Below are 72089 nucleotides of genomic sequence, written 5' to 3'. Positions count from 1 at the left end.
GCTACAACAATTGTGGATTGGCATAGAGGTGGTGGATATGAGCCGACACACAGGACGATGGAATGCTTTGATCAGAGGCATTCTAATGTGGACCATGCATGACTATCCCGGGCTAACAGAATGCTCAGGTGATCTATTGACACTCCTCACTCAGACACTGTAAATCTTGTTTTTTCCCATAGTTGATCTATTATCATGTGTATACATGCAGGGCTTCAAACAAGCGGATACAGAGCATGTGTCACATGTGGACCTAGACTGAATGCACGTAGGGCACCCTCACTGAACAAGCAAATCTACGAAGGTCATCAAGCGTATCTTCCAGAGAATCATGTGTTATGCGACGGCTTTTTGGGAAGAGAGCCACCAAGGATGTCTGCACAAGCATGGTTAGAGCAGAAGGAGATGTGCGATGACGGATTGCCTCCAGGGATGAAGAGACTATCTCTATGGTACGAGTTACCATACTGGCCCCGACTCGTGATCAATCACTTGCTCGATCCAATGCACATATTCAAGAATGTGGGTAATCTACTATGGGACCATTTGACCGGCAAGAAAGATACTTTGGGAGCCAGAGTTGACCTTAGAAATGTGGATCGTATGGAGCAATATTGGCCGCAAACAGCGTCTGATGGATCGATAAAACTTCCTAAAGCACCATGGATTTTCACAGGAGCCCAAGAACGCAAAGTAAAAGAGGCCATTCGATCTTTGCGGACCCCCACTGGCATAATGCACTCGCTCCGAACGTGTTTTACTAAAGAAGGAAAGCTTACCGGTTTGAAGTCACACGATTGGCATAAAATGTGTCAGGTACGTTCATAGTGGACTTTAATATCATTGCATAAAATGTGGACTTTAATATCATTGCTGCACATACTTTACAATTTATTTTACCGGTTGCCATTGAGGAATGTTTGTCTCTCGACATCCGTAACACAATCTACAAACTTGCAAAGCTGGTGCAATGGATCTCACAAAAGGAGATCAATGTAGACTCCATAACATTTGCCAAACTAAATGCTGCGGAGCTTGTGTGCATGTTTGAGAAGCATTTTCCTACTACCATGCTAACCATTCAGGTGCATCTTCTTGTTCACATAGTTGATGAGGTGGAAATAGCTGGCACAATTCATTCCATATGGATGTTCTTCTTAGAACGTTTCATGAAAACGCTTAAGGGATATGTGCGTCAAAAGGCACGTCCGGAGGGTAGCATGGCAGAAGGTTGGTTGGTATCAGAGTCCCTAGTGTACATTGGAGAGTGGCTAGACGGATTTGATAAAGCCCGGGACACGCTATGGCGAACCATAGATGATGAGCGCATATCTGGGATTGTCATGTGCAATCTCGGTGTTGAGAAGAAGATGACGGAAGATCTAGAGGCTAAAATCAACCGATTTTGCATGCTTCACAATCCAGTGATGCAAAAGTGGATTTCACAATATGAGGATGCAAAGCAAGAGCGACAAAGGGCACGAATCGAGTGGAGACGGGGAAGACGACCACCGATGCACTGTCCGACGGTTCTGGAGAGCCTACCAACATTCATGAGCTTAAGATGGTTGCACAACCAATTGAAAAGCGCACAACAATGCGGTGACGAAGTGACTGAGGAAGAGTGGGAGTACTCTAGGGGTTGCGCGACCAAGGTAAGTTTGCAATGTACGACTAGCTAATGACTTTATTTCTAAACGTTTGAACGGCCACTCATAATCTTTGTTCGTTGTAGTATAAGTAATACATAGCAGCATGGTGTAAAGGTCGACATTTTAGGGTGGAACGGATCGACAAAAAGCGTTTTACTCAAGATTGTGGAATCATGGCAAAATTTGAACAGTCTAGTCGACGACGTTCCTCTGATGCAGATCCTGTGGTGGCGGAACTCACTTACTTCGGTACGCTACAAGAGATTTTGAGGATCGATTACAGAGGATTTTTTGTCGACTTGTTCGACGTGCAATGGTTCAAGATAATCATGGAGGGTCGCAACGCTACTGTGCGTAGAGGAGAGTCTGGTTTTCTTGAGGTGGATTCTACTAAGAAATGGACTGACCTAAGAGACACTTTCGTACTACCCGAGCATTGTGAACAAGTAAGTATGTAAATAGTTAACATCCCCCTTTTACAAGTTATGTGCTTGAAAGCTCTCATGTAAGTTATGTGGCTCTAGCAGGTAATATTTCATCCTACAAAGTCTACATCAAACTGGTGGTACGTCATAGAGGTAGCCCCTCGTAGTGCAAGGACGTATGAAGGCTACCATGTGCCAATCACAACGGCATCAATGGAGGAGATCAGAGAAGATACTCAATGAGAAGCTGCTGCGGTGGTGCCAGACGAGCATCAAGATGCTACTACTCTATATGGGGTGCATGCAGAGGAGCTACAAAATGAAACAGAGGATATGTGTTTAAACGGAGAGCTCTATATAGATATAGGAAGTTACGCTGAGTTATGCGAGGATGAGAGAGAGATCTCTTAAAGCCACAAATATTGTATTTGAACAATTTTGCTCCGTGTTGTAAAAGCTCTCGCTCTCTAAGTACCTTCCATGATGTATAACGCTCTTTTCTACTTGCGCTCCCATCTTTTGATTGAAAATTCTGAGTTTTCGACTTGCCTCTTCTATCACTCAATTCATTGCATCATTGTATTTATATGCGTCATTACGTCATTGTATTTAATGGTCTTTGCGTCATTGTCTACTCTATTCATTCAATATTAAGTTTAAATATTCGTGTGTTTAATGCAGGTATGGATGATGAGGAGTTTCTTTCTTCTTTGTCACCGCAGCAAAGACAGTGGTACGTGGAGCGTCATCGCTCTGGCGCATCATCGCGCGTTCCTACTCCATCCGCATCTCCCTCTCTTTCGGAGCATTCGGCGCGCTCCGAAGCTTCGGCGTCGACGAGACGATCTTCACACTCGTTTAGACACCGGCGCTCTAGTGGTGGCGGTGGCGGTTGTTGTGGGGATTCCGCCGCCGATGCCTCCACACCGCTTCGTGTTCAACGAGGCTCTTTACCCTCCCCTTCTTTGCCCCCCCCCACACCAGCCACAGCATCGCCATCTACGCCAGGTTTTGCGGCTAACTGTTCCTAGCAGCTACACACCTCTACCTACTCCGCCAGGGGCGACCCCACTCCACACTCCTCGCTTCGGGGCCCAGACGCCGGTGGAGACACTTGACGTCCGTACCCTCATCGACACGCCGCTAGAGACCCCTGCCGGGACACCCAGGTTCACGCGTCACCGGCCAGAGGGCTTGCCTTACTCCGACGACCTCAGCGGCGGCATCATCATGGATGATGACGGCAAGAAGGTGATCTCGCGCATGCGTGGTCTTTGCTCTCATCTGTTTAGACACTACATACTAAACAAATGGAGTGAAGTATATATACCAAGTGATTTAAAAAACAGAGTCATCAGCAGACTTCATGATGAGTTTTCCGTTCCAACACGGGATCAGCGCTTCAATGAAGACCTGATGAAGATTCGAATACGCAAATACTGCAAACACAAGCATTCCGAAGTGCAAAAAGCAATCAAGCATGGGTGGAACAGGCCAGATTGGCTGGCCAAAGAAGATTGGAAGAATGCGAAGAAAGCAGCGCGCGAGAATCCCGACAAGTGGAAGCAACAAAAGGATACAGCCAGAGCGCGAGTAGAGGCAGAGAGCTCGCACCACTTGGGGAGCGGTGGATGGGCATCATTTGAGGCCGATTTTGTAAGTGTTTTCGTATTGCTCTTTATGTTCGATAGTTTAGGGTTTATGAGTTTTTTAATTCTAACATAATGAAATCTTTGTATGTTTTGACAGTGGTCGATGACAGGACGTGATCCCACACCATACAAGCGCGAGTACACAGGCAGGAAGGGCTTAAACGCCCTAATGGACATTCTCAGTTCTCGCGGCGACATGGTTAGTATTAGGGTTTACTCTTTTTTATTTTTTGTATTGTTTTATAAATATCGTTATATGTTTATACTTACTGAAGGCTGTCTTATTGTCTTTTTTTGCATAATCCGACAGATACGCCGCTTGGACGCGATGAGACGTCTGACTAAACGACGTCAGTTTAGCCGTAGCTAGATAGCATTAGTTTAGGGTTTCTCATAGCTTATGTATCATGAGACAGATTTTATACGTCTTTTTGAACCATGTATATTATTACATTTGTCACCGCAGTTCATTTTGCCAATCAATTCTTTATGCCTATGATGTTGTACAATTGTCATTATTACATTTGCCAATCAATTCATTTTGCCTATGATGTGTACAATTGTCAATTTTACGCTTGTCAATTTTGCAAACAATGCGTCTTGTGGGTGACTATTTTGTGTCTATTATCTACCTTTGCACTTTTTTTAAAAAGTGAATCAAGTACAATATGGTTGATGGGTGGCAGGGCATTCAATGCCCTGTCACCAAAAAAAAAATCTCTCGGGCGTCGCTATTTATGGCTCTGAAGCGTCGCTATGAGCGTCGCTATAGACTTTTGTGTAAACGTCGCTATCACCGTCGCTATGACAGTCGCTATGAGCGTCTCTATATAGCGACGCATATAGCGTCGCATATAGCGACGCTCTCGTAGCGACGCTATTAGCGACGGTTTTAGCGACGCCGGGGGTTATAAAAACCCAGTGTATTTCCGTCGCTAACAGCGTCACAAGAGCACACAACCTCTTGTAGTGCTCGATCAAGGGCATGTGGCTAAGTACTAATGCTCGGCAAATTGAAGACTATCAAATTGAAGTGTTTATGTTTCCAACTGATGAGAGCCACAGTTTTTGCTGGGAATGCCTTCTGTCATGCACCACAGGAAGAAAGTGAGCTAAGGGTTGTGTGAGTGTGAGCACAACTTCTGCAAAGTATTGTATTGCAGGGTGCTCTTAAGTACTATGTCCCCCTCCTCTCCACCATTGTTGGACGGGAATGGTTGCCTACTGACCATTTCCGAACTCAGAGCTCCCTCGGTCGCCCATCATTAACGGGAATGATCAGTAGACGACCATTCCCTACACCTGCAAACACTCCAAAGACATTTCGTATCCTGGTTAGCCTTTTCATTTCCTATAGTCACCCACATTTGGTTCAGATCTTGCTTACAAGATATACACAGGAAAAGTACTCAACGACTACATTAGAAACTGTAGGCCGAATTGCTAATTAAGACCCAAAAACATCAACCAAAAACCAAGAGGTTAAGCTAATGATAGCAACAATAGAAACCTACCCCTGGTAATTTAAATGCAGCTTTAGAGGTCCTGTACCAACTTGATATTCTAGTACTTCAAGGGCTCCATGCCATGCAGGAGGAGCTACCACATCCCTAAGAGAGCTACAAGGCATCATTTGCAGATATAGGTGGAGAGGCGATCTGAGGCAATAAGGTATCCACGTCAACATTTGAAAGCCTTTCACTATGTGAGGGTGCTTGGCCAACCTGGTATAATGCCTACAGAAGAAGTTTTGGACAAATTCTCACAATAATTCATTGTGACTTATCTCAACATCATGAGCTTCTGTGAGGGAGGCACCACATACCTAGCTAGGTATGTGGTACCTCTTGAGCAAAGCTCATGATGTTATGCATTGTATGAAAAACACTAAAAAAGACTCTGTTTTCCTACATGAGAAAATTTCTAAATCTTCTTGTGCCAAACTGAATGGCATGAGAAAATTCGAATTGCATTTGGTATTTATAACAAACGCACACTATGTACATGTGTATAATAAGTAAACAGTTCACACCTTATCTTGACTAATCAGAATAAAATTCCAATGGAATACAGACCTGGTGTAGGAGGGTCTCCAGCTCCTTGAAAAACAAGTCCTCTTTACACACCTGTACGTGGAATCCATTTTGCATTAGGATAAAATCCTCCTTTACCACCTCCAGCAAAAATATCTTCCGGATCTGAATAGAGAAGGACAGCTGTAGCTCCTACTTTTGCTGCAGAGCGACTATAGCCCCCCTAAAAACTTTGCCATATTTAACAAGGATAATTTTTCCACTTACATTCACATCCATAGCACGACGGGAAGCTTATCATAATCTTCTAACCGCCCGTAATTGGCATAAACTACCTCCGCTGTTAGCAATTGCCTTTGCATATGTCTCCGTCAAGGTCGCTGGTCGGGGGGCACTGCATCCTCGCCGCACTACATTACTGCGCAGAATAAACCTACAGAGCCTCTCGATGCATGACAGGTCAGCGATTAGAGAGCAGTTGACAGTCTGCAACCAATCAACGGTCTCCAACTCAGCCACCAGAATGCGATCTCATCATTGCCAACCATTGCATGCCACCTTCGGAGTCGAAATTAATAATGCCATTATTATTGCCCCCCATTCAATCATTTGAACCCAAATCAGCGCACGGAATACCTGTCTCCTCCTGAAGTCCTCCAATTAATGCAAGCTAAATCAGCGTACGTAAAAAAAAAACTTGCTGCTCCAACTGCTCTCGAGTCTCGCCTACTCCCCTGCTCTCGCCTTGTCAAAACACATTGCATGAACTGTTGTACGCTATCACACGCAATTGCACAGTGCAGCAACACTTGCTTGCCCCCCTCCCAGCGACCTTGACGGGGTAGGGAATGACCATTTCGCATAATATTGAGGACCCCGTGGCGACCGACGGAGGCCGGGAGCCATGGTGGGAGTCAATATTATGCGGAATAGTGACGGGGTAGGGAATGCCGCTCACTCTAAACTCGGCCTTAGAATATCTTCCAAAAGTCAAGTTGCAGATCTACCTAACACTCTAGCCCATTTAAAAAAATGAATATATTCTGGCCCACTTGTTTGAGGTTGGAATCCTATCGTCGTTGCTTGCATGAAACCTTTTATAGCCGAGTCGCACCCGGGAGGAAGAGGGGTAGTGGAGTCTGCTTATTCCCACTAATACCTGGTTGCACTGTAGCGCCAAAATTATTGCCGGGTTTTTAGAACTCCCACTACAGGGTCTTGAAAAGCAAGGGGTTAAGCGAATACTTCGGGGTTTGCACCTGCGCAGCCAGTACAGCGTGCTCATTTACCTACGACTACCAGTGCTCCCAACAACTGCCGCCTCCTCTACCCGCGATGGGTGCGCCATCTCAGGCCAAAAATCACCTACCATGAAATTCGCCATGACTCCTGCAGTAGCTTCCGCGCCAAACTTTTCCTCTTCACAAGCTTCCTCAATGCAGCTCGAGTGCATCTGGGTCGTACCCATAAAAGGATGGCCCTGCTTCTCTTTAATCCAGCATGCTCGTCACTGTGGTGAGAATCTCTCCAAAACTATTGCGACACAAGAAGATTTAGAAATTCTCTTCTCACCACGGACACACAGAGAGAGAGAGAGAGAGAAAGAGAGAGAGAGAGAGAGAGAGAGAGAGAGAGAGAGAGAGAGAGAGAGAGAAAGAGAGAGAGAGAGAGAGAGAGAGAGAGAGAGAGAGAGAGGGAGAGAACTATGGTGTAGGTACTGCTCAAATAGGGAGCACTGTATTCAGGGAAGCTTCTCTTCAGCGACGACTGTCTCCATTGCGGTAGTAATCAACTGAACTGTCTGGTAATTGAGAGAGACATCATCTGGGAAGCAGGCTGAACAGAGGTGAGTGCCAAGTGCTACTGCTATTGTTTTTCTAAATGTGATTTGGAAGTACTTTATTCCCTTCTTTGCACGCCTTTGATGGCGTAGTCGTAATCCCCTTCTTTGCATGGCGGTGAATGATTGGTTGCTTTCAAAATGCTTAATGAAGAATTGGCTGTGTGAATCTGGGCTCACCAGCTTGCCAAATTGGTTAAATTCTTTGTTTGTTGCTGAAATGAAAGCTCATGATGCGAGGGTTGCTTCACAATCATGCATGTTTGGAGAGGGAATTGGGTTTGTGGACTCTAGCTGTACACATAGTGTAAAGGATTATATCGGTTTTGTCCAGCTGGGACTGTAGCAAGTGATGACAACTGTTATGTAGCAGGTTTATTGGGTCACCCATTATTTGTGTACAGGGGCTGGACTCTTCATGTCTTGGTGATGTAAGAACTGTGATTGCAGGAAGGAAAAAATAATCACTATAATGTAATGACTGAACTTCACCGTCTACTTTTTGTGTGGAAGTGCGAGTAACGAGTAGTGTTATAAGCAACCATCCCAGCCCAAATGATTTTATGGAAACCATAAATATTTAGAATTCATGAGTATACTTCATTGGATTAAAGTTGGTTAGAAAAGAGTTATACTAAATGATTGAAAATGGCAGATTTGTATCAATCTTAACTAATTAGTAATTATTCGTACATACTTACAAATCAAAGATATTTATTCATTAGCAAACTGGCCACAATGACTAGATCAGAATTGTCAGTAATGAGCCATGCAGAGACTTGATCTCTATACACTATATTTATAGATTGATGCACTATGCCAGCAGTTGCTGCATTTGTCATTGTTGCTGGCTTTGTTTGTCTCCTTGCAGCCTGCTGAATTACTTGTCTACTTGTTCAGTCGTCCTAACCATAATGAATGCATTAACTCTCCGATGTGAAATGGCTGCAAAGCATTGTTTTGTGCTCCCTATTCATCCAAGTGACAAGACCATGTTATCCGCTTGCTTCTCTTTTAGGTACAGCATGTCATTTCAGAACCCTTTTTCATTTCGACCCAGCTTTGGGACACCACCTTCGCGGCGGCCGAACAGTGGTGCATTCCAGGATCCAAACAACCAGCTCGTGGTGCAACGAGCTAATATGTCCAGCCCAGTTATGCAACGTATTTTGCCTGTAGATCTTAATCTAATGTCCCAACCACAGGAAGAGGGCTTGTTGGGAGGTTTGTCTCCTTCGAGTCAAGTGAGCGCATTTTCTCATCCGCGGGGACAAGCGACTACGACATTGAATGGAAGCCCATTGGTGACATCCCACACCTCTCTATTGCCCTCCCATTTTAGGGAGAATATTAGTCATTCACATTCCTTTGTGGACCTTCATCAACACTTGCAGGCCACAAGAACTCACGCCCAGAGCATTGGGGATACGCTTGTCGATGATTTCATGCCCTCCACACAATTGCCCGATGAAGTGTATGTGCCTACTGCAGGGTCCTTGCCTGCTGTCTCGGTGGAGCCTACATCCAATGCTCCTTCCAAGAAAGGTCGCAAGGGTGGATGAAAGACAGAAGATAAAGCAACATCCAAGCCCAAAAAGGTTCCTAGCGGTAGATTTCATTGGGATCTACGTGCCCAAGTGGTTCTCTTTATGATGACAAACGCTACTCAACAGACTTGTATCAGAAGATTAAAACCACTGAGGAGCAATGGATTGATATTGTGGCATTGTGCTCATCACGAGGTCTGGTGGTCGATTGGCAGCAAGCTTATGAAAAGTATAAGCGTCTAAATGCATCTTATCGAGAAATCAGTGACTGGGAGAGGAACACCCCTTCTGGGAAAGACTCCTATTGGACAATGACCCCTGCAGAACGAGTTATCGAAGGAAAATTTTCCCATTGCAACTTTCCTACATAGTTGTATGAACTGATGGATCGACTTTTTGGTATGGACAAAGCAGTCAACCCTTCTGCTACTGTTGTGGACACTAGCAATGGTAAGTGTGTTATGCTGTAAGACTAACATTGTTCGAACACTTACTCCAGCTCTGAACACTCGTGCAATGCGAACGCATTGAGACAGGAACGCCATGTCCTAGCTCCACCATCAACCCTAATGTGGTCGATCCAACAACGGACACTGCATCATTTGACAAGACGCCAACAAATGGTGGTGTGGAGAAAAAGACCAGGAAAAGGACACACACCTTCGATGTTGGCCTCACGGAGGCTACGAAGGACCCCATGCGGGGTTGGGAGATTGCAGAGGAAGGGAAGAAGCAAAGACATGAGGTCACAATGGATGCACAACATTCACAGCATGAGGATCTCGTCGCTATCGAACGACAGAAAGTGGAGATCAGCCTACTCTTCGCAAATGTAGTACAGGGCATGGCATCCGCCCTCGGGAAGATGGCAGACAAACTTTAACAGGTATGCATTCAATCAGTTGTGCTTTGGTAATTGAGAATAGATTGTTAGGTGCTGGTAGATTAGAGAACGGTTATCGACAAAAATTATTTCCATGTCTTGGTTGTTGTAAACATTGCTCGAACTTGACCCAAAAAAAAAAAAACTCAGTTATTCATTCCTTGCATGTCCAAATACTCAAGCAGGTCATCTCTAATACAGATAGCCTCAAGACTGTTCTCACCTTCTACAACCCCATCAAGAGCATGTGGATTATCGACCAAAGGGTCATTCAAATCTATCTCGTGCTCCTGAAGGTCTATGGGGTCATCAGTGAGAGACACTAACATATTGTGAAGAATACAACAAGCCAAAATGACATTTGGTAGCTTTTGTATGTCAGGGGATCTAATGGTTCCCTTCAAAATCTGCCATGTACACTTCAGGCGTGAAAAGGCACGCTCAACGACTATACAGGTTGAAGATTGCATGAAATTGTAGTTGCGATGACGTTGGCTGACCAACTCTGGGCGTTGGAAGGGTATCATGAGCCATCGCAGCAACACATATCCTCCATCACCAACAATATATTCCGGGATCGACATTTCCTGAAAATCAAACGATGCACCCTTCAAGCGGTCTCCTCCTTGGCAAAGCCTATACATCCTTGAGTTGCGCAAAACCCTATTGCAAAACCCTGGCCATCCTACATTCACATCCAGGAAGCGCATGTTGGAGTCCACTATTCCCTGCAGAATCATGCTGTAGTTTCCGTAGTGGTCACGCCAAGGTTCACTTTGCTCATTCCTAGGCAAACCCATATTGATGTGAGTGCAATCTATGGCTCCACAACAATTGGGCATTCCCCTCTAAGCTCGAAACCCATCCTTTACATCTCGCATCTCAGACTCTGTAGTTGGCCATTTGATAAGATTTCCACCCCTGTGGACTAGGGAGCGCACAAAGTCATGGACGAAGGTGGTGATAGTCAACCTTCCACAACCGAAAGCATTTGCCACGTGGTAGTGCGTGTTTCCAGAGGCAAGTACCATCACAAAAATTGCCACCTTCTTCTCCACAGTGAATACCCTGCCTGGCAAGTTACGAAATCTGGCGGGTATATCTTCCTGCTGCACATCTTTGCGAATGAGGTCAGTCAAGCTTGTGAAGAGGTCGACGGGCAACTTGAAAATCTCTCTCCACCGCTCTTCATCTACACGAGCGTAGAACACAAAATGGTTCCACCAGTCGATTGACGAGCGTGGCTTTATATACCATCGACCAAGCACGTCGTTGAATGATCCTTGATACCTAGGGGTGCGTTGCGCGGAACCTATTTCCCAAAGGAGAGGCAGATATGGGGGAATGTATTCCTCAAACTCCATCTCCTCCTCCTCAATTGACTGTGTACTAGATGTTAGTCCGTGCAAAGACTCCCACTCCTGAAGCAAGGCACACATTAGAGAATTTAGTGATGGAATTGTTGCTCTCAATTGCTCTCTAAGATCCATGCCTCCTAGACCTGCAAAAAATGACACTTTTGGATCAGCAAAGTGGTGGTACCTGTAAATACCAGACTAGCAAATGACAGTAGCATTTAACAGCAACTGAAATTTATCGACGTGGGTTCAGGGTATGACACCAGCAAATGATACAGAATGGTAAAATATTAGGAACAACAAATTACAAAAACTGAAAGTATAGGCTCGTCCTCTGACACCAGCTATCGAGAGATAAATAAAATTCAGGAGCAGGTAATTAATCATAATGAAAATACAGATTCAATGAACGTCTTTTCAATAGTTCAATTGAGTAAAAGTTGTTTAAGCTACTGACATTTGGTTTTTTTTTTTAGGATTCGATGAAATCATTTGAAAGACTCCAGTAATCCCATTCATGGTTGGATCACAGTGTACTGTTCCATTTAGCAGGGCCATGTTTTTGTTTCCAAAGCTCGATATGTGTGGAGCCATTCAAAAGCTGGTTTACGTAGCATTTGGAACAAACTTCTAAAGAAAACTTTGCTATTTGTAAAAAATGACCTGGTTGTCTTTCGTTTGTTCAACATCATGTTTTTCCATATGCAATTTGATGTTATGCATGGATCTTATTTTGTTTGTTCACTAGTATATCGTTTAATTTTCCATCTGATGCTTTTCATGGTTTTTTTTGCAGGGGGGGGGGGGGGGGTTGGGCGGGCTACTGGTGTCACTGCAAAGTGGACCAGATACCCGACTGACCTTTCCCCAAAGAGAGCATGGCGTATCCACTCTGGTGCAAACCGAGTCGGTAAGGGGTTCAAGTCCCCTACTCTCTCATGCAGGGGTTTGAAAGTCCAGATTTTTTTATTCCAGCATTTGGTTAAGGTTCAAGAACTGCTCAAGTCGTATCCTTTGTGTGTGTTAATGTGTGTTGTGTATGTGGGCGTACTTGAGCACATGAAGGGATTGCAAGGGGGCAAGCGAACGTAATGAGAAGTAAATATTTACTAATGCCTTCAGTTGACTGTTGTTATTTTATTTGTGTTTAGATTAACAAAGAAGCAGGGTGAGAAAATTTTACAGCACCTTTCAGTTGGTGTCGTTTCCTATTGTGTGGTCGGCAATGCTGATTGTAATGGCAGGGCGTCTGAGCAAATGTTCTGTACCCCAATGCTCACAATTGCTTTTTCGAAGAAAATTGCTGGGACCAGCGAACCAGCATTTGTTCTGCATAGAAAGAGTGGGGAGATCAACATATGTGTTTTTTGGTAGGCTGATATCAGAGCACGCAAGAACTTACACATACCAAGAGTCGTTGAGTCAGCAATACAGAAACAGTGTTGTGATTCATGTGAGAAACTTGCAAGTGCACATCTGCTTGCCATGAAGGTGGGGTGATATTTGATTAAGGTTGAGGCTTTGTGAACGGAAAGCATTCTGCAAGGTTTACGGCAAGATGAGAGCACAATAGAACGCAAAGGCAAGAGAGTGTTACAGTCTCAGCAAGAGAGTGTTACAGTGGAAGGAGTGGAGGAGCTGCAGGTGCTGAGAACGCAAAGGCAAGAGAGTGTTACTGTCTCAGCAAGAGAGTGGTACAGTGGAAGGAGAGGATGGAGCTGCAGGTGCTGAGTTGATATAGCCGTAGTGTGGGCATTGGCTGCTTTGTAATTTTTTTTCTCAAAAGACTTTTGTGGCTCTTCAAACCCAGCCAGCCGCTAGGTCAAATTTGTTAAGCTTTAAATCTCAGATTTGGCGTTGGGTGTGACCAAGGACTAGTAGGGGTAGAGTTAAAACTCCCCTATATATTTGGGAGTCCCACTAGCCCATGGTGGGACCCAGCTCTTAGCAAAGTCCGCCAGAGGGAGAAGGGTCAAGCTAGCTGTTATTTGGGCTTTGCTGACATCTGGCATGGACAATCACCTTTTGCCAATGCAGTGTCACGCATGTCTGGGTTGGACATATATGACACCAGCCTTACTATAGTTAGCAACTACAAAGTCGCTTATCATGACCTAAGAGGGATCCCCCATAAGCCCTCTAAGAGCGCCTTCCCGTAGGTCCACTAAAAGCACTTCTCATAGAGAGACCCTCCAAAGGTAGAGGCCTGTTAAGCGGCACAATCCCATCCCATACTTGGGAAATTTTCCACCAACAGACTGCTCAATGCCGGTCACTGTGTGACTGTTCCAGTCCACAAGCAGCTGCAAACACCCAGTAGTGGGCTCTAGCCAGTTTCGGAGGCAGTTCAAGCATCTAGAGGGTGGTTGAACTACCCCCCACGTCGGAGGCAAAATTGCTTCGTACCTTTTTGCAGCGACGCTTTGAGCTGTGTATGGGATCATTCCAAAATCTAGAAAGGGTCGTTAACAGTGTTTTGAGCTGGCCTATGAGAAGGCCCTCTAAAATCGGCTCTGGAGGGCCCTCAAGCTGCAAAACCAATGCTCCATAGTCTCTATGGAAAGGTGTTGAATCAGCCTATAACCGACTCTCGACGCCAACGTTTTCACTAGGGATGCTTCAACCAGCCTCCATATTAACAAAGCACCCTTTAAACCAGCTTGGAATCCATTTCCAGAGCGAGAACGTTCACGATCATTGGGTGTTGATAGGCAACAAATGGAGGGCCCTTTCCTCGCCACAGCTCTTTAAAGGGTCTATGGAGAGGGCTCTAACAGCTTTATCTCCTATACCCTCAAGAGGCGTAAGTCATTGCTCATAAAACCTTCTTTTTAAGACAACCAAGATTTAACCAAAATTATGCTATTTATCAAAGATTCATGATAAACGGATCTACTTTTGACCTTTAAAATTAAGCTCTAGTAAAATCATAGCTAAGCTTTTCCATTTTCAACCTAGAAATTCAAACTACAACAAAGTATCCATAGTAGTGGTGCAAATTGAAGAGGTGGAGCATCACCAAGTTAATCTAGCAATTTATTTAAGAATGTGTACATGTTATATATTTTTTCCTCTCATGGCCTTTTGCAAACTTGGAGCATGGAAAATGTTGGGGTAAAGACTGCATGTGGCTGTCTACTCTCACTAACTCACGAACTCCTAACCTTATCATTCTTTGTTACAATAGTACAATAAGGAGAGTGAGGGATTCGAATCCTCAAAGAGACTCCGACAAATGGCAGAGTTTCTCTTCTTCTTCTTCTCCACTACACGAGCACAAACGCACCCACACTCTCACCCGCACACGCTTTTGCATCAGCACTCTTCAACTAGTATCAGAGTCATGGTGATTACAGCAGGATATTCTTAGCACGAGCAATAGCTTCCTGATGATAGCCTACACACATGCACATAAATACTTCAGACTTCGCTTTAAGTGGATACACCCACGCATGCGTGGAGTAATCATCAATGAAAGTCACGAAGTAAAGGTAATTGCCAAAGGACAGAGTTTGCATGGTCTATCCTTGACACCAGCAAGGAAAGTGTCCATGTCATCTTCCTCATGCATAATCTTCGACTCCAGCTCTTTACGCAACAATGCATTTTTTGCCTCATTGCTGTTGAAATTAGGGTTGCAAAGAAACGCACACATCTTGGAGAAGACAAAGGAAGCTCAAGGCACACAATAGAGAGTGTGTTACTTAGTGTGCAGTGGAAAGATAGATAGCCCTAGAATGATGGGCATATATACAATGCACGGGGGAAAAACCTCCTAAAGAGGGAAAAAATGCTCGACGGTTAGTAGTGAGTTCACACACATCACTACCACATGTATATGGTAACAAAGCCCCCCTGGAGTGATGTGGTGAACGAGAGTTGGCACATGAGTAAAGGGAAGTGCCATGCCCTGAGGACATGATCAGTCCACAAAGGGGAATAAGCCCAAAGCTTTGCGGAAAGCTGCGAGCTTCTCATGAGACAATGCCTTTGTGAAAAGATCTGAAAGGTTGTCCTCTGCTGGCACATAAGCCAAGCTGATCTCTCCTGCTCAGAGCCTCTCCCGGACATAGTGGTAATGCACCTCAATGTGCTTTGTGCGAGCATGAAAAACTGGGTTCCTCGCAACTGCCAATGCGCTCTGACTTTCAGTGTAGATAGTGTTGGCAGTGTCCTATCCAACACCCAAATCGGCCATAAGGCGTCTGAGCCATACACACTCAACCGTAGCTGTGAAGACTCCCCTATACTCAGCCTCACAACTCGAAGTGGCCACAGTAGGTTGCTTCTTGCTCAACCATGATATACATGAACTACCAAGCATGAAACAAAAACCACTTGTGGACACTCGCATGTGAAAACAACCAGCCCAATCTGAGTCTGAAAAAGCATGTAATTCTGGCGGCAATGAATGATCTCTCCTTGGGATAAAACAAGCCAAGACGTAAAGTGCCAATAAGGTAGCGAAAAATCCTCTTGACATCCTGCCAATGCTTAGACCCTGGGCTATGCATAAATCTACTGACCTGTGAGACTGCAAACTGAATATCTGGCCTCGTGTTGTATACATAAATGAGGCATCCAACAATAGTTTAGTAAAGAGTGACATCAGCAGGATCACCAACGTCATGAAGACTCAATTTCAAACATGTTTTCATGGGAGTGGCAATAGGTTTGCAATCCTCAAGTCCAAACTTACATAGCAATGTCGAGTCTATGTAACTTTTCTGACACAAGGCAATACCACCATCACACTGCTTAAACTGTATACACAAGTAATGATGCAACAGTCCCAAATCTTTCATCTTGAAAGTAGCATTCAAATCATCCTTAAACTCAGCAATATGTCTCTCATTTGGTCCAGTGATCAGCAAATCATCTACATAAAGAACCACAATGAGAAGTACATCACCCTCACGCTTTACATACAATGTGCTTTCTGTTGTACTGTTACGAAAAGCCTTGTTTGACCAAATGAGTGTCAGCTTTCTCATATCAAGCACGAGGAGATTGCTTCAACCCACACAAAGCGTTCTTACATCTGCACAGTTTGTCCTCTTGTCCTTTCTTGACAAAACCGCGAGGTTGTGTTACATAAACTTCCTCAAATATGTCACCATTCAAGAAAGCAGTAACAATGTCTGATTCATGTACATCCCAACCAAAATGAGCTTCCAATGCACATAGAAAACGCATAGTAGTCATACGACAAGTAGGAGCAAAAGTCTCTTCATAATCTATGTCTTTTTGTTGTGCATAACCCTTTGCAACAAGTCGGGCCTTATGGCGATCGATCTCACCATCCGGCTTGCATTTCAACTTGTAAACCCACTTCGTACCAATGGCCTTTTTGTCAGGAGGCAAATCACATAAAGTCCATGTGTCATTTTCTATAAGGGCATCATATTCTGATTGCATGGCAGCCATCCAATTTTCTAAATTTTGTGCTTCATCAAAAGACAGAGGTTCCTCAACATCATGTAAGCTAGACACAACCAAATCATAACAATCTGATGCATAAGATGCATGGTGAGAGCCTAAACGAGTACGACTAGACAAAGGTGCATCCAATTTACTATCACGCAATGTATGCACCAGCCATTTTGGCATACCTCTAGCCCGCTCATTTTCACCCCTTCCCTCATCAAGTACATCATGTACATCTGCATCAGTAATAGGCTGGTCTATAACATTTTCAGAAAGCCCCATAGGCTGTACATTTGCCTCATTGGAATCTACGTTTGTATTTCCACCATTGAAATGAGGCAGCAAAGTGTCATAGATGTCCTATGAGCTTACATTACTGTCTCTAGTACATGACAGCAAGGGCTGAACAGAATCTTACATCCGTGAAACTAGAATACGCTTTCTTTGTGGATGATACAACCTGTAACCTTTGCTTTTAGCACTGTAAAAAACATTAATACATTTGATAGCCTTATCATCCAATTTTTTGCGCTGTGTTTGTGGCACCAAAGCATATGCCAAACAGCCAAAACCACGCATGTGCTCAATAGAAGGCTTTCTATCATGCCATGCTTCATATGCTGTAATAGATTGCAAAGCTTTCGTAGGACACATGTTTAGTACATAAGTGGCACACATGATGGCCTCAAGCCAAAAAGAATGCGGCAAAGATTGACTTTTGACCATACATCGTGCCATTTTCATAAGTGACATGTTTTTCCTCTCAGCAACACTATTTTGTTGAGGTGTATACGGCACTGTACATTGGTGTTTTATCTCACGACTAGCCAGAAATGCATTAAATTCATGAGACATATACTCCCCCCTCGATCGGAACGGAGGGTGCCCATAGTACATTTCGAGACATTTTCAGCCATAGCCAGAAATTATTTGAAGCACATAAAAACTTCGGACTTCGCTTTAAGCGGAAATACCCATGCATGCCTAGAGTAGTCATCAATGAAAGTCACGAAGTAAAGGTAATTGCCAAGGACGGAGTTTGCATGGGCCCACAAACATCACGATGCACAAGGTGCATAGTGATGGGCCCACAAACATCACTATGCACAAGGTGCAACCTGAATGTTGCCCTAACTGAACCATCCTTTGGAAACTTCGAACACTGCATCTTACCCAAAATACAGCCTTCACAAACATGTTTGGCAGGTGCTTCAAGAGGCAGCAAAGAAGCAACCATATCATATTTCTGCAAACGTAGCAAACTGGCAAAATTCAGATGACCAAAACGTGCATGCCAAAGTTTTTCATCTGAAATAGCCCTTCAATCAGCAGCTGCATTTGCAAAATTTTGTCCACACTTGTCATACAAAGTGAGCTTATACAGGCCACGGCACAAAACTTCCAAATGCAACAATTTCATCACCAAAATTGAGATCATGAACTGTACATCTATCATCCACAAATTTGACTACAAGACCAAGTCTAGCAAGTGCAGATACAGACAAAAGATTCTTCTTGATCCCACGTGCATAAAGTGTATCAACAAGTGTGAAAGAACTGCCATTTGCAGCAGTAAGCACAATCTTTCCAACTCCCTGAACCGGATAAGAGGCATTGTTGGCACAACTGACTGAATTCCCATGAGGGACAGACTCGAGAGAGGTGAACAATTCACAATGTGAGGTAATGTGCTTTGTAGCACCACTATCGAAATACCACACATGTGAATCTGCAGCAACTGACATGCATGCATCATGGACAACAGGATTGTAAGTGCACTCTACGCTAAAAGCCCATTCTGCATCAACATCAGTATCACAACCTCCTTTCACAGAAGACTCAACAATGGCTGCATTTGTAGTGGAACCAGCATTTGCAGTGGAACCACCCTCTTTCTTCTTAGCCTCTTTGGCCTTCAACTTAGGACACTGCTTGTTCAAGTGATCATTAGCTTTACAATAATGGCAACGCATCTTTTTTTTGCCCTTATCATGAGAATTTCTAGACAGATTGCTGCCAGTAGAAGCATTAGGAACATAATTTTTGCCACTCGCAGCAAAACCATAAGAAGTGGCTACATTGCTGTTACCACCCTTTTTGTGAGAAGCAATAAAAACCTGTTCAACTGCACGCTGCCTAGTCTTGTTTTTTTTGGAAAGTGACTCTTGCAACAGCAATGTACATAATGCATCAAACTTGACAACTTCAGGATTTCCTTGGGTCATAAGTCTCCAAGTACTAGCAAAAGTTTGGTAAGAATCTGGTAAGGCATCAAGAACAGTTTGAACAAGGGAACTGTCTGAAATGACTTCACCTACAGAAATAAGTTTCTCATTGATATCCTTGACACTAGCAAGGAAAGTGTCCATATCATTTTTCTCATGCATAATCTTCGACTCCAGCTCTTTACGTAGCAAAGTAATTTTAGCCTCATTGCGACTTGCATAAAGACCAGCCAAAATATCCCAACTTGAAGCCTGTTTTGCAGATTTTGCTGAACGAATGTGAGGAACAATGGTGTGCTACACAAACAACGCAATCAATGCATGAGCCTTTGCATCTTTTACATCCCAACAAGATTGTTGTGCCATAGGCAAAAGAACTCTAATAGAAGCAATCCTTGCAGCAAGACCTGCCACATCCTCAACATCGCCTACATCCTCAGAACACCAGGACGTACATCAATAATGCCTTGCACAATATTCCAGACGCCCTTTGACACAAGGAAATGTTGCATCATGTAAGGCCACATAGGATAATTTTCCCCATCCAATCTGTCCTCAGCAACAAACATCTTGAACACATCTGTGTTATTGTCAACCATGGTAAATGTTGCACCTAATGTGAAAACTACCCGAAAAGAGGAGAAATGAAGCGGAAACAACACGTGCTATATAGCACAAACCGTAGAAGACTGTAAGGCACCTGTTATGCAGAAAACGGCACTGACAGAAATTTTGCACAAAATGACAAAATAGCCTGTGCAGTACTGCTTGTAGTGGAAACGGAGGCCGAAATGAGCCCGAATCAGAAATCTGAGCAGACTAAGCTCAACAAGATTACTCGAAATATTTATCGATCCATGAACGCTCGCCAAACCTCACTGAAATCGGAGAAAGTGAGCAGGCGTGTACTGGAGCAGTTGGCGACTAAGCCCGGGGAGGGTGCAACCTGCTCTAATATCAATTGTTGGAATTAGGGTTGCAGAGGAACGTACACAGCTTGGAGAAGACGAAGGAAGCTCAAGGAACACAATAGAGAGTGTGTTACTTAGAGTGCAATGGAAAGATAGATAGCGCTAGAGTGATGGGCGTATATACAATGCACGGGGGAAAAAACCTCCTAAAGAGGGAAGAAATGCCTCGGCGGTCCTAGTTTGTTCACACACTGTCACTACCACATGTATATGGTAACAATTGCGACTTGCGTAAAGACCATCCAAAACATCCCAAGCAGATTTCGCTGAATGAATGTGAGGAGTAATAGTGCTCTTCATAGACAACGCAATCAATGCATGAGCTTGTGCATCTTTTACATCCCAACGAGCTTGTTCTGTCGTAGGCAAAACAACTCCAATAGCAGCATCCGTGCAGCAAGACCTGCGACATCCTCAACATCGCCTATATCCTTAGAACCAAGACACACATCAATGCCCTGCACAATGTTCCAAACTCCCTTTGACACAAGAACATGTTGCATCATATAAGCCCACATAGGGTAATTATCCTCATCCAACCTATCCTCAAAAGCAAACATCTTGAACACATATGTGTTGTTGTCAGCCATGGTGAATGCTTTACCTGACGTGAAAACTACCCAAAAAGAGGAGAAATAGAGTGGGAAAAACACGTGCTATAAAGCACAAACTTTAGTAGACTGTACAGGGTCTGTTATGCAGAAAATGGCACTGACATAATTTTTGTACAAAATGATAAAATAGCATACGCAGTACTACCTGGAGTGGAAGCGGAGGCCGAAATGAGCTAGAATTAGAAATCTGAGCAGACTAAGCTCTTTGAATTAATCCAAAATATTTGTCGACCTGCGAATGCTCGCCAAACATCACTAAAATCGGAGAAAGTGAGCAGACGTGTGCTGAGCTGATGGCGACTAAGCCCGGGAGGACGCAACCTGCTCTGATACCAATTGTTGGAATTAGGGTTGCACGAAAACACACACACCTTGGAGAAGATGAAGAAAACTCAAGGCACACAACAGAGAGTTTATTACTTAGTGTGCAATGGAAAGACAGATAGCCCTAGAATGATGGGCGTATATACAATGCACGGGGAAAAAGACCTCCTAGTGAGGAAAACAATGCTCCGACAGTCCTAAGTGTGTTCACACACATCACTACCACATGTATATGGTAACAGAAGAATGTAACCTAGTCCCCGACAAAAACTTAGAAATCCCAAATAACATTGATCCCTCTGTTGTTGCGATTCTTGTTCAAGCTATCCCCACAAGATTCGTAGTTGCATTATATAATATAGTTATAGCTCTTCGCATGGTCTTTACAACCCCAAGGTTTAGACATCTCCTTTTGTCCCATGGCTCATAAAATCAATGTGTTCTGTTCCCAATTATATTTTTTACATTGAAGGATATCCAAAAACTGATTGTTTACTTAATCTTATCTATAATGTGTAATTGCCTTTGTTGTAATGGGTCATGATAGCAATGTTTGTGCATATGGAATTTAATGGCTGGGTGATATGAAGAGGAGGACAGTTTAAGTATCCTCAATAAATAACTTGCTTGTTTTTACCATTATATTTTACAGCTACCTATTGGAAAAATACAAGCTCAAAGCATTAAATAGTTGAACTAGTCTTGCTTGGTGGGCCTTGCTATACAACATCTATAGAATATAACCAAACTTACATTTAGCATCTAGCACTGAAAACAAAGAACAAGAGCATGAATGATTTGGCAAGGGATATACATTAAAAAATGCTATAATGTTTATAGGAGGAGACAAAAATTAAGTGCATCAATTATTAAAGATTATAGGGATGGTTATAGTTGAGATTATATCCAAGCGAAGTTGTATAGCTATGTCTATTGATGAATGCTTTTTCTAGTATATGTGCTACATGTAAATTCTTGCAACCAAAAAGTATTTTAAATTTTTCATCAAATGGCTGGTAGCACAGAACGTTCACTACAAGAGGCTATTCATATTAGCGACGCTCACACAGCGACGCTCAAAAAAAAATTTCCGACGTCGCTATGAGCGTCGCAAATTTCTTTGTAAATTAGCGACGCTCATAGCGACGCCGACTGGGCTAAAAAAATAACAGAGAGCGCCAAACAACTCAGATCTCAGATCTGAGTTTTTCGGCGCTCTCAAGCAAGGAGCAGGTAACGCTCTCCCTCTCTCTCTCTCTCTCTCTCTCTCTTTCTTCTCCACACACACACACACACACACACACACACATGAGGAGAGGAAGGAGAGCCAGGTATGCTCCTTCCCTCTCCTCACTCTCATGTTCCCTTCCCCTCTTTCTCTCTCCCTCTCTCTCTCTCACACACACACACATACACACACACACATAGTGTTTTTGAGAGAGAGAGAGTACAAACATAAACAAAACCGCACACACACATACATAAACAAAAAATGCACACACACATTGAGAGAGGAAAAGAGAGAGAGAGAGAGCATGCATAAACAAAAAGCGCACACATTGAGAGAGGAAAAGAGAGAGAGAACATGCATAAACAAAAAACGCACACATTGAGAGAGGAAAAGAGAGAGAAAACATGCATAAACAAAAAAACGCACACACATTGAGAGAGAAAGAGAGAGAAACTAATTTAACGTCGTAGGAAACTAATTAAAATTAAAAGACCTAAAGATCTAGCCGACGAGGAGTTGAACTCAAGACCTATTATTCAAGAGGGAAATGGCATAACCAATCTATCATACTTGGCATGGGTGATAGAAAGGTTATACCATTTATCTCTTTTTATTGGCACACACATCCACACACGCGCACACACACAGGAAGAAGAGAGTTATAACGTCCCTGTTAGTTTAGTTCTTTGTTTTTAATATAACATAATTTACGTTAGATTTAGATTTATGTTATATTAGATTAGACTTATGTTTATTTAGGTTTATTTAGGTTTACCCACACACACACACACACACACACATACACACACACACGAAGAAGAGAGTTTTAACGTCGTAGGAAACTATCCCAAAAGACATTAAAGATTAAGTTAAATGTAGACTTACGTTAAATTAGATTTAGGTTTATTTTTAGTTAGATTTACGTTTATTTAGATTTACGCTTATTTACGTTAGATCGAGTCCACGCAAGAATTACTTACAGTTTAGAGTTTAGAGTTAGACGAACAGTGAAAAGATCTACTGTGAAAAGATGTTAAGATGCTGTGAAGTGCTACAGCTAGAGAAGAGGCAAAGGGGTTTTGTCCACTACATGCAGTATCATGTAGACGTGGATCTGTAGATTTCTTGTACCCACAAATATAGGTATTGACCAATAAAGACGAGATTATAACCCGGTGGTTCTGATCTCCGTGCACCTCTAGACTGAGGTGTGCGGGGATTGGACATGACTAGAGAATGTGAGGTAAAGAGAGAGAGAGAGAGAGAGAGAGAGAGAGAGAGAGATAAGACGAAGAATGCCAATAGAATATTAAATTTGTTGTCCAGGTTATAAGATTTTTATCCTCATTATGAGTAGTGACGAGGATGTGGGACCGTCCAACCGAAACACCTATCTCTCAACGAGGGTCTTATGTCCTTGTAATCAATGCAAGCATGCTGTGCGACGGACAAGACGTGTTTCTTTGCAGCACGTTCGCGAATTTGGCGAGTTCGATCCATCTATTATAGATCGAGTTGTTGCCAATTATAACTCGTCGGACTCTGACGCTGGCCAACAAGCAGCAATCTTGCAACCCAATAGACGTGTTCGCAGGCGCTTTGGTCAAGCAGCATATGTGAGGCCACAAGATGTAGCCTCTGACAGCTCGGGGGATGATCATGCAGAGCACATTCCCAACGAGGCAATGTTTGAGCCCGAGATTGATGAAATGATCGAGACGATCATGGATTCAGAAAGGCTTATCTATGATGATATGAAAAGTGAAGCCGATACGCCATTGTATAATGGAGCACGTATGTCTAGATTGAAAGCACTCCTGGTTCTTCTCAACATGCAGGCAAAGTTTGGATGGAGTGAAACTAGCGTCACAGCGCTTTTCAAGTGATATTCGTGTGTTTAATGCAAGTATGGATGATGAGGAGTTTCTTTCTTCTTTGTCACCGCAGCAGAGACAGTGGTACGTGGAGCGTCATCGCTCAGGCGCATCATCGCGCGTTCCTACTCCATCCGCATCTTCCTCTATTTCGGAGCATTCGGCGCGCTCCGAAGCTTCGGCGTCGACGAGACGAGCTTCACACTCGTCTAGACACCGGCGCTCTAGTGGTGGCGGTGGCGGTTGTTGTGGGGATTCCGCCACCGATGCCTCCACACCGACTCGTGTTCGACGAGGCTCTTTACCCTCCCCTTCTTTGCCCGCCCCCACACCAGCCACACCATCGCCATCTACGCCAGGTTTTGCGCGGCTGACTGTTTCTAGCAGCTACACACCTCTACCTACTCCGCCAGGGGCGACCCCACTCGACACTCCTCGCTTCGGGGCCCAGACGCCGGTGGAGACACCTGACGTCCGTACCCTCATCGACACGCCGCTAGAGACCCCTGCCGGGACACCCAGGTTCACGCGTCACCGGCCAGAGGGCTTGCCTTACTCTGACGACTTCAGCGGCGGCATCATCATGGATGATGACGGCAAGAAGGTGATCTCGCGGATGCGTGGTCTTTGCTCTCAGCTGTTTAGACACTACATACTAAACAAATGGAGTGAAGTACCAAGTGATTTAAAAAACAGAGTCATCAGCATACTTCATGATGAGTTTCCCGTTCCAATACGGGATCAGCGCTTCAATGAAGACCTGATGAAGATTCGAATGCGCAAATACTGCAAACACAAGCGTTCCGAAGTGCAAAAAGCAATCAAGCATGGGTGGAACAGGCCAGATTGGCTGGCCAAAGAAGATTGGAAGAATGCGAAGAAAGCAGTGCGCGAGAATCCCGACAAGTGGAAGCAAGAAAAGGATGCAGCCAGAGCGCGAGTAGAGGCAGGGAGCTCGCACCACTTGGGGAGCGGTGGATGGGCATCATTTGAGGCCGATTTTGTAAGTATTTTCGCATTGCTCTTTATGTTCGATAGTTTAGGGTTTATGAGTTTTTTAATTCTAACATAATGAATTCTTTGTATGTTTTGACAGTGGTCGATGACAGGACGTGATCCCACATCGTACGAGCGCGAGTACGCAGGCAGGAAGGGCTTAAACGCCCTGATGGACATTTTCAGTTCTCGTGGCGGCATGGTTAGTATTAGGGTTTACTCTTTTCTATTTTTTGTATTGTTTTATAAATGTCTTTATATGTTTATACTTACTAAAAGCTGTCTTATTGTCTTTTTTTGCAGAATGCGACAGATACGCCGCTTGGACGCGATGAGACGTCTGACTAGACGATGTCAGTTTAGCCGTAGCTAGATAGCATTAGTTTAGGGTTTCTCATAGCTTATGTATCATGAGACGGATTTTATACGTCTTTTTGAACCATGTATATTATTACATTTGTCACCGCAGTTCATTTTGCCAATCAATTCTTTATGCCTATGATGTTGTAGAATTGTCATTATTACATTTGCCAATCAATTCATTTTGCCTATGATGTGTACAATTGTCAATTTTACGCTTGTTAATTTTGCAAACAATGCGTCTTGTGGGTGACTATTTTGGGTCTATTATCTACCCTTGCACTTTTTTAAAAAAGTGAATCAAGTACAATATGGTTGATGGGTGGCAGGGCATTCAATGCCCTGTCACCAAAAAAAATTTCTCTCGGGCGTCGCTATTTATGGCTCTGTAGCGTCGCTATAGACTTCTGTGTAAACGTCCCTATAACCGTCGCTATGACCGTCTCTATATAGCGACGGTTATAGCGACGCATATAGCGACGCTCTCGTAGCGACGCTATTAGCGACGGTTTTAGCGACGCCGGGGGTTATAAAAACCGAGTGTATTTCCGTCGCTAACAGCGTCACAAGAGCACACAACCTCTTGTAGTGGTTGGCTCGCATTTTTGAAGGTGGATGTCGTGTGTGTTTTGCCTTTCATCGTTTGTAGTTGTTTGTGTTTTGCCTTTCTGCTTTTGTAGTTATTCCCAGTACAATGAATGAGGATATTGATACATGTAACTTCACCTTTTGTGTGTTTTGTTATGGCAGCAACAATGCACATTTCACCGTTTGCCGCATCGGTTGTTAAGTCGATGTTTTCAGTGATCATGCAGCGCACACCAACTGCGATCGAATCCAAGTCGTTGAGCTTAGGGTCTATGAGCCACTACTCAAGGAAATTTATGTTACCTACGTTTGCCTTCATTTCCAACTTTTGTAATTCCAGTTTGATTGTACACCTTATCCAAGGCAAGGTTGTTATAGTGTTGGACGTCTTATCTGTGAGTATAAATTATCGTAGTAGAGTTGTAGATATAGTCATGCGCATGCACTTCATCTATAATACATGCACCCAAGGTACAATTGATCTCATCTATGATTGATTTAATTTTTTTCATGAATAATGGTCAAGAACTCAAGCAATCAAGGTCTCTTGCATGTCTTATAGAGCATGACATCTTGTAGAAAGTTGTGTATAACCAGTGGACCGAGCTTGTGATATGGCATCTGTTACAAAGCTCCCGTGCATGACTACAAACTACTGGGGGTGGTTGCAGGACAAGATCACTGAGCAAGAGAATACACTTGTTATTAAAGGGATCTGCCAATGTACTACGCATTACATTATATTTTGTCTTACGATAAGGTCAAAAGTCGTTTGGGTTAACATGGATAGCTCGTCTATAACTATAATATATGCCAGCTCGTTTATGTCCAAATATCGCTCATCGGTCTCATGAATAGAGAGGGGATACTATTGATTTGTGCTTGGTATCTTGAACTGGCCGTAATAGAATGTAGATGCAATGTTGTTAAGTCTTGTTGTCGATGCTCCAATGCCAAAGCGCCCAACAATAATATAGAAGCGAGGGCAACAGGAGTGTCTATTTAATTTTTATGTTGACCTCGTTTATCGCTATATATGTGAGGTATGCCGCCACGCAGAAGGGACACATAATTTCTAGATTGTGAGCAAAGATGTCACATTGCATGCTCCAATCTTTATACAATGCAGTAATTCCAAACCATGACCTAGCATGAGGATGGTAAGCTAGTTTCAAGTTAGCTAGAGTTTGCTCCCTAGCTTATTGGCGCTTGGACTGTAATCTTCTAGGTCTTGAGAACTTCATACTGAGACTTAGTATGGCATCAATTATTTAGACATCTAGTATGGTATCAATTATTTAGAACTAAAGTAAAGATGCACAAGGTGAATTCACTACTGTGATACACCACATGCATTCACTACTTGTGTATTCACTACTGTGATACATCACATGCATTGGCTAGCAACCATATGAAAAGAGTTGTATGTGTAACTAACATGTATAGACGTTGATCGACGTCGAGTGTATAGTTTTGAAAACGAGATCTAAATAAACCGAAGGAAAGGAAGTAATGTGGAAAATTCTAAAACATGTAAAAGATAAAGCATGAATAAACTAAACAATCAATGAGGTGCTTTACTGACCTGCAATGTTGTACTACTGCTTTTCAATTGTCCAATCTACAAGCCAATATTTGAGTCAAGCTACAAAAAAGCAATGTGAATAGTTAAACATATCGTCTTGCAATGAAACTTCATGGACTCGAAGTGCAAATTATGTAGTGCACATCATACAGAGGTGCCATACAAAAGGATGGTGGAGAGTTGGCAATGTGGTCTCTCCAAAAAATTATAAGAAACGGAAGCCGTGCCCTGCCCCGTAGAGTTTATGTGTTGCGCCAAGCAAACGCATGCGCATGGAAAATTGGATGCAAATAACGCACCTTGTAGTGTTGTGGAGCTGGAGTCGCGCTTGTGCAATTGGAACATGCAGTGTTGTGAATATATATGTCCTCTCTGCCATACAAAAAACACGCAAATGTAACTTTATGTTTTATGTCCTTTGACCAGTATTATCCTCTCTCTCTCTCTCTCTCTCTCTCTCTCTCTCTCTCTCTCTCTCTCTCTCTCTCTCTCGTTGCTCATGTCAGGTCATCGTCGCCAAGACAATATAGGCATCGCCCATTGCTCATAGGTCAGGTCGTCGTCGATATTCAGAGGTTGTAGCTAGTACACGTACATAGCTCATCATCGTCACTCAGGTTCAATTGTCACTCAGGACATAGGTCCGCACTAATTGATCAGAGCTTGACGCTTCCAAGAGCAAGGTGTCATTACCCTGGTGTGTAGTAGATATAATAGCTTGCTCTAATTATGGTTTCAACATTGGCAACAACTTGCTCGTGTCTGTCTCTTTCTCACGATGCTAACAGCTCTTAGATGGCCTCCAATTTGAGCGTGCCCCCTCCTGCTCTTGGTCACAACACCGCCTGCATTTTGGGGAGAGAGACAGAGAGAGGGGGGGAGAGAGAGAGAGAGAACAGGATCCAATATATATGAATGCAACTTAGCCTGGGCAAAAAGCTAATTGTCACTCTTGAAATTAGCCGTCGCTTGTGCCTTTGAGCCGTTATCATCACCCACAAATAGGAGCCACATCAATGCCACGTGGTGGCTTCGGTGTTCAGAAACCGCAAAAAGAGCCTTGGGCTCACCAATCACCAATCACCAAGTAAACATGCCCATCCATTTACTTTGAGGCTACTTGAATCTTTGCGCTGCTATATCCATTTACTTAAACGTTTTGTTGGGCTCCCGTGACGTCGCCAGAGCCGCCATGGGGGACTCTCATTCAGGCCCACGACCCCTCACTGGCCGTACCTCCACCAAGGTGGACAAGGGCTGGCTGCCCTTCCTCCATAATGAAAGCAGCCCTGATGGAGCTGTCCGACCTTCACCAAGGAGGCCAAAGATGGTCGCAGTCCCTCCTAGTGCGAAAGCTTCAAACTCTGACTTGTCGCTTGCAGCCGAGCATGGGGGAGCCCTGTAGAATCATGGGGCTACTCCTCCTTCAAAACCGTTGGCCTTCCTAGGGGCTATTCGGGTCAAGGGCTGGCTGCCCTTCCTCCATGATGAACGCAACCCTGATGGAGCTGTCCGACCTTCGCCAAGGCGGCCAAAGAGTTGGTTACTTGGTTGCAGGCCCCCCTCATGATCACCCCATCGCTGCAGAATCTTCAAGCTCTGAGAAAGTTCATCCGCTGAGTGACAGCGCAGGTGATCAAGAAAAAACAGGCGCTTAATATTCCATTGCTTTATTTAATTAGAGTGAGGTTATTGGCCGTGCGATTGGGCTCAAGGGCAATGGCGTAGATCATGCCAAGCGGCCTTCTATAGGTTCAAAGAAGGGAAAAAAGCTGGGAATTTTTGAATTGCTGTGAACTTGCGAAACTGCTGCAGTGCTGGTACGGACCTGGCTGCTGCGGACTTGCGAACCTGCCTGGTGCGAATCTGCTGCACTGATTCTGTGGACGTGTCTGCTGTGCTGATGCTGCTGCGAACATTCCTGATGCTGTTGCAGACCTTATGGCTACGAAGTGCTGGAATTTATTTACGTGCAGCGGCTTTATTTACATGAAGCTTTTTACTGCAGCGGCTTTATTATTTTTAAGTGAAGCTCGTGGCCATACGATTTCAGCTGTGGGCAAAGGTTGCGATCATGCCAAGTGGCTACCTGTGCGCTGAAAGATCCAGAAAAGGACCTTTGGCTCACCAAGTAACCAGGATCAAACATATTAAGTTCCCCGCCTTGGTGTTTATGGGAACTCGTCCGTTAAAGTTGTTATGTAATATACATTACAATCGATTGAAAATAATCCCAAAAATTGTGTTTTCCACCCATCCTGTAATTTGGGAGGTGCACGTAGAAGTATGTCAATTATGTATTGCTTACAAGGAACACCAATAGGTGATGGGTATACTATGTTCTACACATTTTGAAAAAAAAAGTGAGAGGAGAATCTTTTCTCTCTTCTCTTTGGCACACTTATATTTGATTGAAACCAGAAAACGAGAGAACTCTCATGCTGCATGAGAACTAGTATCTCTCTCTCTCTCTCTCTCTCTCTCTCTCTCTCTCTCTCTCGTCATGTTGCTCAAGGGCTATTGTTTAAAGATTTCACGACGAGGGAAATGAAGGGCCTCTTTGAGGAGATGGAACTCTCTCTCTCTCTCTCTCTCTCTCTCTCTCTCTCTGTTTTTCACAAGACTCTGTGTCTCCCCTCAATTGTGAGGCATGAGCTCTCTCTCTCTCTCTCTCTCTCTCTCTCTCTCTCTCACACACACACACACACACACACTTTTGCAGTGCCTGGAGTGGGGCGCTTGGCTAAAAGCAGGGCAACAAGCTTGCCAGCGAAGGTGGGGGGCGAGGGGAGGAAGCGGATGCGGATTGGGTGCGTGCTCAGGATAGGCGACGAGGGGGGCGTTTGGGTGTAGTTAAAATCTCATACACTATTTATTGTGCATGCCCTTGCACTTCTCAAAGCGTCCACTACCCGGGAGGATACGCACACACAGGCACGCATGCACACACACACAGGCACGCATGCATGCACGCATACACATGCACATGCACACAGAGTACTCTATTTTCGCCTTCGTAGTTCTGGCAGCGAGCTAAAGTTGACAACATGGACATCACTTGATGAACGTGTATCTTTTCATATATGCACACACACACAATCTCTCTCTCTCTCTCTCTCTCTCTCTCTCTCTCTCTCTCTCTCTCTCTCTCTCTCTCTCACACACACACACACACACACACACACAGAAATATTCAATCCTAGTTGGCGCAACAAGTTACTTCGTTAGCGTAGTGGGCAATTCCAAATCCTTGGCTTGTCCATAGCTCACATAGCTCCTCTTTTTTAAAAAAAACTCCAGCGCTAAAAACCTCCAAAAAAAACTACACCGTCAAAAGCTGCTAAAAACCTCCAAAAAAAACTACACCGTCAAAAGCTACCAACTGCCAACTCTTAGCAGCAATTCGATCTTAGTTCGGAGGTTCCCATAGTCACACTCGTTTCGCGTTCACTGAGAATCTCTCAATCCCCTCACAAAATCACATAAGTGAAATATGGAGCGGAAGACAATGACACACACTCGAAAATAATGAGACTACCTTGGATGACCTCATTAAAAGCCTGTGCTAAGAAGAAGGATTTGTGCCAAGGCAATAAGGTACATGCAAAGATTTGCGCTAGTGGGTTATTTGAGAAGGACACATGCTTACAGAGCTTGTTGGTCAGTATGTATGTTAAGTGCGGTGCACTTGTCAGGAACAACAAGTTGTTGATGAGCTTCCAGTCCGGGATGTCGTCGGTTGGACTGCACTTATTGCAGGATATGCCCGACAACGGGTAGGGTCACGAAACTCTGGGCTATTTTCATCGCTTGCCAAGCGAGGGCCTCTCTCCGGATGCGGTCACCTATGCTTGTGCCTTGAAGGCATGCGGTATTATTCAAGACGTTGATCTGGGCAAACAAATTCATGACGAGATTGTTAGTCAGAGGTTGTTGGAGAAGAATGGCGTGCTTGGCAATGCGTCAGTATACATGTATGCTAATTGTGGTGTACTTTGGAAAGCACAACAAGTTTTGGACAAGCTTCCCAACCGAGATGTCATCTCTTGGACTACATTAATTGCAAGATATGCCCAACAAGGCCAGTGCCAGGAAGCTTTGAATTGTTTCCATTGTATGCGACGTGAGGGTTTCTCTCCAGATGCAGCCACCTATGCTTGCATTTTGAAGGCATGTGGCATTATGCGAGACATTGATATGGGCAAACAAATTCATGATGAGATTGTCAATCAAGGGCTGTTGAAAAGAACTGTCATGCTTGGCAATGCTTTGGTTGACATGTATGCCAAGCGTGGTGTACTTTTGAAAGCTCAACAAGTTCTTGATGAGCTTCCTGATCGAGATGCGGTCTCTTGGAATGCATTGATTGCAAGTTATGCCCAACAGGGGCAGGGCCAAGAAGCATTGGGATGTTTCCAACGGATGCGAAGCGAGGGCTTCTCTCCAGATGCAGTCACCTATGCTTGCATTTTGAAGGTATGTGGCACTTTGAAAGACGTCGACACAAGAAAACAAATTCATGATGAGCTTGTTAGTCGGGGGTTTTTACACTAAAGTGTCGTGCTTGGTAATGCTTTGATGGACATGTATGCCAAGTGTAGTGTACTTTCCAAAGTACAACAAGTTCTTGATGAGCTTTATGTCAGGGATGCAGTCTCTTGGAATGCATTGATTGCAAGATATGCCCAACAAGATCAGGGCCAGGAAATACTTGGATGCTTTCGTCGGATGCAAATTGAGGGCTTCTCTCGGGATGCGGTCACCTATGCTTGTGTTTTGAAGGCATGTGGCATTATGCAAAACGCTATCATGGGCAAGCAGAGTCATGATGAGATTGTTAGGTAGGGACTGTTACAAAAAGATGTCGTGCTTGGCAATGCTTTACTTGACATGTATGCCAAGTGTGGTGTACTTTTGAAAGCACAACAAGTTCTTGACCAGCTTTTTGTCTGGAATGAAATCTCTTGGAATGCACTTGTGATTACCAAATACCAACAACTTCCTTTTGGTTTGAAAGAGCTTGCTAAGATTTCAATAATGGGTCTTAATGCATCCATGCAGACACCTTAAGAGCCGAGACACGATCAATAGAAATTGTCGCTGTTGATTGTTTCACTTTGATTTGGGTCTACAATGCAGTGTTGAAGAGTTAGTTTTGTTGGGACTTGGTTAAATAGAATGACTGGAATGTGGTAAAAAGAGGCTTGGATGCACAAGTTTTGGGAGAATCTCCTCACAAGTTCAAGAGTGATATAGAAGCTCTTATGCAATTGAAGGCAGATAATCCAAAATTCAATGACCAATACTGTCCTCCATTTGTGATTGTGGCCAAAAACGGCAAATCTGGTGGTCCAATTGTTGATGGTGATGCAGTTGTAACCTTCAACTTTAGAGCAAACAGAATGATCATGTTGGCAAAAAGCTCTTGAGTATGCAAACTTTGATAACTTTGATAGGGTGCGTGTGCCCAAAATTCACTATACTATGAAGGTACATCTCACATGTGCCTTTGGTCCTACAGGTCATATTTGTCCATCCAGGACGATAATAAAAAATATACATCTCTCTCTCTCTCCCCCCGCCCCCCAAGTTTTTGTCTTCTAGAGGTTCTTGTTTTCTCTTACCCTCGGACTCTGCGGCTAACGATGCACTCTAGTTGAAGTTTGCTAGAGCAAACAACTTTTCTCCAAACGGTTCACAAATGGCAACAAAAATCAGGTCACTTTATTGAGTTTTTTTTTTAAATGCTTAATAAATAATGTAAGCTAAGCTTTAAAGAGCATGGCTTAATACAAGAATGCCTATAACTTTAAAAAAATTCTTCTCTACTCAAAATCATTGTGCTTGTTTCATATAATCTATCAAAAAGGCCAATAAAGCGTTTTTTCGATTATTTAAATGGTTTGTATTGTATGGTATTTGGTGTGCAGCCAAAAGTATTGCTTAGACACATAATTCCTCATACACATATAGGGAGGTTTTTAAGGTACATTTTTTCACTGATTCACAATTAGACCAAAAGTTTTGCACTCCTTTTGATCGTTCTTTCAGCATTCTAAATACACACATGTAAATGGCTTCATCTCAACAAGATGTGGCTATATAGTAGAGTTTTCCATGAACATTAATTTATAGCGATGTATACTTAATCAAGCGGACAGTTAGTAATTACTCGGCTAAATGGAATTTTTCATAAACATTTCATAAATAGGTTAAGTGGTTCTTGCCAAAAATATTACATAAGCTCTCAAAGCTTTTCCCTATTCCCACTTAAACCTACTTTGATTGGGTCAACCATATTATTTTATGAAGTTATAAACTATCCTTATCACATAACTTACTCAAAAATTGTATAAACCACTATATTTCTATAAGGAATCAATCAAACACACATATGCAGTTGAAATGCTTGCACCCTTAACTTCAAGAAAAATAAATAAGAGAAATTAGTTCTAAGAAGCATATGTACCACATGCTTAGAAAACTGAATGGTTGGGGTAATCCTTGGAGATTGTACAAATGTTCTCAGTAGCTTTGGGGTCCCAGTGTAATATAGAGAAGTCAAAGTTGATCTCCCTATCGAAAAATGACTCATTTGACCCTTTTGGCTGGCCGGGGGAGATTGTCACAATAGGGAATATTTTCAGATATCTGGGGGGCCCCTTGGGGGTGGACGTAACTCACAAACAAAGATTTTAGTGGGTCCTTAAAAAAATCAAAACAAAAATGAGTAGGTGGAAATATACTCTTCTCCCATTCCCAAGCCAGATAAAAGTGAGCAATGCCTTTATGCTCCCTTATACTGCCTTCACTAGCCCGCTTCTCAAGATGGCTAAATGTCACTGGAAAGAGTTCTTAAAACCGGTATAAGATTTTTGTGGAAAAACAATATGAAATCCTCTGGGCCATCGCAATGGGCCTATTGGGAGTCAGTCGCTCGGCCAGTGAATCAAGGAGGCCTCGGAATTATCAACCTTGTGGCCCATGCAGAAGCTCTCTGCGCCAAATTTGTAGTCTCCTTGGCTAAACAGGATCAATCTTGGGCTAGCATGATCAGAGATATGATAGAAACAAATAAACTTGGCTTGAAAGGTGGAAAGTGGAGAGGGATAAAGATTCATGACAAACTATTGGCCCCGATGTGGTCTACCCTAAGTCTATGGGGCGGCTCAGAGGAATTGGTAAGGAAATGCAACAGAGCAACGGAAGTCCTGAGGTGGGGGAAAGAAACCAGATACTTCAAGAACTCCATTTTGTACTGGTTCCCCTAGCTTTCCAAAGTTTTAGATCCGCCACAAAATCCCTATTGGATAGAAACAGCCAAAAAATTGAATAATAAGGGTCTGAATCGACTTGAGCACTTTTGGGATAGTGACAGCAAGAGCTAGAAAACCATTGACCTTCTGGTAACCCAGTATCAACTTAATGGCTTGGATGTTTTTCTAGTCAACAAAGTGATGGAAGAGCTTGACAATGTAGTGATGTCAATCTGTGATTCGGAGTTTGACTGGAATGCCTGGAAATGGCCTAAAAGCAGTCTCTTATGGAAACGCCATTCTAAAGGCATATATCATACAATGATGCACAGGAATATTTGGTCTAGCCCCTTTAACAAGATATGCAAAAAAACAATGGCCGGAGGAAATTTGGGAGCAAGTAATGGAGAACATCTGGAAGCCAAAGGTTCCGCAACACATGAAGGTATTTCTATGGATCAAGGTAATTTGGGGTGCTCTACCAACACACGGGGGTGAAGATTCAGGAGAGAGGGATTGGGACAGATCGATGCTTGGGGTGCAGGTTGGCTAGTGAGGATCTGGCCCAATGTCCAGCTGTCGAGGCCTCACAAGGAAAATATATTGCAAGTGGGTCCAAAGAACATGGAAAATTGGTTTTTTCAAGACTGATTTATTCCTTCGAGTTAAGAATTTGGGAAGTCCTACCCTCCTCATCAACACTCAAATTGTCAGGTACTTCTTCTTACATAATGTATGGATGTGCGCTTTGCCACACGTATCGGAGATCGAGAACTTGCATGTGCACTGTGTGCGAGCCTCGAAAGGCTGCAAGCACACAACTAGACAATCCTGTCAAGCTCAAAGAAATAATGGTGTGTCAGTCACCACTTAATGCTTTCATCTTGAAGGATCATGTGCTGTGAAGAAGAAGGAGCCGCCACTGATGCTGCGCTCAACCGCCTCGCCATCCCCAATGCCGCCGCAATGCTTGATCACTCTCTCTCTCTCTCTCTCTCTCTCTCTCTCTCTCTCTCTCTCTCAAGCATACATACACACACATACACACGTGAGCACACTAAGGAGAAGGAGACAGAGATGGAGCAAGAGCACTTCTTAGCTTACACCCCCAAGAGTACTGAGGATTTTCAAGTCAAATGGACCTTTTATAAGAGTTTGACGCATTCACACATGGACGCCCACAGTGGCTGGTCGTTGCAAACTACTATAAAAATAAGATAAGTGGTGCGCCTCTCATCGGTGATCACCTACACACCTATTGGACCGACAAGCCCGGTCCATGACTCAATCAAACAAATAATAAGACGTCCGTCAAAGGTGATAGGGTGTATGTGAGGGTTAACATGCCCCCCTTCTTGATATAGATTTCGTCCTCGAAAGATATTGAGATGAAGTCCGTTCGTCGAGGTGGAAGAGCATCCGAGATTAAATGTCCTTAGCCTTCTTCAATCACTACAAAATCAACCAAAAGTGGCTCAGTAATTGCGGTGATAGGCACACAAATTGATTGGTAACAAAATATTAAACAATTTGTCATTAGTAAACATTAAACTGTAATATAATCAAATGCATAAGCAGTTGTAAAGATCAAAAGCTAAACAAGTCTGGGTCGCTAATTTAACAGTCGAGAGGTGCTAAAGGTCAACTATTAATACTATGGGCAAGATTCTCAATTCTCCCTGGTCAATTAAGCTATTTAAAAGCGGGAGCAAAGTTTTTCATGTTCGAGGGTTGACTAGAGGCTATACCTAGAAGACCTTGTAGTTAAGCTACAATAAAAGGAATTGCTTATGGAATCATCACCTGAATTATTCCCTTTGTTTGATCCCCCAAAGTTTTTTCCCCTTGATCAATTTTGATGTGTGTGCTTATTTTGTATGCCTTGGGCTTTTTGCTTTTCAAAGAAAATCACCCACACTGGGAATCTCTAAGGCTCTAGTACCATAGGTAATACATGTGAGTGAATATTTTTCAAGCTGGGATTTCTCTTCCAGCTTAAGATTTTAGATTGTGGCACTTTTGATTTTTCTTGTTTGTTCGTTTTCAACATTTCAATTTTGTAACTTTGGGCGGTCATATGACATTGTTACCCTCTCGAGGCTCATGACACTAGTAAACTCCCTTTATAATAATTAATCTAAAGGTCAATAGGGACTAAGCCCACTAGAAATCCCTAGTACATTGCACACAATGCTGTCTAAATCGGATTAAGAACCTAAAGTAACCATTGATTATTAGAAGACATTCCCCATGGTATTAAGAGAAGATCTCTAACTCCTAACTTGGTCAAATTAGTATAGTCAAACTGCTTAATTCTTTAACGTAGACAATGGATTATGACCAAAAATATATAGAATCTAATGTTTAATCTAAGAAAATGTGCTGAATATTATGCTACCAATCACATTTCAACCAAACAAACATTGATGCTAAAAAGAAGACAAGAGGCAATGCTAATGGACAAGAAACACATGTTCGTGTTGAAGAGTGAACGAGAGAAAGATTCCATGGAGTTAAAAATCCTAACAATGGCAAACACGTTCATGTACACACTAGAAAACACAAGGAATACTTCTAGGAGGCACATTAGTGAGAAGAGGCACCAACTTTTATTGAACACAATCAAACAACATAAGGAACCCTAACATAATTATTTGCACCCCCTAGAGAGTCAAGGGAACATGATATTGAATAGATGGACGGGTAGCCCTAGGTCTAAACCCCTATCCTCGTCATCATTGAGAAAAACAGAGTCATCATCCGTGAGACCATACGTGCCATCTGTGTAATCATGTAACTCTTCCTCATCATTAGAGGCACAAATGTTCACTAAGAATGTCAGTAGATGTTGGGGAGGAAGATTAAGAGGGGAGCAAGTGAATGATGGATGTCAGCAAACACTCCCACTTTCCTTGGGTAGATCATACCTTTTGAAATAAAATCATCACCTTTTGGAACCAATTGTTCCAAGTTGTCATGGGTGAAGACTTTGACCAATAGTTGTTGACTGCCCTAGGCATTTCATCTAGTTGCAAGGGTGGTAAGGTGCTTTCCCATGATTTATTTGCAACGTTGTTGTAGGTGGTGAACTTACAACGGGAGGTGTAAATTCATTCTTGTGTGTATGGATATTTACAATGGTAGCTAGAGGTTGTGTTGAAACTTCTATTTTCGTATATGAACTACATGAAGAGTAAGAAGCTTCATTCGTTTCTTCTATAATCGAGGAGAGGGAAACAAGCCGTTCTCCCTTGGGTACCCAAACTAGCTCTGGATCTGGTGTATAGTGTTCTGCGATCTTTCCCTTCCCACAATCTTCAATCGGGTTTATCATTATAGGGTTTGTCTCACATGGATCAAGTGACACGTAAGAACACAATTTACGTTTTGGCACCCAAATTTGATCATTTCCTTGATAGTAGCCTTGGGCTTCCAATAGTCTTTTAGGAATCCAATCAACGTTTTCTTACATTTCTGGGAGCGATTGGGGCGTTTCTTACAAAGCTTCTATTTTGTAGCATAAAAAATTGTTGCTAAATAAGCTTTAAGGACCCATTTGTATGTTTTCTTTGTTATATTAAGATGTATCTTGTGTGTCTCAAGCTTCCTTTCAACTACAGAAGTTGAAGCTCTAGAGAGTTGGGATATAATGACATATGGTTCAACCTCCTGGACATGCACTGTTTTGGGTTTTATATCCTCAGGAGGTATATATCTCAGGGACTATGGCTTGAGTGGCAGGGCTAAGAGTTGGTTTCTGCATTGTGACACTCCTAGTCCCCCAATCAATAGTGCATTTCGTCTCTACTATCATCCACGTGCGTCCTGGGTTTATATTACCTTCCATAGTTCCAATAGGCATGACCAAAAGGTCTTGAGCTACAACCCCGTTGTCATAACTGAAAGAAGTGTGTCAAATTCCAAAAACCGTAGTTTTTTTCTTGTTGACACCCTTGACTTGGATAGTACTCTCAGATGCTTTCCTAACTAAAACCACATCTCATATGACAACAGACACTACAAGAGGCTCTTCATATTAGCGACGCTCACACAGCGACGCTCAAAAAAAAATTTCCCGGCGTCGCTATGAGCGTCGCTATGAGCATCGCAAATTTATTTGTAAATTTGCGACGCTCATAGCGACGCCAGCTGGGGTAAAAAAAATAACCGAGCGCGCCCAAAAACTCAGATCTCAGATCTGAGTTTTTCGGCGCCCTCAAGCAAAGAGCAGGTAACGCTCTCCCTCACTCTCTCTCTCTCTCTCTCTCTCTTTTTCTTCTCCACACACACACACACACACACACACACACACACACACACACACGAGGAGAAGAAGGAGAGCCAGGTATGCTCCTTCCCTCTCCTCATTCTCATGTTCCCTTCCCCTCTTTGTCTCTCCCTCTCTCTCTCTCACACACACACACATACACACACACATAGTGTTTTTGAGAGAGAGAGAGAGAGAGAGAGAGAGAGTACAAACAAAAACAAAAACGCACACACATACATAAACAAAGAATGCACACACACATTGAGAGAGAAAAAGAGAGAGAGAGCATGCATAAACAAAAAACGCACGCATTGAGAGAGGAAAAGAGAGAGAGAACATGCATAAACAAAAAACGCACACATTGAGAGAGGAAAAGAGAAAGAAAACATGCATACGATCCAAAAAAACGCACACACATTGAGAGAGAAAGAAAGAGAAACTAAGGGAGCGTCGTAGGAAACTAATTAAAATTAAAAGACCTAAAGATCTAACCGACGAGGAGTTTAACTGAAGACCTATTATTCAAGAGGGAAATGGCATAATCAATCTATCATACTTGGCATGGGTGATAGAAAGGTTATACCATTTATCTCTTTTTATTGGCACACAAATCCACACACGCGCACACACACAGGAAGAAGAGAGTTATAACGTCGTAGGAAACTATCTTAAAAGACGTTAAAGATTAAGTTATATGTAGACTTACATTAAATTAGATTTAGGTTTATTTTTAACTAGATTAACGTTTATTTAAGCTAGATTTAGATTTACGTTATATTAGATTAGATGCGGGTCTCCATAGACTGCGATGCCTGCATGAAGCGGGTGAAGAAAGCCCTCAATGGAATATAGGGTATTGCTGCCTTCACTCATGGTGGGCTCCGTCGATCCAAAAGTACTGGTGAAATGTCTTCAGAAGATAGGGAAGAAGGTGGATCTTCAGGGCGGCAAGAGTCACTACATCCCCGACACAATGACCATCTAAACAACCTCTAGTCATTAGACTTACGTTAAATTAGATTTAGCTTTATTTTTAGTTAGATTTACGTTTATTTAGATTTACGCTTATTTACGTTAGATCGAGTCCACGCAAGAATTACTTACGGTTTAGGGTTTAGAGTTAGACGAACAGTGAAAAGATCTACTGTGAAAAGATGTTAAGATGAAGTGAAGTGCTACAGCTAGAGAAGAGGCAAAGGGATTTTGTCCACTACATGCAGTATCATGTAGACGTGGGTGTGTAGATTTCTTGTACCCACAAATATAGGTATTGACCAATAAAGACGAGATTATAACCCGGTGGTTCTGATCTCCGTGCACCTCTAGACCGAGGTGTGCGGGGATTGGACATGACTAGAGAATGTGAGGTAAAGAGAGAGAGAGAGAGAGAGAGAGAGAGAGAGAGAGAGAGAGAGAGAGAGAGAGAGATAAGACGAAGAATGCCAATAGAATATTAAATTTGTTGTCCAGGTTATAAGTTTTTTATCCTCATTATGAGTAGCGACGAGGATGTGGGACCGTCCAACCGAAACACCTATCTCTCAAGGAGGGTCTTATGTCCTTGTAATCAATGCAAGCATGCTGTGCGACGGACAAGACGTGTTTCTTTGCAGCACGTTCGCGAATTTGGCGAGTTCGATCCATCTATTATAGATCGAGTTGTTGCCAATTATAACTCGTCGGACTCTGACGCTGGCCAACAAGCAGCAATCTTGTAACCCAATAGACGTATTCGCAGGCGCTTTGGTCAAGCAGCATATGTGAGGCCACAAGATGTACCCTCTGACATCTCGGGGGATGATCATGCAGAGCACATTCCCAACGAGGCAATGTTTGAGCCCGAGATTGATGAAATGATCGAGACGATCATGGATTCAGAAAGGCATATCTATGATGATATGAAAAGTGAAGCCGATACGTCATTGTATAATGGAGCACGTATGTCTAGATTGAAAGCACTCCTGGTTCTTCTCAACATGCAGGCAAAGTTTGGATGGAGTGACACTAGCGTCACAGCGCTTTTCAGGTGATCTATTACAATTAGTTTACTTTAATAGAACTCTAAATGTATAATGATCTGATAGATTTTTACACGACTGTATCATATTTTTATGTTGTGTAGATTGCTGAAAGAGCACCTTCTACCAGCTGACAATGTGATGCCAGATTCCCGAGATGAAGCAAGAAAGATTTTGCGAAACTTGGGGATGGATTACAATTCTATCCACGCTTGTCCTAATGACTGCATTCTTTTCAGAGGGGAATACACAGACATGGAGAAGTGTCCGAAATGTGATTCCGAAAGATATCGAGTAGATCTCCACGGGACAAAAATTCCACAAAAGGTTTTGCGACATTTTCCTTTGCTTCCTCGCATCAAGCATTTCTTCGAATGTAAGTCCATGGCCGCCCTAGCATCATGGCATGAGGAGAATAAATCTTCGGATGGTGTGCTACGAATTCCTGCAGATTGCGCAGCCTGGAAACATATAGATGGAACATGGTCGGATTTTGCCAGGGAAGCTCGAAATTTGCGCTTAGGCCTGGCTATGGATGGCGTAAATCCATTTGGTCAAAGATCAACATCTTACAGTGTATGGCCCGTTGTCATCGTCAACTACAACATTCCCCCGTGGTTGACTACGAAGAAGGGGCACCTATGGCTAAGCTTGATTGTGCCAGGGCGATATAAAGTGGGGAATATGGATGTGTATCTTCGTCCACTATTGGAAGAGCTACAACAATTGTGGATTGGCATAGAGGTGGTGGATATGAGCCGACACACAGGACGACGGAATGCTTTGATCAGAGGTATTCTAATGTGGACCATGCATGACTATCCCGGGCTAACAGAATGCTCAGGTGATCTATTGACACTCCTCACTCAGACACTGTAAATCTTGTTTTTTTCCATAGTTGATCTATTATCATGTGTATACATGCAGGGCTTCAAACAAGCGGATACAGAGCATGTGTCACATGTGGACCTAGACTGAATGCACGTAGGGCACCCTCACTGAAGAAGCAAATCTACGAAGGTCATCAAGCGTATCTTCCAGAGAATCATGTGTTACACGATGGCTTTTTGGGAAGAGAGCCACCAAGGATGTCTGCACAAGCATGGTTAGAGCAGAAGGAGATGTGCGATGACGGATTGCCTCCAGGGATGAAGAGACTATCTCTATGGTACGAGTTACCATACTGGCCCCGACTCGTGATCAATCACTTGCTCGATCCAATGCACATATTCAAGAATGTGGGTAATCTACTATGGGACCATTTGACCGGCAAGAAAGATACTTTGGGAGCCAGAGTTGACCTTAGAAATGTGGATCGTATGGAGCAATATTGGCCGCAAACAGCGTCTGATGGATCGATAAAACTTCCTAAAGCACCATGGATTTTCACAGGAGCCCAAGAACGCAAAGTAAAAGAGGCCATTCGATCTTTGCGGACCCCCACTGGCGTAATGCACTCGCTCCGAACGTGTTTTACTAAAGAAGGAAAGCTTACCGGTTTGAAGTCACACGATTGGCATAAAATGTGTCAGGTACGTTCATAGTGGACTTTAATATCATTGCATAAAATGTGGACTTTCATATCATTGCTGCACATACTTTACAGTTTATTTTACCGGTTGCCATTGAGGGATGTTTGTCTCTCGACATCCGTAACACAATCTACAAACTTGCAAAGCTGGTGCAATGGATCTCACAAAAGGAGATCGACGTAGACTCCATACCATTCGCCAAACTAAATGCTGCGGAGCTTGTGTGCATGTTTGAGAAACATTTTCCTACTACAATACTAACCATTCAGGTGCATCTTCTTGTTCACATAGTTGATGAGGTGGAAATAGCTGGCACAGTTCATTCCAGATGGATGTTCTTCTTAGAGCGTTTCATGAAAACGCTTAAGGGATATGTGCGTCAAAAGGCACGTCCGGAGGGTAGCATGGCAGAAGGTTGGTTGGTATCAGAGTCCCTAGTGTACATTGGAGAGTGGCTAGACGGATTTGATAAATCCCGGGACACGCTATGGCGAACCATAGATGATGAGCGCATATCTGGGATTGTCATGTGCAATCTCGGTGTTGAGAAGAAGATGACGGAAGATCTAGAGGCTAAAATCAACCGATTTTGCATGCTTCACAATCCAGTGATGCAAAAGTGGATTTCACAATATGAGGATGCAAAACAAGAGCGACAAAGGGCACGAATCGAGTGGAGACGGGGAAGACGACCACCGATGCACTATCCAGCGGTTCTGGAGAGCCTACCAACCTTCATGAGCTTAAGATGGTTGCACAACCAATTGAAAAGCGCACAACAATGCGGTGACGAAGTGACTGAAGAAGAGTGGGAGTACTCTCGGGGTTGCGCGACCAAGGTAAGTTTGCAATGTACGACTAGCAAGTGACTTTATTTATAAAAGTTTGAACGGCCACTCATAATCTTTGTTCGTTGTAGTATAAGTCATACACAGCAGCATGGTGTAAAGGTCGACATTTTAGGGTGGAACGAATCGACAAAAAGCGTTTTACTCAAGATTGTGGAATCATGGCAAAATTTGAACAGTCTAGTCGACGACGTTCCTCTGATGCAGATCCCGTGGTGGCGGAACTCACTTACTTCGGCACGCTGCAAGAGATTTTGAGGATCGATTACAGAGGATTTTTTGTCGACTTGTTCGACGTGCAATGGTTCAAGATAATCATGGAGGGTCGAAACGCTACTGTGCGTAGAGGAGAGTCTGGTTTTCTTGAGGTGGATTCTACTAAGAAATGGACTGACCTAAGAGACACTTTCGTACTACCCGAGCATTGTGAACAAGTAAGTATATAAATAGTTAACATCCCCCTTTTACAAGTTATGTGCTTGAAAGCTCTCATGTAAGTTATGTGGCTCTGGCAGGTAGTATTTCATCCTACAAAGTCTACATCAAACTGGTGGTACGCCATAGAGGTAGCCCCTCGTAGTGCAAGGACGTATGAAGGCTACCATGTACCAATCACAACGACATCAATGGAGGAGATCAGAGAAGATGCTCAATCAGAAGCCGCTGCGGTGGTGCCAGACGAGCATCAAGATGCTACTACTCTATATGGGGTGCATGCAGAGGAGCTACAAAATGAAACAGAGGATATGTGTTTAAACGGAGAGCTCTATATAGATATAGGAAGTTATGCTGAGTTATGCGAGGATGAGAGAGAGATCTCTTAAAGCCACAAATATTGTATTTGAACAATTTTGCTCCGTGCTGTAAAAGCTCTGGCTCTCTAAGTAGCTTCCATGGTGTATAACACTCTTTTCTACTCGCGCTCACATCTTTTGATTGAAAATTCTGAGTTTTCGACTTGCCTCTTTTATCACTCGATTCATTGCGTCATTGTATTTATATGCGTCATTACGTCATTGTATTTAATGGTCTTTGCGTCATTGTCTACTCTATTCATTCAATATTAAGTTTAAATATTCGTGTGTTTAATGCAGGTATGGATGATGAGGAGTTTCTTTCTTCTTTGTCACCGCAGCAGAGACAGTGGTACGTGGAGCGTCATCGCTCTGGCGCATCATCGCGCGTTCCTACTCCATCCGCATCTCTCTCTCTTTCGGAGCATTCGGCGCGCTCTGAAGCTTCGGCGTCGACGAGACGAGTGTCACACTCGTCTAGACACCGGCGCTCTAGTGGTGGCGGTGGCGGTTGTTGTGGGGATTCCGCCACCGATGCCTCCACACCGCCTCGTGTTCGACGAGGCTCTTTACCCTCCCCTTCTTTGCCCGCCCCCACACCAGCCACAACATCGCCATCTACGCCAGGTTTTGCACGGCTGACTGTTCCTAGAAGCTACACACCTCTACCTACTCCGCCAGGAGCCACCCCACTCGACACTCCTCGCTTCGGCGCCCAGACGCCGGTGGAGACACCTGATGTCCGTACCCCCATCGACACGCCGCTAGAGACCCCTGCCGGGACACCCAGGTTCACGCGTCACCGGCCAGAGGGCTTGCCTTACTCCGTCGACATCAGCGGCGGCATCATCATGGATGATGACGGCAAGAAGGTGATCTCGCGCATGCGTGGTCTTTGCTCTCAGCTGTTTAGACACTATATACTAAACAAATGGAGTGAAGTACCAAGTGATTTAAAAAACAGAGTCATCAGCATACTTCATGATGAGTTTCCCGTTCCAACACGGGATCAGCGCTTCAATGAAGACCTGATGAAGATTCGAATGCGCGAATACTGCAAACACAAGCGTTCCGAAGTGCAAAAAGCAATCAAGAATGGGTGGAATAGGCCAGATTGGCTGGCCAAAGAAGATTGGAAGAATGCGAAGAAAGCAGCGCGCGAGAATCCCGACAAGTGGAAGCAACAAAAGGATGCAGCCAGAGCGCGAGTAGAGGCAGGGAGCTCGCACCACTTGGGGAGCGGTGGATGGGCATCATTTGAGGCCGATTTTGTAAGTCTTTTCACATTGCTCTTTATGCATGTTCGATAGTTTAGGGTTTATGAGTTTTTTAGTTCTAACATAATGAAATCTTTGTATGTTTTGACAGTGGTCGATGACAGGACGTGATCCCACACCGTACGAGCGCGAGTACGCAGGCAAGAAGGGCTTAAACGCCCTGATGGACATTCTCAGTTCTCGCGGCGGCATGGTTAGTATTAGGGTTTACTCTTTTTTATTTTTTGTATTGTTTTATAAATGTCGTTATATGTTTATATTTACTGAAAACTGTCTTATTGTCTTTTTTTGCAGAATCCGACAGATACGCCGCTTGGACGCGATGAGACGTCTGATTAGACGACGTCAGTTTAGCCGTAGCTAGATAGCATTAGTTTAGGGTTTCTCGTAGCTTATGTATCATGAGACGGATTTTATACGTCTTTTTGAACCATGTATATTATTACATTTGTCACCGCAATTCCTTTTGCCAATCAATTCTTTATGCCTATGATGTTGTACAATTGTCATTATTACATTTGCCAATCAATTCAGTTTGCCTATGATGTGTACAATTGTCAATTTTGCAAACAATGCGTCTTGTGGGTGACTATTTTGGGTCTGTTATCTACCTTTGCACTTTTTTTAAAAACTGAATCAAGTACAATATGGTTGATGGGTGGCAGGGCATTCAATGCCCTGCCACCAAAAAAATATTCTCTCGGGCGTCGCTATAAGCGTCGCTATTTATGGCTCTGTAGCGTCGCTATATGCGTCGCTATACTCTTCTGTGAGAGTGTCGCTATAGGCGTCGCTATATAGCGACGCTCATAGCGACGCCTATAGCGACGCTCTCGTAGCGACGCTGTTAGCGACGGTTTTAGCGACGCCGGGGGTTATAAAAACCCAGTGTATTTCCGTCGCTAACAGCGTCACAAGAGCACACAACCTCTTGTAGTGAGATTATATTTAGCACCTGTGTCCAATAAGGCGTTGTAAAGCACTTTCCCATAGGTGCTATTTAACTCAATAGAGTATCATAGAGGTGTGTCAGAGTCCAACCAATCATCCTTTGTTTCAACGTTAAATGCATGTGTAACTCCAAGGTTGGTCTCGTTGGCGTCTTATGCATTGTTGTTGGTCCTTAGCCTCAGCTTGAGCTTGTATCTTCTTCATTTCTGCTTGTGCCTTGGCTGCCTTTTTTGTGTGGATGGCAGGTAGCTCTTCTTGGCTTAAAGGATCATAGTATCTTTTAAATTTTCTCCCATTGAGGAATCCAATGGTTTCAACTCTATCAAGAATTTCCACACGAATGGTACCTTGTGGGGTGATTTCGCATACTCTATATGGTCCTTTTTCCGCATATTTCAACTTTTTCTTGTCGTTTCGCACTCCATACATAACCAACATTGATATCTTTTTTCTTTAGATGACGGTCAAACCATTTATTTCTCCTATCTTTCTCCACAAGTGCATTTTGCACATCCAATTGACTTTCTTCGTCTAACCTTTCAAGGATATATAAACGCTCAACTAAAGGGTTACCGTCTCAACCTTCTTGTGAAGCTACCCGTAGACTAGGAATTACAAACTCCCATGGCATAACTGCTTCTTGGCCATATACCATTTTAAACGGTGTACAACTAATAACCACTTTATAAGAAGTACAATAAGCCCATAGAGCTGATGTCAGCTTTAAATCCCAATTTGTGCAATGAGCTTCCACTGTTTTGGTCAAGATAGAAATTAAGGTCTTGTTAGTACTCTCAACTTGGCCATTTGCTTGTGGGTAATACAGTAAAGACTTATGGTGAGCCATCATGAAGTTTGTTGTGAGTTCCTTTATCACTCCATCTATAAAATGAGTACCATTGTCACTCACAATTTCAAAGGGACAACCAAATCTTATAATAACGTTCTCAAAGAGAAACTTGGCAGTTGACCTTGCATCAACCTTGTGTGTCGCCCTAGCTTCCGCCCACTTTGTCACATAGTCAGTGGCAATGATAATATATCGAGATTGAGTGTTACGAGCTGTTGGACTTATTGGGCCTACAAAGTCTAAACCCCATTTTTCAAATGGTTGAGTCACTTTAAAGGGATGTAAGGGCATCTTATCCTTTCGTTGTTTGATCTTGTAACGTTGGAATTCATCATACCCTTTTGCAAAAAGTGATGCATCCTTGAATAAGGTAGGCCATCAATAGCCTGATTGCAACACCTTTCTAACAGTTAGTTTCCCTGATAAATATCCTCCGGCTATACCCATGTGGGCTTCTTGCAGTAAGTATTTAATACTTATCCTCAGGGGCACAACGTCTAAGAATATCGTCCTTCCCTAGCTTGTAGAGAGTTCCTGCAGTTAGAGAATAAGGTTCATATTCTTTTAATAGTTTTCGAGCTATATCCTTATGAAGCTCCTTGGGTGGAAAACCGTTAACTGAAAATTTCACAATCTTCTCACTCCATTCATGCATGGTCTCTACTAGGAACAGGGAAGTAACGGGCAATTCATCATTGATTCTAGTAGGGGCTTCACATTAGGTATGCGAGACAAATGATCTGCCATGACGTGTCTTTTACCGGGTCTCACCACAACGGTAAAATCAAACTCAAGAATAATTAACAACGATCATGTAATTCTTCTCGTGGAACAAGGTTTATTTACTAGATAATGCTTGATGATCAACATAGAAAACAAACTTGTTGGCAAGAAGGTAGTAGCAAAATTTCTTCACTGCATAAATCAGATCTAAACGTTCCCACTCTGTAGTGGTGTAGTTCCTCTCACCATCATTTAATTGACGGTTTGCAAAGCTAATATTAGGGTTAGTCCAATTTATGTTCTCCTGATTGAGCTAGAACACACCCAATAGCAAAGTTTGATGCATCAATATGCACATGGAAAATTACATTATTCCAACTAGGCACTGGTAGAATGGGAGCACTGGTTAAGGTCTTTTTTAATGACTCATAATCATGGTCACACTCTGCGGTCCAGTGGAACTCAATAACAAGCTTGCACAGAGGACGAGCTATCTCGACAAAGTTTAAAATAAACCGCCTGTAATAAGCAACATGGCCCATGAACCTTTGAACTCCTTTATAGTTTGTAGATGGTGGAAAATTGAAAATGGCTATTATTTTGCTCTCATATGTGGAAATCCCATTTTTGGACACTATATTCCCTAAAATGACTCCATGTTTAAGCCAAAATTGGCATTTGAAAGGGTTTAAGCAGATGCGATACAATCTACACTTCTCAAACAGTCTTTGTAAACATGATAGATGTTCCTTCCAAGAGGAATAAACACAAAGGTCATCTAAGAAAGATTCACAAAACTCCCTCAAATATTCTCTAAAAGCAGTGTTTATCAATCTTTGGAAGGTAGCAGGGGCATTGGTTAAGCCAAAAGCCATAACACGAAATGTGAACACTCCAAATTCGGTTATAAAAGCCGTTCTAGCTTGGCCCTCTAGTGCAATTGTGATTTGATTGTATCCAGAGTACCCATCGAAAAAGATATAAGCTTCCTTTTTTGCAACTCTTTCAAGCACATGTTCTAAATATGGCAAGGGATAATGGTCCCTCCTAGTGGCGGCATTGACCTTCTTGAGATCCACGCACACTCTGAGTTTCCTATTCTTTTTTGACACAATAATTATTGGAGACACCCATTCTGAGTGATCAATAGGGTATATGAATCCTCATTTCACAAGCTTTCTTGAACAATCTTTGCATACTCAGGATTCATTGGGTAGGATTGTTGCTGGATTCGTTTAGACATGCTATTCATGGGAATTGTGTGTTGCACCACGGAAGGTGGAACACCTTTCATATTATGATATGTTCAAGAAAATATGTTCTTAAATTCCTTGAGAAGTTCTTTAAGTACATATTCTTCAGCCTCTATCAAATCTTGGGCAATGAAAATAGGTTTGGACTCCTCGCCTGGTTCTATTTCCTTAACTATCGATGGACCATCATAGACTCCATTACTTCCATTGATAGGTGTTCTCTAGGCCTTTGTATACACAACCTTACGTTCCTCTGTGGTGTAGGATTTGAAATGATCAGGTGCAGGGTATAAGTCTGTGGGGTCTTGTTGCTCTGTGGACTGTGATTTGTCTTTTGCTTCCTTTTGTTGAGCTGACTCTCAATTTTGTCATCTCCTAACGGTACGGCTCAACTTTGGCTTCTCTGTAGCCTTTAGCTATGCGATGTCAATGGGTTGTGGACTACACCACATAACACTGAAGGTATTCAACCCAGTTATCTACCAGCTTCCGATGAGCATCACATGTCCCTATATAATTAAGCCATTCTGCAATAGATTTCTTTTCATTTATTCTAGCCCGCACATTTGCTCGATATCATTGCCTCTTATGTCTCTTAATCTTCTTGTCTAATTTTCGATTACGGTCGATCTCTAGTGAAGTGTCACTAGATGAATCGCTACTTGTGTCTTCTGCTCTCTTGGATAGATTGTCATCTATGGTACCACTCGGCCTTGAATGGTTTGTTCCCACATTTGCACCAAGATTTAACTCAAATTCTTCGTCCTCAGAGTCGAATTCAATTGATGATTTTGACTCCAAATTGTGTGGGCTATAGTCCTGTGAAACGCTACTGGCTCCAATGTCAGTCAAGCCTTCATCTTGTAGGTCATCATAAGCTATATGCATTGCTCCTATCATATTTAAGGGTACAAGTTTTAGCATTTCATCCCCCTCAGATGTTACCCAGGTCGTCCCCCTATTTCCCCAAGTGTCTATGATTGCTGCTAGGTGGACCCAATCCACATTGTCAGACTCAGTCATCCCAGGTAGAACATCTATATAAGGAGAATCTTCCCCAACATCAGTGTCCATTTTACACGTGTAACAATACTGCAATGGGACCGAGTGAACTGTGGTGTCAGATCTATGATCAACTTTAAATCGGTTTCCTAGAGGATTTGCCTGACCAGCTACAAGATCAACTCAAATGACAAAATCAAGTTTTTAGACCAGTCATGCACCATTTTTGCTTCCCAGCTCATGAAAGGACGCCCCAAGATCATCTCAGATGACAAAGTCTGCTTGGAGAAACCCATAACAATGAAGGTATTCCTTATTTTTTGTCTAAAGACCTTGATCTTGAGATCTTCTAGCATCCCAATAGGCTTAACAATAGTCCCATTGACCATCTTTACCACTATGTTTGTGGTCCCAAGGTGAGGTCTTCCCATAATTTCCCATAAATTTTTAGTCGCAATTCTAACCCCAGCGCCACCATCAAGGATCCTTCTTTCACAATTAATCCCTTGGTAGTGATTGGTATGGTCGCATTGGAATCATCGCCTTCAAAGTATTGTCCCAACTTGACAGGTATTTCAACAACAGAGTTCTCATCTAGGTTGGGTTGTGGATCTAAGTGTTCCTCCTCTATTGGCACCTCCCTAGCTCCATCCATCTGTGAAAATTGTGTAGCCCGACTTTCAGTTCTCCATTGAGGAAAGCCCGAAGAGCTAAGAATAGCTCGGGGTCTCCATATAGTTTGGATATGATGGTGGTTCTAACTTCTGAAGCCATGAAATCCATCAATTTGGCAATATTTAACGGTACTTTCTAGGCTTCATTCCCTTAACGTGGGGATGATGGGATCTCCATTTCTTTGATAGGGCTAGGTAGTCTGTAAACATTCTCTCAAACAAGAAGGGAGTATGCTCACTTTCCCATGACTTAAAGTCACTTTCTTCCTGGACAACGCTAGGTATGGCTAATGGTCTATGGACTTTGTGAGGCTGCTTTTGCATAGGAACACTGTGTCGGTAATCTGGATATGCCTAGGTACTGGATCCTTTGTAGTAGGGTTTGGGTAAGTTCCTATCTTCTTCTTGGGTCCTGACCATTGTGGCTATGACCATCTTTCTTGTTTGTTTCTTTCCTAGTAGTCGTTTTAGTCTCCATGGTTTCAACTAAATCAGAATCCTCTTCAACATCGTTCATATATATGGAGTCGTCACCAGTCCCTGTATTGGTCTTTGAACTGGCGTCTGACTTTGCTGCTTTTTGCGATCTCTTCCTCCATGTTTTCTTCTTCTTTTGAGATTGGGCAATTGATGTCGTGTCTCTTTCTTCAAGAATATAATTTTGGTTTTGGAGCATCGATCGTGTGAGTACATCTACTACTACCATAGGCGTACTTTGTGTTGGCTCCTCGGTAACCTTAGTTAAGTTCAATGGCGTTATCTTTGGTGCATTTGGATTATTAGGACATTGGGCAATCAAATGATCTATGCCACATCAATTACACATGAGTATCAGCATTTTAGATGTGCTCCCTTGATTGGTTTGCATCATTGTGGCATTCTTTTGTAATCTAATAGGACATGCGGCTACACGATGTGGACCTCCACACTCATAGCATTGAAGAGGTTGTCTCTTGGCAGTGTAATTGATATTTTGACCTCTTGCCGCAAGAGCAGCTACTTGATAGACAGGTTTGACTTGTCCCCAATAGTCATCCATGTAGTATTGTGGACTTTCATCAAGTGCATCGATCCCATAGGCAATATTAGGGTCTATATCTTCCTCAAAGCCTTCCAAACCAACAATAGATGTCTCACAACACACTTGATTCATAGAAGTGATTCTCGGATGTGGTGGTTGCGGTCCTAGCACTGGAGATGGTAAGGGTGTTGTTTGAACAACATTTTGGGCCCTAGGGACCATGTGTTGTGACGTTTGTTCAAGAGGTGGGGCCGGCATCAATGCAGGCACTCGAGGTGTATCCGTCCATGCTAAGGTTGGTCTATTGGCCATCGCGCGTTTAAATACTATGCAATCCTTAGTTTGATGACCATACCTCCCACAGGCATTGCAATTCCCATTAAACTTTACTCTAAGAGTAGGGCATTCACTGGTTCTATGTAGACCATAGCAAACTGAGAACCATTGTTGCTCCCTTCTTGGATACATATGATTGTTTTGTGGAGTACGATGTCGTGCAGGTCCACTGCCATGAAGAGAAAAATAGCAGAGAAATGCAAGCTAAGCTTCTTTGAAGCCTACACATATAGTGAGCAGTGATCAGGGCTTGATAACAGGTCAAGTTTAATGATTAATGTATGCTAGATGCGGCTTAAAAGGGCCAACTGATGCCTTAATGATGCTAAAAAAGACTATGCTTAAAGTGAGCACAAATGGGAGATTATGATCTAAAACTATAGTGCTTGAAGTGCTCTACCGGCCTGTCTTTACGGCTCGTTGATTGGAGCTACGGTGAAGAAGTTATGGTAGTTTAAAGTTTAAGTCAACTGCAGATCCGTACCGGATTGGGCAACTGCAGTTGAGGTGGCAGAAATGAAATGAATGCACGGGCCTAAAGTACTCACTTTGTGGAGCGCGTCCGTCTTTTCAGATTAGTTATCGGAGTTACGGTTGCCCGGTTATTGGTCGTTAAAGATGCACCGGGGGACGGCTCCGTACCAGTCCAGTCCGCTCAGTCAGTGTGCCATCTGGGAGTTTTTGGGGTTCAACAGGCTGCTATAGAATACAGTGCAATTAAAAGATCAATAAGTGCTCGAGGAGCATTATGTTTGGAATGTCATCTCTTGGAATGCAATGATTACGGGATAAACCCAACAGAGGCAGGGCCAAGAAATTGGTTATTTTGAGCAGATGCGAAAGCAATCACTTATACTTGCATCTAAATGGCCGTGGCAATGTCCGCAACACTGAAACGGGCAACAAAAACTCACAATGATAATGTTAGTCGGTGGCTAGTGGCGCCTTTACGAAAGCAAGATATGCGTATCAAATGTGGTGCCCTCCACTATGAAGCTGTGGCCGCCCAAGGCAAAGGGGCCGCCCTCCCTTAACATCGTAAGGTGAGGCCGCCCAATGCCCAAGGGCAACCAAATTTTAAGGCCACCCATGATGAGGTCCAAAGGCCACCCGAGAAAAGGGTTTTGGGGCATTGGCCTCCCATGAAATGGACACCCACTTTAACTAAGAAGTTTTGAAAGTGTGAAAACGAGGAAAAATGGAGAGAAGCAGTGCAGGCAGCGGCGAGGACGCAGAGAAAGCAAAGAGGAGCTCGCGCCGGGCTGTAGAGCAGGCAGTTGAGAGCGCGCCTGAAACAAGAACTGACCGGCAGACTAGGGCGCACAATTTGGTGCTAACCATGTGCAATTTGGCGGCGGTGAAAAAATTGGGCTGCCACGTCATAGGGTTCGCTTCATGCGCCACATCACCGACGGCGCAAAAATAGGGAGTTTTTTTTGTTGAACGAGGGGCAAGGAGAAGAAAACGAAGCAAGGCACGAGAGAACCATCGAGAGGGGAAGAGGAAGCTCGGAGCAAGCAAGCTCGATCTCTCTCACTCTCGTCCTCGGCAAGCGAAGCTCGAAGAAGGCGAGGAGGAGAAGGAAGGGAGAACTCCGGCATAGCAAGGAGAAGGGCACGAAGAAGTGGAGTTGAGGGCTCTCTCCCGCGCTCTTTCTCGTCCTCCGACACAAGGTTAAGCCACTCTCTCTATCGGCCATGGTGACAAAAAGGAAGCAAGGGCATGAAGCATTAAGGAGGAGCAAGGCTTGGCGAGGAGCTCGGTAAGATAAGGTGAGAAAGAAAAGAAGGGGATCAGGGAGCTTGAAGGAGAGAAGAAGGAAGCATAAAGCACTCTTTCTCTCGCTCTTGTCCACGGCTAGCAGAGCAAGCAAGAGAGACTCTTTCTCTTGCTCTCGGCCATAAAATAGAGAAGAGGGGTGTAAAGTGCTTGAGAAGGAGAGACCTCAGAATTGTTGAATGAGCTCGGAAGAGGAAAGCACAAGGCAGGCTAAGCAAATGTATTGGTCAAGCAAGTGTTAAATCTTCATATAGCAATTAAAGAGCAGGAAGTTGCAGGATAATCGATAATAATTGAGGCTTGATAATTGAGGTAGTGAACTGACTTGAAGCTTGCAGAATCTAATGGAACTTGAAGCAGATAAAGCGACAAGAGATAATTACCATCACCGTCATCAGCTAGAGATTGATTTGGCATTTTGTTAAGTCCGATGTCATTAACGGCCCGGTTAATCCTATAAAGGGGAGCTTAAACTCCTAGTTAGCAGATGATCCAAGTGACGGTGTTGTTAACAGCCTGCCTTGGCTAAAGATTAAGTTGTACTTAGAGCATTAATCAATTAATTGATGATTACGGTGATTGCGAGAGTCATTTGCATCAATGTCTCTTGTTCTCTCTCTTTCACACCTCCCACATCCAGCGGCCCGGCGCCTGCCTGGCTCACGTAGCGAATACATATCCCCCGACAACGATTGTCTCTAAGACTTTTTTGATTGGCCTTGGTGAATCTGCTAAAGTCATCTCAGATATCTTTGGCTCTTTAGCAATAGGCTTTATTGTCATTGGCTCATGCCCCGATGCTTGCAAGCTAGTAGATTTAGGCTCAACAGACACTCTTTCTCCTTGAATCATTAAATTATCCTCCAATTGGATTACATTGGTGGTGACTGCTTCCCAAGTGGTGATTCCTCTAATGACTAGTCCATTGTAGATATCCTCATATCATAGTCCCCTAATGAATCTATCAAGCAATTTTTTATTATTGAAGCGCTTATTTGGATTACAACGAGAATTCAAATGCGTCAAGTGACTAATAAAGTTTCTCATCGACTCTTCGTCCTCTCGTTGGGATTTCTGGAGTTGAGATGCTACACCCCAAATTACTCCCTCTCGTATGTACTCTTTCAAGAATAGTCTCCTAAGAGTAGGATAAATCGTTTTCTCTTTCACCCTTAGGGTTCTATATCAATCCCCAGCCTTCCTACTCAAGGTGAGACTTAAAGCATTACTCTTATGCAGGTCATTTGTTCTCCTAGAGAATTACATATTTGTTCAAACACTTTGATATGATTTCTCATGTCCCCATCTCCACTAAACTTTTGTTTGAGCTTGGCTATTTGCACTGCCTTACTTCTAGGCTCTCTATCCGATGTGTTACACATATTTTCAGCAATGGATCGACCAATAGCTTGAGCAAATGTTGCCAAGTCACCTAAGTGAGCAGGTATAGTGGGGACAGGCGCTCTCGAGACTGCATGTGGAATGGGGGTTGGCATCAGGCTTGGCGTATAGGAAGCCCTTGGGTTCCAAGTTGGGTACGATATTGTGTCATGTGGTGGCCCAAAGTTCATATGTGTGGCCCTAGACATAGCGGATGTCGGATGTGACATGCTAATGCTAGCCCGGTATGGTCCCATTGGAATAAGAGCTTGGATGTTGTGGTTGTGGAGCATAAGTTGTTGAAACAATGGGAGGGGTAGGAGCTACATGAGCATGAGGACCCATAGGTGCATATGATTGATACACACTTGTAGGTACTGTTGCAGAAATAAGGATACCATGTAGTGGTGCTTTACTAACAAATGAGGTCCATGGCGTGTTTCTTGGCATGTCCATCACTAGCATAGGCATGGTAGCCGTGGTGTCATTAAGAGAAAGATGAGCTAAACTTGGAAAGGTAAAGCTATCACTTGTGGGCTCAGATTGTACTGAGACCCCTAGAGAAATAACATATGGAGGATCCATCGGACTTACCAAGGGAGTCTCCATTTGCGATAAGGTTGGTTACCTAGCCTTCCCTGTATCCAAGAATCTCATGAGACACGTTGAAGGCATGTGGATCCCTTGTTCTACCTCTCCAGCTCAATAACCCTATGGATGACATCACAAACTCTTTGTTGTTGATCCTCTATGCTAGTAGCACCCGTTGTGGATTGTAGGACATCTAACCAACCCACGTGATAGGTGTGACCTGTGTATATGTCAATTAGAGTTTCCATTTGTAGTTCATACTCCCAGTTCTCATTTAGAAACACTCCATCTAGGATTGAGGTGCTAGGGGTGTCCTTTGAACTAGATGCAATGTGGCTCTCTATGGGTTGACCCTTAGTGGTTGCTAATACAGGAGCACTCGATTTCTCGACTAGCATGGATGTTGAAATAGGGGCCTTTGCCTTAAGCTCTCTCCGTCGCTCCGCCTTGCGTAAGCTCTCGATTTCCTTTTTCCTCGTTGCAATGATATATCGCTCAACCTCTTGCACTTCGGCAAGGCTTCTACCATCAGGTAATATAACCTCGAGGGAAATAGCTCTGAAGAGTCAGGTGGTGCAGTGAATGGAGTATTCACATGCACACTCTCCGAGAGCATGGGGTCTACGTTGTTCATGAATGGTGAATTTACTTCCCCACCCTCTTCATTCACATCGTTAGCTCCATGTTCAGAGTGAGTGGCTCTACTAAAAGTATCCTTCAAACAGCTAAGCACACTCAGCCCGGACCGTGGACCCATGGCATGCATGTCTCGGCTTGAACTATCAAGATTTGGCATTGGGTAACCTCCCATGATGTCGTAGTTAGAGCAAGAGTCACTAGATGCAATATGTGGGTCCTGAGTGGTACTACCTTGGGTTCCCGCTGAGAGCCTAGAGCCTAAGGTAGAGGAATAATGAGTGCCCGCATAAACAGAGACACTCTCTATGTGCTCGTCCTCTAGCACACGACCAGAGCGTAAGTGCATGTGACCTCAACACTAGGAGAAGTGTTGGTGAGTGCCCGTGGAGGCCGGTTACCGAGTTTTTTAGGTGTTTACAACCCAATTTTTTTGGTTATTTTTGGTCCTGTTTCTAACCAAGCCACGGAATATGGCGTGTGATAGCTCAAAACAAGCGTCTTGGCTAGACGGACAAGCCGTGCTTTACAGTCCCCAATTCGATTACGTAAAGCCCTCGAAATCTTAAAAATAGTCTTTTCCTCGGTGGGTAAGTCCAAAGGGTGAGTGTGAAGGGGATGGTGAAGGACTTGAGGAACTTGTCCCACATGCCCTCCCTTCACTTGAGGTCCTAGTCTTTATATATAAAGTAGTGTGTACATTATATCATAAGATTGAGGACTGAGGCCTGGGCCCGGGCTTGGGCTTGGGCTTGAAAGAAGATTTCGATCCCTTCCTTTTAAAGTGAGAATTTTTAATTTTCTTTTTTGTTTTGAGTTTTCTTTTTATTCCCAAATATCTCGAGCATTTTTTTAAAATTTATTTATTTTTGTTTTGTTTTGAGTTTTCTTTTTAGTCCCAGATATCCCTAGCAGCTCTACCTAACCTCCTTGCAGCTAACACACAGCTAACACAATTAATTAACACTAATTACCTCTGCTCAAACAGTGTCTAACACAGAACTGCACGCTCACATACAGTCGACTCTACTGCTCACTGTCTACTCTACTTCTCATTGTCTACACTATTGTTCACTGTCTACCCTAACTAATTGCTCACTCGCAGAGTACTCACTCTACTCACAGAGCACATTATAAGTCTTAGAAAATCTAACAGAAAACCTTCACATTTCAACACTAACAGATTATAACAAACCTGCTAAACCTGCGCATTACAGTCACTTAGCATATCTACACAAGCTCAGATAAAAACATGAAAACAAATGGAAGAAAGGCTTCCAGAGGTAGCACTGAGTGCTCCTCAAGCTTAATGCAAGGCAGTCCCCGACAGCGGCACCAAAAATGTGTGCTTTGCCGCACGGTCGGAGGCTGGGAAATTGCCTGTGCACTGTGTCCGAGCCTCGAAAGGCTGCAAGCACACAACTAGACAGTCCTAGCAAGCTCAAAGAAACGATGGTGTGGCACTCACCGCTCAATGCTTCCGTCGTGAAGGATCCTGTGCTGTGAAGAAGAAGGAGCCGCCGTCGGTGCCGCCGCAATGCTCTATTACACTCTCTCTCTCTCTCTCTCTCTCTCTCTCTCTCTCGCTCTCTCTCTCTCTCTCTCTCTCTCTCTCTCTCTCGCATACACACACACACATACACACGTGAGCACATGAAGGAGAAGGAGACAGAGATGGAGCAAGAGCACTTCTTAGCTTACACCTCCAAGAATGAGGATTTTTTAGCTTACACCTCCAAGAGTGAGGATTTTTAGGTCAAATGGACCTTTTATAAGAGTTTGACCCATTCACACATGGGTGCTCACAGTGGCCGGTTGTTGCAAAACTACTATAAAAATGAGATAAGTGGTGTGCCTCTTTTTGACGATCACCTACACATCTATTGGACCGACAAGCCTGGTCCATGACTCAATCAACAAATAAATAATAAGGTGTCCGTCGAAGGTGATAAGGTGTCCGTGAGGGTTAACAATGGCAGACAAGGAGCCACCGTGTATTTGAAGGAGATCCTGAGGTGGCAAGTTTCATAGAAATTATACAAGAAAGCAAAGTGCTAATATGGACGCTTGGACGCAAGCAAAACTCGGACGATTGGTCTAGGATTACCTATGCCTTGTTGTCAGCAGATGGAATGCTTAGGAAGGGGGAAAATCTTGGCCGTCGGGAAATAGAAGATCTCTAAAGAATGAAACATGATAATTGACCTTATGTATCAAGGATAAGGGGGCGGGTTGTTAGGGGTGGCTCCCTAGTTAGCCGATGTGAATATGGTCTCTCGATGATGTCATGGCTCGACGCGAGCATGGGAAGATCTTGTATTTTTTTGGGTTGATCAATATAATTCACTCACAATTGTGAGTTTTGCCAAAAAATAAATAAAAAAACTGAATGGTTGTTTTTTTTCAGGATAAACAAGTAGCTTTAAAGCTGATTGCCCCAGAATTTCAATTGATACTAACCAAAAGAAGATTGACTTTATAAACCAAAAAGTTGCTATAGCTAGAGTCACTTTAATTAGTGGTAAACAGGATCGCACATGACCATACTTCTCCTGCAAAGCAAAAATCTGATAAATAATTACTGACATGTTAGAGATGTTTAGCTTTGATGCGACATCAATAACATGTGGTGAAACAATCATGTACTTGTCTTCCCACGTTAAACGGTGAATGTTCTAACAATGTCATTTTTGTGTATGGTGGCCACCTTCATCTATTTTTAGGGGCACCGAATCTATGTAGTGAGGCATTTATTGGTTGTACACATATATGGAATATAGTTGTGTTCTTGCGAAATAATTTGATATTTTTTCAAGCATCACATGCTCTGTAATTCTTCTTTATGTTTTGGTTTTCAATTTCAATTTTTCAAGTACTTGAACACACTATCATTTGCAATTTCTATGTAAGCTTTAACATTAAATCATGAACACCCTGTCATTTGCAATTTCTATGTAAGCTTTAACATTAAATCATTCTGTAAGTCTCAATTTGAGTATGGTCCAATTTGAAGGGAAATTAAACATCAGCACACATTTATGTCTCTTTGGTTACCTTTGGTCGGGTAATCACCATACTCTTTTTCAAAATTTTATATATAAGTACCTATAATTTAATATTATGGCACTCTAGGCTTGTGTCTTTATCTTGTTTCAAAGATGTCGGCTTCCACAAAAAGTAAATTGACTTTGAGAACACAATCTTTTCCAACAAAACCATCTCTGCTCTTAACATAGCCTCAATAGATGACCGGATTGTGCTTTTGGTTAAAGCTAGGAAGGATAACTCTAACCTTCTTTTTCTTGTTAATGCTTTCTAAAACTCTCTCTATTTCATTGATTGCCAAGATACTTCTAACCTTGACTTCTACTTTTCCACTTTACCTACTATAGTTAATAAATTCTTCTTTATTAACCATCTACCTATTATTCCTCTTGAGATAGAACATCTGCCCTTCTCTCTCTCTCTCTCTCTCTCTCACTCTCTCTCTCTCACACACACACACACACACACACACACACACACACACACACACACACACACACACACACACACACACACACACAAGCTTCGTGTCGATTTAGTCCCTCAAATTGTGTGCATTAACCCCCAAAGTTTACATGACAAGCTCCATACTCCTCCTTTTGCACACGTGTGGACATGCAAGTATAGCTTGAGTTTCTGAAGAAGAGCCCTCCTTTAACACAATCGAGCCCTCCAAGATATGCATGCCGTGGGGATTCACCTTTAAAGGGAAGTGCAAGGTGTGGATCCAAGGCTACCATCCACAAGTTAATACAACCATTAGCTCCATCGTGTGCAACATTGACTAAACAACAAGACATAGCCCACTAACGTTGTCGATCAATATCAAAGCACATCCCTCCCCTCATGCAATTAGCATACACAAAACAAAAGGAAATATTAAAGAGAGGCTACAAGAGGGAATAGGGCACCCACATGCGGGAGTCTGGTTTATCTCCAAAAAAAAGGACGCTCTGGAGTATGAAAAAATAAATGTGACAAACTTTCTATTTTTTTTATAAATAGCAAGGCAGAGCTAACCGCCCGCCAAAATATCCTGGCTTCCCAGCACGTTCTCTGTATGTGTGCGTGTGTGTGGGGCGGGGAGTGGGTGACAGGCAGCGATGGCTACAGAGGGGAGCTCTCTCTCTCTCTCTCGTGCGCCTGCTGTGGCGGGCCTCTCTCTCTCTCTCTCTCTCTCTCTCTCTCTCTCTCTCTCCTGTTTGTCTGTCGAACGCGCTAGCGCACGACGTCATTCTTGTTTGTGCTCTGAGTCGACGCCGACAACTGCGCTGCTCTCCCCGTTGCATCGCCCTCCAGCATTGCAAAATGCCACGTTAATGGCATATTGTAATGCCACTAACTAATACTGACTAATCTTTGTGTGCCACAAAATAATTAATTTAAATGGCACCGTGTGAGTAGGCCACACAAAGGTTAGTATCCGCCAGTATTAGTTAGTGTAGTTAGTATTAGTTAGAGGGATTACAAGCACAAGATGTCCTTCTTCCATTAATGGAATCTTTATAGAGTTTTCTTGATGCCCCTTGCTCGGGAAGCCCTGCAACCTTCCTTCAACCTTGCACACTTACTCCATAGACATCCTGTGTGGGCTCAGGTTCCCCAACATCTCGACTCGCCCCCCCTCCCTCTTGACTCACCTAGGTCTACCACCCCGCCAATTCAAATTTCGTGCTCGAGACACCTGCAAGTCGATTCCAATTCCCGACCTACTCAGCCCATTTTTTGGCAGTGTGGCCCCCTTGGCCTGCACGAGAGCTCCATGCAAGCGTTTGAACCATGTTTACTTTTGTGTGCTTGTGTGGATGGTGCAGATTGTCCCCCCGACTTCCTTCCCCATACCCTGTGGTATATGGGTGCCCATGGTAAGGATGGGCCATGGCATTGAGTTTCGCAAGACATTATGTCCTGCTGAGTTGCTGAACATACCATGATACGTGCCGACATCGCATGGAGGAAGACATGCATTCTTCTTTTCAACATAAGAGCTTCTTCCTGAGAGCTTATGTGCATACCTCTTTCTACCATACTTGCGCATCACATACAATGGACAATCAGCCTCAGAAGAGTGTTCATGGCATGTAAAAAGATCCCTTGGGCTGCTAATACACTGAGAAGAGCAATTTCACAGCCACTTTTGGGATCAATAGCAGGTATCCTTCCACGTCAAGATCCAATATTGTTGAACGCAAAAGAAGAGGCAGATGAAGTGCCATCATCAGAACAAAACACAGTTCAAGATAATATTGCTCTTGTTTCTCTACTTAAGGACTGTGCAGAGCGGAAGGATCTTTGCAGAGGCAGCTTACTGCATAATGAAATTCTCAAAGTTGGATCACTAAAGACGAACATGTTTATAGGCAACACCCTAGTAAGTATGTATGCCAAATGTGGTGCACTGGTCAAAGCACAAGAAGTTTTTGATGAGCTTCCAGTTCCAGATGTGGTATCCTGGACCGCACTCATTGCAGGGTACTCGCAGCATGGGCATGGTGAACAAGCTCTCGATTGTTTTGATAAGATGCAACTAGAAGGCTTCTCTCCAAATGCGGTGACGTTCTCTTGCATACTTAAAGCCTGTAGTAGCTTAGGTGCAGCTGAGAAGGGCATACAAATGCATGCTGAGATCGCTCGGAAGGGGCTCCTAGTAGACAATGTTGTGCTTGGAAGTGCACTAGTGGACATGTATGTCAAATTTGGTGTGCTTGGTAAGGCTCAAGAAGTTTTTGACAAAGCCATGCGGAAAAATGTTGTGCTTTGGAATACATTGATTGCAGGTTACTGCCAATTTGGACATGGTGAGAAAGCCATTGAAGTTTTTGAAGAGATGAAATGGGAGGGCTTTTCTCCTGATGCAGTGACCTTCTCTTGCATTTTAAAAGCTTGTGGAAGCGTAGGGGCAGTTCAGAAGGGCAAAGAGATCCATGATGAGATTATTGAAAAGGGACTGTTGGAGAAGGACACTGTGCTTGGGAATGCCTTGGTCGACATGTATGCCAAATGTGGTGCAGTCACCAAAGCACGACAAGTGTTTGATGAGCTTCTCTTTCGAGATGAAGTTTCTTGGAATGCCTTGATTACAGGATATTGCCAACATGGACATAGTGAAGAAGCACTTGCGTGCTTTGAATTGATGAAATGCAATGGTCTTTCCCCCAATCCAGTAACTTTTACTTGCATTTTGAAAGCATGTGGTAGCACCCAAAAAGCTGAGAAGGGAAAAGAAATACATGCTGAGATTATGAGAAAGGGGCTATTGGGAAGTGGCACTATTTTAGGCAATGCATTGGTGGACATGTATGCCAAATGTGGTGCAATTGTCAAGGCACGGCAAGTGTTTGATGATCTTCCCGTCCGGGACGTCTTGTCATGGAGTGCACTAATTGCAGAATATTGCCAATATGGGCATGGTGAAGAAGCACTCAAATGCTATGGACAGATGAAGGAAGAAGGGCTCTCTCCGGATGTCATAACGTTTACTTTTATTCTGAAAGCCTGTGGGAGCATGACAGCGGCAGAGAAAGGTAAAGAGATTCACGATGAAATTGTTAGAAAGGGGTTACTGGGAAATGGCACTGTGCTTGGTAACGCATTGGTGGATATGTATTCCAAATGTGGTCTGCTTGAAAAGGCACAGGAAGTGTTTGACGAGCTTCCAACGAGGGATGTAGTTTCATGGAATGCATTAGTGACAGGCTATGCTCAACATGGAAATGCTGAAGAAGTACTAAAATGTTTCGAGCAGATGAAGCGTGAGGGCCTTTCTCCTGATGCTGTGACATTCCCTTGCATATTGAAAGCATGTGGCAGTTTAGGGGCATCAGAAAGGGGTGAAGGGCTACATGCAGAGATTGTGAGGATGGGGTTGTTGGCAAATGATACAGTGCTTGGTAATGCATTAGTGGATATGTATGCCAAGTTTGGTGTACTTGAAAAGGCACAAGACGTCTTTGATGAGCTTCTGGCCCGGGATGTCATCTCATGGAATTCTCTTCTATTGGGATATGCTGAACATGGACATGCGGAGGAGGCACTGCACTATTTTGAGAAGATGAAAGATGAGGGTATTTCTCCAGATGCAGTAACATATGCTTGCATTCTGAAAGCTTGTAGTTGCATGGGACTGGTTGAGAAAGGTGAGGAAATACATACGGAGGTTGTGAGGAAGAAGTTACTTGGAAATGGGGCTGTTCTTGGAAATGCTCTGGTGGACATGTATGCCAAATGTGGCGTACTGGAAAAGGCAGAGCAGGTGTTTGATCAACTTCCAGTCCGGAATGTAGTATCATGGACTGCTCTTATTGCAGGATATTCTGAACATGGCCATTTTGAAAAGGCACTGAGCTGTTTTGAGAGATTGAAAGATGAGGGCCTTTCTCCAGATGCAATGACATTTACTTGCATTCTAAAAGCTTGTAGCAGCTTAGGAGCAACTGACAAGGGATCAAAGTACTTTGAGACCATGACCTCTAGCTATGGCATCACACCAAGCCCAGAACATTATAGTTGCATGGTGGATCTTTTTAGTCGTGCAGGGCACTTTGAGAAAGCCATGGCAATGATCAAGAAGATGCCATCATCTGATCATCTTCCAGCATGGTTTTCTTTACTGGCCGCTTGTAGTAAATGGGGAAATGTGAAGGTGGGAGAGCTAGCCTTTGAGCACGCAGTGCAATTAGACGAATCTTCTGCCGTTCCTTATGTGTGCATGAGCAATATTTATTCAGCCGCGGGCCTGCAAGACGATGCAGACAGGATCAGAGCCCTGGGGTTGCAGAAGGTGAAAAGAACTGGAATCTCGTAGGAATGATACCTCAAGGATAAATTCAATGCAATTTTTAGCAGTTTAAGGATGGTTGTTGAGGTGGGTTGCAAGGACGAGGGAGTTTTCGAGACACCTGAGACATGGGCAGATAGGGAATGCTATCTTTTACAGCTGCAGGTAATGGCCATGTCTTTCACTCAGCTGCTGACCCTTTACATTTTTTAGCGAGGGTGACAACGTGGTCAGTAACTGCGACAGATTAAGGATTCAAAAGTCAGGCCCAAATTTCATACATTTCAAGGTCCATGTTGAAGTCTTCAGTTGTCAGACAAGTCTGTCTATGAAGGATGGAGTGTCCAATGATGGACTTGAAAACTACATGTCTTCCCGTTCAAAGGCCTAGTTCTTGTTCTAAGCACCTTGCTGAGTGTCTATTGTGTCCATGAACAGCTTCATGAATCACAAAATATTCGATTCAGTGGTCAGGGAAGGTCGCAGGAGGTCGAATTTTTATCAGAAAGATTGTGTATTATAATGGAAAATGGGCACTGTTTCAAAACATATCGCCCTTCACAGTTAATGTCAAAATTGGTGATGCATGTTGTGCAGCAGTAAAATGAAAGTTGTCCCTTTGAGGAGCTACCCACAGCTGCTGATATCAATCTGATCAGTTACAGGTGATGGTTGCATGCACCAATGTTTTAAAAGGTGCTAACAATTTATTTATATGTTTGCTCCTTCATTTGTGTGCAAGAAGACAACACCAAATTAAGGCGTGTCAACGACTCCTAAAGGCCAGAATGGCTTGTGAGATCATAGCAGGGAGGAGTTCATGATGCTCATATCTCAGTACAAAGTTGAAAGTTATGAGAGAAAAAAGAAAGATATATTGACGTCCCTTGCAAATGCCAAAATGGCTTATGAGACAAGGTACATTTGATGATGATATCTCATCATGAATGTCACAAGAGTGACGTAACATACTAAGTGCTTATCTAGATTAGAAAAGGAAAAACCTCCATAATGACTATGAGCTATTGGCCGCTCTATGAGGCCAAACACACAATTGGCATGCCATAGGAGTGTTCTCGGCTCAGCTTAGTCTTTGCATTAGTGGGTGACTCGAGGAAGAGACCACTAAGTGGTTGTGCAATGCTCTCTGGATGGCAAGTGATGATGGCTTGAATTTGCTGATGGTGAGGAAGCTGTAAGTGTGGTCCTTTTGGCTATTTTGAGTATTTGTGATAAGGAGATGCCTGCTTCGTTTTATGATTTTTTTTTTTCTCCAGAAAATTGGTTTATTGCTATGCCAACAAAGTATAATGCTACTATGAAGAATGACTCTTGGTCTTTGTGCGATTTGCCATTTGCAAAAAGCCCATTGGTACTCAAAATAGGCCCGGGGATTGCCTAGAAGGTGTACTTTTCCTTTCCTCCAATGTAAGTCCATATCTATGCCTTTGTGTATCATGGATAAAAGATACAAAACATTTAGATGTATACGATAAGAAATGAGAAATCCCTTTCTTGGGGGTCTATTTAAGGAATAAAGAATTTTCACATTAATATCTTTATGGAACATTAGAGTGCACTCATAACTTGGAGAGACTATTCATATGTCCATCTCATAGGGAGAATGGACGGCACCCAAGGGTACCTAGTGAACTTGAGCTACCCTTAGATGATATAAGATGATGTGTGTGTGTGTGTGTGTGTGTGAGAGAGAGAGAGAGAGAGAGAGAGAGAGAGAGAGAGAGAGAATCCATCTATGAACCCGATCTCTGAGCATTCCAAATAGTAAGAATCACCGCCAACCAGCCGACTACTACGATTTTTAGGTTCACAACCAAGGACCCATGAATTGAGGGTAGGAGAGACGTGACTCCTTATTTAAAAGACGCTGAATTAGAAATATAACACATGAGCTTTCTAACATCACAAACATGATGGAACAATCAAATCCAAATAGTAGATAATGGTCTCCACTACTCAAAAAAGTCTCTATCCTTTCGCATAACCATCTAACAAACATTTTAACAAAATCCCCACAATATCAACCTAATCTTTACTTGAAATAAAAGAGAATCAAACCGTAACATGAATCAACACCATAAAAATCAATGCAACACTAATCTCTCATTGGGCTATCATGAGTGACGTTATCTCATAGTTAATCTTAACCACTCCGTCATCATAACTTAGACAATGGATATAGATATTAAGAGGAGTACATGCTTCTCACATTCACAACTGGCATCACAAAAGTTAGAGCGTAGGCTATGCCACATCTCTACCAAAATTTTGCATAACGACATAAAAAAATCATATCAAGGGCAACACTAGCCTCACACTAACCATACATCTTATCATAATCTAAACCACTTAAACCATATAGAAAGAGTCACCACACAACTCTCACACTTGCATTAGGACTTGTTTGGGGTCTTCTTGGGCCATTTAATTTTCCCTGACCTAGTAAGGAAGATCAAGGCATGTGTGAATGCATTCTTGTCATGTGGACAAGAATCTTGGGTTTGTTATAAACTAAAAAGATTCTTTTTTTTAATTCCTCCTTTTACAACAAGACACATGCTATTTTTGAGTGAAACCACTTGTGGTTTTGAGGGTGCATTGCAAAAAGTTTTTTTTTAAACAGGAACAGGATATCATATTAAAAAAGAAAGGTGTTAAAACTGTGCCTCACAAGTAGAGAGAGAGGTATCCCACAGAGGAAGTAAATTAGAAATCTAGTTACACACACACACACACACACACACACACACACACACAGAGGCATCCCACAGAGAAAGAAAATTATGAATCCAGGCAGGAGAAAGCCATAGATAACCTCTCCTTGGTGAAAGACTTCAACATTATGTTCTTCCAACATTGCCATCTATGGCATTTTTGTAGATCATATAAAGGCATAGGAGGTACCTCTGTCATGTGCCTTATGCAAGAAAAAGATAGTTTCTTGATCTCTAATATGAGAGAGGTTGAGTTTTCACCAAATATATGATGGAAGATGGATTCAATTCTCTGAGTCCAACAAGACCATAAGTAAGTGAGTCTCCACATATTCAATCAAGGGATATCCATCCTTATGCATTCCCATATCAAGATCTCCTTGGCTGTGAACTGTTGAGGATGAACTTCTTTACAACAAGACTATAGGAAATCTAATTTCTTGGCATTGTGGTGATAGCCTAAAATAATGTGCTTCAAGTCTTCATCATCATTGCATCTTTTGCATTTTCCATCAGCTATCTTGGCCTAAAGAGCTCTTTTTCCTGTCCATATACCTTGATGAAGGATAAGCCATGCTAACAAATCGTGTTTGATATGTATGAATGGTAAAGCTCGATACACATTTGAACATGTACATCCATTTCTTTGGGCTCTAGTTTAGCTCATTTCTTATTTAGCCTTCTCCTGAGGTCTTTATCAAAGCTGGGCAACTTGCAAAAGCTACTATAAGCTTTTCATGCAGAGTCCTAGAGAGAGTTTTTCATATGTGCTTTATTAAAATACTCTTAAGTGGTACAAAGGGTTTAACCCAAAAGGGGAAAAACCTACCAAGGCTCTTGTTTGTGTTGATTTCCCAGATCTACCAGTGGAATATAATCCCTGGCTTAGAGATATAGGTATGGCTATAGGGAAGGTGTTAGGGCAAAAGACTAGAGGGGGGATCAACCCTAAATGGGACCCCCAATTTTTGACAAAAGTAGACCTTAATAAGACTCCTAAACTCAAAGTGCCTATTAAGGATTGTCAAGGCAACTTGCTACATGAACAAAAAATCATGTATCTTCTAGAAGCTTGCCCAACTCCTATTTTCATTGCTTCCATCAAGGTCACTTGATCAAAGATTGCCCTGTTTTGCACAAAGAAAAACAACAGAACTCTACTACTAAAGAGCCAAAGAAAAACCCTCAAAAGCAATTCAACGAGAGGAATGTTTTCAAGAACCGGAAGGAAAATCTATGTGCCAACCCTAATGTTAACTATTTTGATGTATTGTTAGAAGATGTCTTTGAACCTTACACTTCAGTTGTCAACCCTAATCTAAATTTTAACGACAAACCCTCAAAGAGGGCTCAAGGTGAACCCAGTTCCAACAAGCATGCTCAAGAGAATCAATTATCTTCTGAAAATTCTATTGACAAAACCAAAGATCTATTTTCTTTAGAGATTGAAGGTGAATGTGTCAAAAGCTCTTAGCAAGGTTTCCAAGAACCTTCGAAGGATGTACTTTAGTTTCTTAAGGCATTAGATGATAAAGATATGAAAAAATTCTTGAGTTGGCTAGCTCATTTGTCCCATCTCTCGATATACTTATGACTCATGCGAAAGAGGAAAGCTTACCTAACATGCATGCCTCCAAGGCTAAGAGGAAAGTGGAGAAATCCAATGACCCAAACAGAGCTTTAGTGGCTATGGCCAAACCAAATAAACACAATAAGAAATGAAATGCCCCAATATAAATGGATTCTCCCCCAATTGTAAAGGGCTTTCAAACCCTGCTAGTGTCAAAACACAAGTTGACAAGTAAATAGAATCAATGATTCACCACATCGGGCCGGGGGGGGGGGGATAGTCCATCACTACAAAAAATAAGGGTATGCATATGTCACTGAAAAAAATGCATACATAGGTGTATTGTGCTCTCTATGAATTTTTAGAGTAGTTTTAGATTCCCATATACATTGATGTATGTTCTCTGGAGTATGACTTATGCATAGTTGTTGATGACCTCAAAGACACTTTATAGATCCAAATTTACACACAGGTACAATCACACATTCTTTTGATACAATAGACTGTTGGAATTAGGGTTGCAGAGAAACACACACAGCTTGGAGAAGACGAAGGAAGCTCAAGGCACACAATAGAGAGATTGTTACTTAGTGTGCAATGGAAAGATAGATAGCCCTAGAGTGATGGGCGTATATACAATGCTCGGGGGAAAAAACCTCCTAAAGAGGGAAAAAATGCCCCGACGGTCCTACTGTGTTCACACACATTACTACAACATGTATTTGGTAAAAAATCCCCCCTGGAGTGATGCGGTGAACTAGAGATGGCATATGAGTAAAGGGAAGTGCCATGCCTTGAGGACATGATTAGTCCACAAAGGGGAGTAAGCCCAAAGCTTTGCGGTAAGCTCCAAGCTTCTCACACGAGACAATGCCTTTGTGAAAAGATCTACAAGGTTGTCCTGTGTTGGCACATAAGCCAAGCTGATCTCTCCTGCTGAGCCTCTCCCTGGCATAGTGGTAATGCACCTCAATGTGCTTTGTGCGAGCATGAAAAACTAGGTTCCTCGCAATTGCCAATGCGCTCTGACTCTCAGTGTAGATAGTGTTGGCAGTGTCCTGTGCAACACCCAAATTAGCCATAAGGCGTCTGAGAGCCATACACACTCAACTGTAGCTGTGAAGATTGCCCTGTACTCAGCCTCACAACTTGAAGTGGCCACAGTAGGTTTCTTCTTGCTCAACCATGATATACATGAACTGCCAAGCATGAAACAAAAATGACTTGTGGACACTCGTGTGTCAAAACAACCAGCCCAATCTAAGTCCAAAAAAGCATGTAAGTTAGGCGGCAATGATCCCCCCTTGTGATAAAACAAGCCAAGATGTAAAGTGCCACTACGGTAGCGAAAAATCCTCTTGACATGCTGCCAATGCTTAGACCCTGGGCTATGCATAAATCTGCTGACTTATGAGACTGCAAATTGAATATCTGACCTCGTGTTGCATACATAAATGAGGCATCCAATAGCAGTTTGGTAAAGAGTGACATCTGCAGGATCACTAGCGTCATGTAGACTCAATTTCAAACATGTTTCCATGGGAGTGGCAATAGGTTTGCAATCCTCAAGTCCAAACTTACATAGCAATGTCTCTATGTAACTTTTCTGACACAAGGCAATACCACCATCACACTGCTTAAACTGTATGCCCAAGTAGTGATGCAAAAACCCCAAATCTTTCATCTTGAAAGTAGCATTCAAATCAGCCTTAAATTCAGCAATATGTCTCTCATTTGGTCCAGTGATCAACAAATCATCTACATAAATAAAGAAACACAATGAGAAGTACATCACCCTCACGCTTTACATACAATGTGCTTTCTGTTGGACTGTTACGAAAGCATCATTTGACCAAATGAGTGTCAGCTTTCTCATACCAAGCACGAGGAGATTGCTTCAACCCATACAAAGCCTTCTTACATCTGCACACTTTGTCCTCTTGTCCTTTCTTGACAAAACCGTGAGGCTACGTTACATAAATTTCCTCAAATATGTCACCATTCAAGAGAGCAATGTCTGATTGATGTACATCCCAACCAAAATGAGCTGCCAATGCACATAGAAAACGCACATTAGTCATATGACAAGTGGGAGCAAAAGTCTCTTCATAATCTATGCCTTTCTGTTGTGCATAACCCTTTGCAACAAGTCGAGCCTTATGGCGATCAACCTCGCCATCCGGATTACGTTTCAACTTGTAACCCACTTTGTACCAATGGCCTTTTTGCTAGGAGGCAAATCACATAAAGTCCATGTGTCATTTTTTGTAAGTGCATCATATTCTGATTGCATGACAGCCATCCAATTTTTTGAATTCTGTGCTTCATCAAAATATAGAGGTTTCTCAACATCATGTAGGCTAGACACAGCCAAAGCATAACAATCTGATGCATAAGATGCATGGCGAGAGCCTGAATGAGTACGACTAGACAAATGTGCATCCAATTTACTATCACACAATGTATGCACCAACCATTTTGGCATACCTCTAGCCTACTCATTTTCAACCCTTTCCTCATCATGTACATCATGTACATCTGCATCAGTAATAGGCTGATCTGTGACATTTTCAAAAACCCCCATAGGTTGTACATTTGCCTCAATGGAATTTACATGCGAACTTCCACCACTGAAAAGAGGCAACAAAGTGTCATAAATGTCCTGTGAGCTTATGTTACTGTCTCTAGTACATGACAGCAAGGGCTGAACAGAATCTTCCACAAACACTACATCCCGAGAAACCAAAATACACTTTTTTTTTAGATGATACAACCTGTAACCTTTGCTTTTAGCACTATAACCAACAAAAATACATTTGATAGCCTTATCATTCAATTTTCTGTGCTGCACTTGTGGCACTAAATCATAAGCCAAACATCCAAAAACATGCATGAGATCAATAGATGGCTTTCTATCATGCCATGTTTCATATGGAGTCATAGACTGCAACGCTTTTGCAGGACACCTGTTAAGTACATAAGTGGCACACATGAGAGCCTCGAGACAAAACGAATGTGGTAGAGCTTGACTCTTGACCATACATCGTGCCAAAACCGTAAGTGACCTGTTTTTCCTCTCAGCTACACCATTTTGCTGAGGCATATAAGGCATTGTACATTGATGTTTTATCCCACGACTAGACAGAAATGCATTAAATTCATGAGACATATACTCCCCCCTCAATC

At 43.0% G+C, this 72089-nt stretch overlaps 1 protein-coding gene and 1 pseudogene across 1 annotated transcript; both read left to right on the top strand.

The window, feature by feature from the left end:
• Positions 1-8627: 8627 nt before the first annotated feature.
• On the top strand, positions 8628-10032 carry LOC147422534 (uncharacterized; annotated as a pseudogene).
• A 51278-nt stretch (positions 10033-61310) lies between these two features.
• On the top strand, positions 61311-65945 carry LOC147422533 (pentatricopeptide repeat-containing protein At2g33680-like). Its single transcript, XM_086502674.1, has one exon. It carries the CDS (start codon positions 61827-61829, stop codon positions 64623-64625), a length of 2799 nt encoding a protein of 932 aa, XP_086358800.1. The 5' UTR covers positions 61311-61826; the 3' UTR covers positions 64626-65945.
• The last annotated feature ends 6144 nt before the right edge of the window (positions 65946-72089 follow it).

Source organism: Adiantum capillus-veneris, chromosome 27 (genome assembly GCF_014529385.1).
Source record: "Adiantum capillus-veneris isolate H3 chromosome 27, ASM1452938v2, whole genome shotgun sequence".
Lineage (NCBI taxonomy): Eukaryota > Viridiplantae > Streptophyta > Polypodiopsida > Polypodiales > Pteridaceae > Adiantum > Adiantum capillus-veneris.
Note: the sequence above shows the minus strand (reverse complement) of the source record. Positions and strands in the feature narration are given on the sequence as shown.

Excerpts from the sequence above, each read along its gene's own strand:
- LOC147422533 (XM_086502674.1), top strand. The coding sequence starts at position 61,827 with ATGTGCATACCTCTTTCTACCATACTTGCGCATCACATACAATGGACA.